Source organism: Anastrepha obliqua, chromosome 4, assembly GCF_027943255.1.
Source record: "Anastrepha obliqua isolate idAnaObli1 chromosome 4, idAnaObli1_1.0, whole genome shotgun sequence".
Lineage (NCBI taxonomy): Eukaryota > Metazoa > Arthropoda > Insecta > Diptera > Tephritidae > Anastrepha > Anastrepha obliqua.
In genome coordinates, this window is record NC_072895.1 from 100,351,580 (window position 1) to 100,423,668 (window position 72,089).

The 72,089-nt window shown below is 33.7% G+C and overlaps 1 protein-coding gene across 1 annotated transcript; it reads right to left on the minus strand.

Moving 5' to 3' along the window:
• Positions 1–11,700: 11,700 nt before the first annotated feature.
• On the minus strand, positions 11,701–54,033 carry LOC129243872 (uncharacterized). Its single transcript, XM_054881276.1, has 9 exons — positions 53,548–54,033; positions 51,493–52,666; positions 20,856–20,906; positions 20,656–20,741; positions 19,583–20,590; positions 19,314–19,508; positions 12,273–12,388; positions 11,900–12,026; positions 11,701–11,813 (listed from the first exon to the last, which is right to left on the minus strand). The coding sequence occupies exons 1-8, from the start codon at positions 54,031–54,033 to the stop codon at positions 11,939–11,941; spliced, it is 3,204 nt and encodes a 1,067-aa protein (XP_054737251.1). The 3' UTR covers positions 11,701–11,813; positions 11,900–11,938.
• Between the last annotated feature and the right edge of the window lie 18,056 nt (positions 54,034–72,089).

Below are 72,089 nucleotides of genomic sequence, written 5' to 3' on the forward strand. Positions count from 1 at the left end.
ATGGAAACGCCAATTTATTTTTTTCGTGATTTTTATTTTCGTTTAATTTATGTATGTAAGTATATATTTAATTTTCAACCTCGTTAGTTGTAATTATCATTTTCTTGTTCTTATTTTTGAATTTTTGTTAAATCGAAAATTCATATGAATACAAATAAAGATTTCTTGCTCACTTTTATTTTCGTTAAATCTCTATATTTAAGAATTGTATGTCTGAATGTATGCATGTATATATATCTTTCGAAGTGTGTGTTTTTTCTGTATATGTTCGTAGGTATATCATTAATAATTTTCATTTACTAGTACATTGACAATAATAATAATAATAATAATGATAGTAATGATAACTTGAAACAAGCCCCAACGCAAGCGCACACTATACTGCCACATATGCAGATAGAAGGGGGTGTGTGTCCAGAACGGAATTGAATACCTCGTGGCATGCTTAAGAGTATATACAGATTTAATTTAATTAAATGCAAAGGCATGTAGCAAATAGTAGCGGACGAGTGAGTAGTTCAGGTAAACCGTGTGTGATAAGACGAGCATGAAGAATAAAATTTACATGAAATACTGGCTCTGTTGTCAAACTTAATTTTCTATACATACATTTGAGAGGGTTATTAAAACGACGTAACTTCAAAATGAAAAGTAAAAATTCTAATTTAAAATATTTTTCTATATTAAATAATCGCGTGAATGAAATATTTTTCACGCCGTACATTTCGTGTTGTTTTTTGATTTTTGTTTTTTGTTTTCTTCATCTTTATCTTGTATATTTAGTCATGATTTTCTCACAATTGTTAAGCTGCGTGTTTAGGATAAAATGAAACTGATTCAAAGTTTTTGAATTCGCAGCATAGAAAGCAGTGCCGCAGTGCTTAAATATCGATATTTTTTGTTTGCTTGCTGCCATCAAATAATATGCTAACGATAACAGACTAACCAACTAACAATAAAATATACGCAAATGCAAACGAATAGCAAACAACTCGCACGTACTTGCAATAATTTTGAATTTACACAAATTTGATTTTGAATTTTTTTTTTGCATTAATATAGCATTAAATGAGTGTGATTATCGGCATGCAATGGGTTTAAGAGTGAACTTAAAGAAAATCATCGCAAAATATTTGTAAATTCCACAATTTGTGGCCCGAAAGAGTGAAACCTTATTCATAACGAGAAAGAAACGACTGGCGCGCTTTGTTAAACTCGGCCAAAATCGCGTAACCGGTTATCACGCCAATTAAGAAGAAGAAGAACAGGGCCGCTTGTCTGAGATATCGGAATTAAGGTTACCAAATAGAGAACAGCATTCAAAACACGAGAGTTAAATCCTCAATCTGCAAGCCACTAAATTTGCTTATGATTTTGAAGTTAAAGATTTTAAAATATTAGGTGTGCAACTAAGTTCTCGCTGTTTTTTTTTTTTTATGAAAATACAATTTTGTTCTGAAAAAATGGTTGCAAGTGAATCATCATCAAAGTATTGCCCATCGCTGGCTCCTACTCTTTCCCATCTTTCTGGTAGATCTCGTATACCGTCGCGGTAAAACTGTTCATCTTTTGCGGCTATCCACGGATCAAGCAATTTTTTGATGTCTTCATATGAATGGATCTGCTGGTTAGATAGACCATGTGCCATCGATCGGAACAGGTGATAATCGGACGGCGCAATATCTAGAGAATATGTCGGGTGGAGTAAGATTTCCCATTTCAGTGTTTCCAGGTAGGTTTTAATGGGTTTGGCAACTTGACTTGGCCGAGCGATGCTGTAGAAACACTTTTTCATGCCTCTCCTCTTTCTGTTTCTTGATGGCAGATGCGCTGTCATATGTCTCAAGATTGAATTAATATTATTTTAAATCATCAAAATAGTGACAAATACATGGTAAGAAATCTACTTGTTGATGCTCTTAATGACGAAGAAAAATTATAGCAACAAACATTAAAATAAATAAAGCCTTCATTCATATGGCAGCATTCTCTGAAGATTTACTGATTTTACACCCAAATGCTTAATTTATTGTTCTTTTTTACACACTCTCATTCAACTTAAAACCTCCCGTTGGGGCCTGACTGCAAATCAAATATTTCATCACCCATTTCATACCGCTCACCCACAGCAATCAGCTTCATGTTTTGGTAGCCTTTTGTGCATTTCTTTGTTCATTTCTTCTAAATCTGTACTTTTTCTAAGCCTGCATACGTAAACTGCGGATTTTTGTTTAATAAAATTTGCATTTGATAAATTTAATTGTTTCTTACTTTGGGAACAAATTTTTCTGAGCATAACAAATTTTTATTTTCTATTTTTATTTTTTGTTAACTGCGAAAGAGTTGAGACTCAATATAATTTTTGTTTTAACTTTTTAACTTAGCCTTAGTTAAAACCTCACTTATGCAAGTCATTTATAAGAGTTTTCGCGCATAGGTAAATACTTAAGAAAAAAGTGTAATTTCGAAGCAACTTAAAAGTTTAATTATTGCAAAAATTTCGCAAGCTAAAACTTATTACAGAAGAGATAAATTAAAAAAGGTGAGTTAATTAAAAAATAAATATGTAAAATAATGCATGCAAATTTAGGGTGCTTCTTAAAAGACTATGACACGGCCTTAATTATACAGGGTGTTTTTTTTCAGAGCTTGAGAAGTTAAAAGGATAATACAAAACAGAAATATTGTTTGAATGAATTTTTAAAGCAACGGCAGCTTCTTTCGCATCGATGATGCCGCCAGTGCTCTATGAACTTCGCGAACAGTTTTTTTTGTTTTTTTTTTTCAGAGTTATTCTCCACGATTTGCAGCATTGTTCTGGTGTGAAACGATTCATGGTGACTTGTGGTGACTTTACTGAATAGAAATGGAAACACAGTTTGTCATTCTCAGATGTCAAACCATAATTATGTTGTTGTTGTTTTTGTAGCAGCAATACTAAGCCGAATCAGGGTAGTGTAGGTATATCACCGGTCGTCTTCGTCTAACTCATCTAAGGCAGGCTCAGGAAACTTGCTGTTTCGACAGGTTGGGTTCAAAGGGAGAGGGGTGTTAGATGAGTGGGCTTAGTGAGGCATGTGGAAAGGTGGTTAGTATTGCGCGGGGTGCCTTCACATTTAGTTTTCGTGCAACTAAAAAAACACCCTATAATATATATAATATAATTTTCGCTAACAACCGTTTTGGCTGTTTGCTCGAACTCCTCCTCCTATTTGTGGTGTGCCTCTTGATGTTGATGTGTACAGATTTATGCCACCTCCGAACGACAGATGATTTTTTATGAGAAGATTTTTCATGGCAGAAACTCACTCGGAGGCTCGCCGTTGTCTACCGAGATGCGAACGCTATTAGGAGAACCTTATTGTTGTTGTTGTTGTAGCAGCATAGACATTCTCCATGCAGAATCTTTTCCTACCAATTCGTATTCAGTGAGCGAAATTTCGAATCTGTACACTTCCAAATGATAGTCGCACACCAACCCTCCTTTCGGTTACGGCGGCCGCCGCTTGTGAAAAATAAAGTTAAATTTTTTTAACATCTGTAGTTTAGTTTAAGTGTAGCATAAACTACTTGAAATACAGTTGCGATTATCTTATTGGAAACGATGCATTTTTAAGGGATATTCAGAATTTTCCAAAAATTTGATTGTTTTTGCATTTTCTTAAAGTAAAATACCTCAAAAATTTGCGTGAAAATTTAAAGTGAATCCGACAAATACTTTTCGAGTTATTCAACAATTAACAAAGGGCGCTCTGGCGCTCCGGAGCGTTCGAGAGCAAGTACCTCGGGTTTTATTGTTGAGCTGCTGCTGTTAAGAACCTGTTACGACGGCAGAAGAACTATTATATGGCCCAGGAATGGATCATACAGTGAAAGTAATTAAATAATTCGTATAACTCTACATAAATCGATGGCAAAACATTAAATGCGTTTTTATCAAAACTAGGTTTTTTGAACGGGTGATCTCTGTAACTTAAAAACCGCTTGGTAGATTTCAATAAAATTTATAGTGCTTTTGAAAAACATAAAAAACTCGTACCTGAGAAAGATTTTTTTTTCAAAAATTTCGATTTTTTTAAACAATTAATTGCCGGTTTTTTTCGCGAAAATCTGAGAAATATTTCCTGAGGCGGCCATTAATAAAACTAATTTCTTTTCTCCGATTGATTTTAGATGAATGCCCAAGGACTTGTGATGATCACCGCAAGCGACTTCTGGAGAAACGGGCTCCACACAAACAGCGATAACTTTTGCAATTATTAATTTTTTTTTTGTTGAAATTTTGCTAAAGTCAAGTCGAAACATGATGTACTAATGCTATGTTTTTATTTTTGTAAAATAAAGACATTGACTAGCAGAAAAAAAAAAATATTCAAAATCATAATTTTTTCGGGCATCTGACTACCCCCTAACTCGTTAACTAATCTTATTTGAGCAATTCATATGCTTTTTTCCAATAATTGTGAGGCGAAAACAAATATAGGTATATCTAATAGCAAATTCAATTTCATTAATTTATAAAAGGAATTGGGTGAAAAAAAAATAAAAGTTGAAGCGCAAAATGCACATAACACAAAACGCACTTGACTCGCATAAATGAGGCATTATTACATTTCGTTTGCACCTCCCTTCGCTGACAAAGGTCTCAAATAATATGTATGTAAATTTGTCGTAAATATTTGGTCTTAAATAATTGTACACACTTTGTACTACCAACAAAAACAAATACATATTGTTGTAGGTATGTGTGAGCACTAACTTTTACTTGACTTTATTAATTTCTTTTCGCTTTTAGAATTTGAACTTAATTTTCGAGTTGTTAGCGTAAGAGTATGTTTAGTATGTATTTGTATTATGTATTTATGTCTTAGCTTAATCGAAACATTAAAAGTTGTTGCATTTTCACTGCTCACTACACTTTGATTTTAGGTTTTCTTTATCATTTTTATTTTCATTTTTCCATTCCTTTGTTCAATTTACTTTATTTATATTAATATTAAGGGTGTTGTTTCTTTTAGAATATCCATTTTTACTTTTACGCTTAAATCACTACTTTATTAAATTATATTCATATAATTGTACGCATGCATGTGTGTATGTAATTTTCTCTACATACAGTATTAACATAATTTTCTTTTTCAAATACCATTGATATGGAAAATATATATGTAAGTATATAAAAAATATCAACATATTAAGTACAGTTGGAATGTTTGACCAAATTAGTTTACGAATTCACATTTTTTCTAATACATGCGCACATGTTACACACATTGACGCATATTGTATATGTACGACAATTTATATGTACGTTTGGAAAAGTCATTCGTTTTAGCAACATTGCTTTTCTAAATACTTTTAACTGTGGTTTTGAATTTCATGTGATTTTTATTATTATTTTTCATTTATCTTTCTGAGACGGATTTCAAATGAAAAACAAAGTATATGAGATGAAATTTTTTTAGAGACTTGCCACATGTGTACTGCTGTAAACCATTTCGATTTCACGAATCATAATTTATTGAAAACGAGCTTAACGATTTTTCTTGCCTAATTTTTTTTTCCTTGTTCACTCATCTCGGGAGCATAGGCCTCGACAAGACTTGTCTTGCGTTGGCTTCGTTAATCTATTTTGATTTCTGACAGGGTAGGTCATTAGCCTGCCTTCTTATTAGGATGGAAAAAATGTCCAATGCAATATTTTTGCCACTAAAGAACGATTAGGTTTTCTCCATTTTTTTTTGTTTTATGATTTGATATATAATAAATACACAGTTGCCAAAAAAATTATTACTGAAAACCTGAAAAACAAATGCGGTCTTTATGCGAATCACAACGAAATGCCTGTTTTAACAGGAGCTGATTAGCTAGGCAATTTTTAGCAAATAAATTTATTCGCAGACAAAACGTTTTTTGTTTTTGTGGGAACAACTAGCAAGTACAGCACTCAAACGCAATTAAGCCCATTGTACAACACTCGGATTTCCCTCTAATTTTCTTTAAAACTACCCACCTCCAAAGAAATCTGAGTAGATCTTGTGGTGGCAAGGAGCCAAGGAGGTCGCTTCTTAACGCAACATTGCCAAAGACCTCAAGCCTGATTCGAGCGAAGGCGGGGCAGACGCACCGAAAGGGGTCCGCCGTCTCATCCTCCTCTTCACAAGCTGGGCAGAGTGCACTGTCTGAGTTGTCTACTTTTCCATGTTGTCTACTTCTCCATGTGCTTCGCCTACAGAAAATGGCTCGTCATCAGTCCAACCAGCTGCCTGCAGTCCAAAGTTTACCTCAGAATTTAACAGCAAAAAAAAACGTACTGAATGGACTGATGAATTTTTGTCTAAGCAACGCTCAGAGCAACGAATCTCAAATTAACTGTATTTTTTTTTTGTGTGCTAAGTGTGGTTCCTAGTTAGTTGTCTGCTAGAATACAAGTACCACTTACCCAAAAATAGAATACTGAATAAATGTAGTACCCCGAATACTAACTCATTTAGAGTAGATGAAGAAACATAATATAGAAAAATAACTGGTTAGTCTCTTTTCCAAGAAAAACGCACTCAAGACTATGAAACTATGAAACTTTGAATTTTAAGTTTGACAATATTTTGGAAATCCCTCAACGGAAATCCGAAAAATTACATATACATACATATGTACATATGTGTATTACTCAGTGTATACCCCAATGAGCTAATCCCGAATGCGCCGATTTTCTGTGTTGCGGATGCACTACTCCGACAGTGCTGCTACTTAAATTTAACCCTCCTTTCTTGAAACCCTCGGTCGGGCACCCGGGTCTGGCCTTTTTTCGTCCTTTTTAAAAGGTTATATCCACAAATCGATAGCAGATTTAATTTTAGTAAGCTACCTTTGAGCTGCCAGGTCGTTAGCTATAATATAAATATGTTAAATTCACGTGCTAAGTCGAAAAAATGTGGCCAGACTCGTATACCCAACGGAGCATTAATATGCTGAGCTTTCGAAATTCTGATATTTAACTACAAACTGTTTAAAAAAAAAAAAAAATTAAAAAATAAAAAAAATAAAAACACAATTAAAAAAAATAAATAAAAAACAAATTTAAAAAAAATAAATAAAAAAAATTAAAAAAAAAATTAAAAAATAAAAAAAAAAACAATTAAAAAAAATAAATAAAAAACAAATTTAAAAAAAATAAATAAAAAAAATTTAAAAAAAAATGAAAAAAAATTTAAAAAAAAATTGAAAAAAATTTAAAAAATAAATAAAAAAAAATTTAAAAAAAAAATTAAAAAAAAATTTACAAAAAAATTGAAAAAAATAAAAAAAATTTAAAAAAAAATGAAAAAAAAATTTAAAAAAAAATTGAAAAAAATTTAAAAAATAAATAAAAAAAAATTTAAAAAAAAAATTTAAAAAAAAAATTAAAAAAAAATTTACAAAAAAATTGAAAAAAATAAAAAAAATTAAAAAAATAAAGAAAAAAAAATTAAACAAAAAATATATGATGCTTTTTGTTTTTTTATATTCATATATACATTATATTTTATATATAATATATGCCTTTATTTTTTAATATTCGAGATTGCGAAACTTAATTAATGTCAAAGTGCACGCAAGAAAGCAATTGACGTTATGCCATTTTAGTCCCGAAAATTTCCGGATCCCGAATTTTCTTTTTCATTACGAACATAAAAAAAATGTTTTTGTTTATTTTTTATATATTTTTTTAATACTAACGCAAAATTTATCACGATTAACAAATTTATACATTTTCATTTTTTATGCATTTACAACAACAAATATACATTTCATGTGCTAAGATTTCACATATTCAGGCCCTGTCACAATTAGGCCCTATTAGAGCTGCGTCTAGACATTCGTTTCGACGTTAACGGGAACGAAGAGGATTTATATCCAACCAAGGAGCTACGCTCGAGCAGCATTCCCTAAACATTTATGCTATTACAACAACAACAAGCAAACACACTCGTTAAGCGCTTCGAAGCCTTTTTTTTTTGTCTTTTTACTGTTTTACTGGATAAGGAAAATCCCAAGAAGGCTGATTATACAACATACTTGAAAGTGATATTACATTTTTTACATGCAAACTTACAAAAACAGTAAAGTTCACTAACAAATCGTTTGCAGCTGTACACATGCGCATTTGATATTCAGTTAATGGTATGAAGTTCTGTTTTCGTTTTGCATTTCAAATAATTTATTTAATTTTTTTATTTTTTCTATTATTTGAATTTATTTAGAATTTACTTTTTGCTTACATATTAATATTTAGTAATCATAGTAGTTTTGCTGTAGTCGTAGTTGTAGTACAATACATAGTATAATTTAATGTTTTGTATTTATTTAGCAATAAGTCTAGATTAAAGTACCATCTTATTTGCGGGTGTGAGTGAGTGAATATTTTGTTTTTAAAAAGTAAAACAGTTGAAAATTCTAACATTATTTTCGCTTTTATCCTTTTGTCTAACACTTATTTGCTCGCTTGCCGCTTTCTCGTTACAAACTACAATTTAATTGCAATTTCAATACTTTGCATGCCTTAAATTAATGATTTTTTGTTTTTTTTTTTTGTTTCCTTTGCCTTTTGCTTGTGTATATGGGTATGTGTATATATATTTTTTAGTTTTTGTTTTTGAATTTTTCGACAACATGCCTTGCTAAAATGACATAATAATATTTTGTTTTTTGTTTTCCATTTTTGTGATTTTTTCTATTCATTCATATATTTATGTTATATGCTAATATTAAAAAACCTTTCAGTTGCGTCTTAACATTAACTGCTACTGTCACTGCATGCATACATACATATTCTGTTACTGCTAGTACTCTGTTACCCCTTTTTAATTACCATCTTATTTTATCTTCATTTAGCACTCACTATCAGCATCAGCTCTGTCTGCATCGTTCATAGTTGTAGGTTTTGTGTTTTTCTTTTGTTTTTTAGTCAGCAGGCATTCAAGTTACTAAAAGTTAATTATGTAATAATACTCTTGCTCATTGCTCGCTCTCTCTCTCTCTCTCGCTCTCTGGTTAGCATTTGACCACATTCAGAATAGAATGAAGGTAAAATAATAGCAATAACGGTAAACACAAAAAAAGCGTAATGACATGGTGAGATTGAAGAGTGTGACGGGAGAGTATTGATTTGTGGAAAAATAAAAATTATACAATCGAATTTATTTTTGCCGATTCTGCTTAAGAATTTTCAGAGCACTTAACTCCCAAGAGAAGTTAAAATTTTGATTAATGAATGCACTTAGGGCAAAATATTAAGATGAATGTTTTGTACTTCAATTTAATTTCTACTGCAGTTCATACTTTTGGGATTCGATATCTGTCGATGAGGTTGAAATGGTCTGCTCTGAACAACACACGAAAAATTGCAGTTATGTCACCTACGACTGGAATCTCGAAGCAGCAAATAGGCTCCAAGCAGACGCTAAACTTTTTTTTTACTGAAGAAGAGTAATACTACGTAATAGAATGACGCATATATCCCGCTTAGGCAAAGCTTCATGACCAATTTGTGGTGTTCAAATTGAAGTCGTACTAAAAATGGACAGCCACCCACCCTTTGCTCTTTATGCCGCCTCTTTTAGAAGTTTTCATGTTAGAAATGAACTTCGAGGATTGCCATTGAGCACCTAGGCACGGCGCTACTTAGAAGTCGAACCACGAACCTATTACTGTACTGTGACGTACTAATATAAAATGCGCCGTTACGCCAAATAAATTTAGGCAAACTACTTGTAAAATCATAAAATCATGCATCAAAGAGAAAAGATTTTTAAAGGTGTGCTCTTTAGCAAACCATTACTTGGCTCTATGCGAATTTGACAGAGTCAGCTAATAGGCTGACGTCACTTGGGTGTTCACAAAGAAACTGAGTTTGCGTTGGTGATATACGATAAAAATCAGCCAATGACACTTCGTTGCTGTCTGAACAACGTCCGATTGGATGAGTGTGTGAAAGTATATGAAATAATCGTGCGGAATTCGGCTGAAACTCCCAAGTGACGTGACAGCCGCAGTTCCCCTCACAATTTTTTTGTTCGCCATAGCTAAAAAGCACACTGAGAAATCTATCACCTTGCAGGTGTATTACTGCTTTGTGGTTCAACGGAAATTTTAATGTGTGGCAGACTTGGCAAGGATGATAGATTAAAGTACCCTTACCTGGGCTAAATGACTAAAGTCATGGGACTCTGATGGAAACGGGATATGCAGCCCGATTTCGAAATAGTTTAGTACAGTCAGAGAATTTCTAAAACCATTCTCATAGCAGCAGCCGGTTCTACGTTACCGGAATGACTCGGATTTTTCCCGACTAAGGGCTGCCGCCCCAGTAAGCTAATGAACTTCTTTGAACAGAGAAAGTGCAACTTAAGCAGTAAAACTCGCGGAGGAAATTCTCCATGTGAAAATCACAACATTTCATCCAAATTGAATCCAATTCGAACCAATGTGGTTTTGCAATGGTGAATTTCTCTCGCACATTTTATTGCATGCACCTTCTCCAGTTTTAGACTTTCTTTGCTACAGCCATTCATATAGAAAAATAAACTCGAATATGTATTTTTAGCTTAGTATTTAACAATGTCGAACAACATCAAGACGCGCACCACAAATAGGAGGTAGAGCTCGGCCAAACACCCAATAAAGGTCTAAGCGCCAAAATTATACATAATGCATATCTTCACCGTCTTCAATACCTCACATTGGTTGCTGTATTTATTTGCAGTATTTGAATAATTTCTTGAAGATCTCAAAAACTGTTTTTTTTTTCTGTGATCCCAAAAATATGCATTATTTCTGAATGCAGTATGCAGTTTTTTTCTAAATATTCAGCACACCTTTGAATGAAAATTAAAATTTTTCTTCGAGCACGACGGCCTGTTGTACCTCGTCAAATCGCGAAATGAAATATTGTGGTCGAGAGCCCGAGTGTGTGTGAAACTCGTTCGATGATATGAGCTTGAGTGAGGCTTTTATAAAACTAAACATAAACTTTCTTTAGCTTGACCAACTTCTACTAGTCCAACTATGTAGCCTATGTTACCGCCTTTCTTTTCCATGTTTACTGTCTTCACTATCTCTTCTATGACATTTATCACAAAATTCCATTTTGTATTCTTAAACCCTTCTATGTAGCTTTCTTACTTACTGCCTGCCTGTCATTCGCCATTTATATACGAGTACGAGTATAAATAGATTGTGTTGTATATTAGTAGTAGGTGTTGTTGTTTTTGTTGTTGCTGCTGTAGCAGTTATCGCTTTTTGTTCGTACATTCATATTGTTTTTCTGCTTGTCTACTTGTCACTTCTAGCTGTTTTGTTCTAATTTGGTTTGTTTATTATTTTTTCTGTTGCGGTTTTTTTTTTGTTGCTTTTTTTTTGTTGTGTTTTACTTTCATATTTATCGTTAATTTTCAAATTTCGCTTGTTGTTTGTTTACCTTTTGGTTTTACTTTTTAATTCATTCTGTTTTTCTGTTTACTTTAATTTAATGGAAGGCAAAACATGTGCTGCAGTAGACTTTTATTATTATTGGAATTATGATTATGATTATTATTGTTACCGTTATGATGATTATTCTGAATATGATGGGGATTCTGGTTTAGCGGCGGCAATTGATGATGCTGTTGTTGTTGTTGCTGGTGATGTTGTATATGTTGCTGTTGTTGTTGCTGTTGTTGCATACGAAGATTCGTTATATTATTATTAGCGGTTGTTGGAGGCGGTGCGTGCAATTGTAAAATACTTAAATCATCAGCTACAGAGTCATAATCACTGGAGTCCTCGCCATACAACTGCAAAGAGAGCAAAAATAACAAAGACTTTAATAATTGCCAAATGGAAATAATAGAAATACTCTGCTCATGGAGTGTGCACCTACACGCATATTATAGGGATGCAAATCACATGACTCGTGGTGTCAGACGCAGTCCTCCAGCGACATCAGCAGCGGATTCACATATTCGAATCCTTCGAATTCCGATTGATCTATCTTGTCAATGACACGACTGCGTAGAGATTGATAAATTTTTCAAAATATTAGTATGCAAGTTTTATTTATAAAAAAAAAAAACAAATACAAAAAATATTATATCAATAAAAGGTGAATGAGATGAAAAAAGTCAAAAGTATCCATAAATAAAATTAATACATATAAAGAAAGTAGTACAGAAAAAGAATAGTAAAGTATTCATAATAAAGTCCGTGATACACACACTGTACATACATAAAAATCAACTACAAATACTACTTACTCGTCGTCGGGCGTCAGCTGTACAGCTTCCTCTGTGAATTCGGGTGGGAAATTGGCTAGATCTCTATCAGAGTCTAAGCGCGGCTTGAATGGTGGCGAAACTTGTTTGCGTTCGAGCTGAAGTAATTCGTTTTTTTTTTTTTTGTAATGGCAAATGCATTTAATGAGTGCCAATTGGTGGTGGGTGGTGGATTGCATTAAGCGATTGAACGATTGAGCGATTGAGCGAAGTATGGATAAATCGATGATTTGTAGATATAGACGATTGTTTCGTGTTCAGTATTTTACGATAAATTTTCGATAGGTTGATGAACGTGTGGCGCAAAGATTGGCGCATTAGCGGCAAGAGAAAATAAAGTTAAGGGCAATTAGTTGCAAAATAATAACATAAAATTAAATTAAGTAAATAATAAGTAAATTTTAAATTTGAAGCTTCGTTGCAAATGACTAAGAAAAAATTTAAAACAATTTGAGTGACACCGCCCAATGAAAAGTTAAACAAAATTATGATGCCAAGACAAATGCTCGACTTTGCCTGCAAGCAGTAGCCCATAACAATAGTCAAAATGAAGTCGATTTAAAAAAAAACAGTCACATCACTTTCAAAGTCAACTTTTTTGAGCCACCAATTCTTTTTAAATCAGGGCACTATATACAGTCAACGTTAAAAAAAAGGCGTACAACATAGATAGATTGTCAAATATATTTTACAAAAAATATAGTTCATACTACAACAGGCACCATATTAAGTAAAGTTTCGAACTTTATACGAAATTTTAAAAAATTCGCAAATTTTCATCAAAATTTCAAAGTTTTTACTCAGAATTTTTAGAAAATTTGCATGAAAGCAATTTTATAGCTCATTTTGATATGCTAAAATGCAGGTCAAAAATCATACTGATTTTTGAGAATTTTTTTTCGGTCGCGGTCTTGTGCATTTTCTCTATTTAACGCCTACTCCAAATTTTTTTGTATGGAATAAGTTACCAACATCAGCGGAAAAATTTTGAAAAATCAACGCGAACAACTTGAAACTTGCATTTTATTATACCAAAACTCAATAAAACTATAAAATTGCATACTTGAAATTTTTCTAAATAATCTGAGAATAAAAAGCTTGAAATCTTGATGAATATTTGCCGAATTTTTAAAAGTTTCATACAAAGCCCAAAACTTTGCTTTATATAATTAGTTCTTGAACTATATTTTTATAAAAAAATTATTGAAATTAAAAATAAATAGTTAAACCATATCAATATGCGGTGTACACTTTCCTTTGAGGTCACCATTTTTTTTTTTTTTTTTTTTTTGTTTTTTTCAAGAAGCGAGTAAGAATGCATTTGTGAAAAAGTGATGATTATATTGTAGATTTATGTAGAAAGTTTGATAACAAAAATTATGTACATATGTATGTAGGCGCTGCAGTGAATTTTTGCGCGTCAGTAGCTTCGCTTAGCCGTCATCTTCGAAAAGTGCTGCGCCTAAAAGTTGCACCACGAAATGAACCAGCTGGTGATATGACACTAGCTGCTGTAGCATACTTGAAGGCGTATCACACTTTACGTTAGCCACTTTTCGAGATGAAAGTTCTGCGAAGTCAATCGCACCACTTTAGGGTTGTACTCTTTTAGGGGCATGAAAATGCGACTCAGCCTTGTATTTTAATAAATACCTCTCTCTCTCTCCAAAAATCTGCTTTACTGGGTGACTTATGAAAATACATAGATATAGTGTGTAAACTTACAACGTACAAGTTATTTTATAAAAAAAAAATAGTATTTTAAGGTAAAAATATTTTATAAAAAAAAAAAATTTTGTAAAAAAAAGCTAAAAATATTTGAAAAAAAAAAATTATTTTAAGGTAAAGATATGTTATAAAAAAGTGTTTTGATGAAAAAAAATTTCGAGGTAAAATATTAAAACAAAATATTTTGAAAAAGCTTTTTTTTTTTACTTTTATATAAAAACATGCAGCTATTAAAATTTGTATAGGTAAAATAAATACAATTTAAAAAAAAAGTTTTAAATTTGCCTTGCATACTTGGGCGCAAAGATAATAAAGGTATATGCAGCAGAATTTTGAAAACCAATAACGTTTAGAAATAAAAAAAAATTAAATATTTTTAAGTACATTTCTTACAAATAAGAGACGTCTTCGATTCGTCATGCGTTAGTGTGTCGCGAGAAGATGAAGCAATAGACATAAATAAGCATGCGCTGACCGCACTGGAAGAGAGCTGCCAAAAATGAAATTTGTTTGTAAGCACTTATGTAATCAGTTTTGGTAAAACCGCGACAACAGTAAGACGGGCAACACTAAAAGAGAATTCGCAAAGTTAAAGCAACAAAATTTGCTCTATATGAACTCGGTCTAATGAAAGTTGCCTAATATCAGAAAAGAGAGTTGGTACCATTAGAAAGTACCAGTTTTACGAGGTATAACTATAAGAATACACGCTAGTGGCAAATCTTGCGCGATAACTGTGTTGTTGCTTTCAGAAGCACATTTTTCAGCAAGGGAGAAGAGCTCAAACATAGGGAGCAGAGAAGTGGCGAGCCGAAGCGCAACTTCTCGCCTTCAACAACTATTGCCCAAGCGTTAAGGCGAGTTTGCATATAGAGCCACGAGCAGCCCAAATCACAAATTACTATACCCTGCAATGCAAAAAATACGAATTTAGGGAAAGTGGAATAAAATTAGTCTTCGAATGCAAATTAAGAAGGCTTGGTGAAAACTACGTGTGACTAAAAAGAGTATAGCACTCGAACTAGCGAACTTTTTGAAGAAATTTTACTATTTATATATTCTTTCCGAAAATTTCGATTTGAGAAGGCATTCAAGTATTCCACTTTCATATGCCAACAACATTTTCAATGCAAAGGAAGAAATTCCGAAGAGTGTTTTGAAGCTCAGTATTCATGACACAATCAAAGAAAAACCTCCGAGTGTATTTCTGCAATAAAAAAAGCTTCTCATAAAAAACAATTTGCCAGTCGGAGTCGATTTACAACTATTTTTGTTTTCCTTGTTCACTCACATTTGTCTTGCGTTAGTTACGTTAATCTATTTGATTTCTGACAGGGTATGTGATTAGCCTGCCGCGCAACTGTAGCGCCCTCCATTTGTCGCACAACATCAAAACGCACGCCACAAGGAGGAGGAGCTCAGCCAAACACCTAACAGAACTGTATGCGCCAATTATTTAATTATTTTTTATTCATGACTTTATAAAAATTAATTTTGAAATATGGCACAAACAAAAGTAGCAATGTTGGAGATTTTTCGAATTTCGTGAAAAATTGTTGCACATCTTAAGGTGCATAATTTTCGCAAGGGGGGTAATAATGCTTCAGAGGTCAACTAGTAACTAGTTTCAGGTTTCTCAGGTTGTTCCGATTGTTCACTTTGTAGGTCGAAGCATTGCCGTAGCGTTTTCCAAAAAGTGCATAAGGACTGTGCTTGGACTCTGGTTCAACAATTCCAAAATTAAACCTTCGAAAAATATATTGAATTTTTAGAAAAGTAAATTCTGTATTTGAAAAAAAAAAACAGAATTCATGCTATTTCGTTGCAGAAAATTAGAGTACTAAGAGGAACTGAAATTAGTGATTATTAATTTTTTTTTTTAATTTTTTAATAGCAAAAAAAATTTTTAGAAAAGTGATAAGTATTGAAATTTCATAAAGCTCCATAAAACGAAAACAAAAATGCATTTCAACATCAAAAACCATTAATTAGGAATACGTAAAAAATGTGAGCTATGAATGTATGAAAAGCGAAACAACCATTGCATGACCGCTCACACACTTACGAATCATCTGGCGTCAATTCGGCTGTTTCTCTAGTAAATTGCGCGTCAAAATTTGTTGCCATATATGGATCGCCAGGGTCAAACGTTGGCTTATATGGTGGTTGTACTTCCTTTTGTGCGATCTTATAATAATAATTGTTCAAAATTCGTTTTTTTTTGTTTTGGGTTTTTGATTTTTTGTTTTTTGTAAACATTTAAATAAAATAAAAACTTTTAATAACATATTAATAAGTTCGTGAGATAAAAATAGGCAAAAGAAAATCTGCTTGTGACCGCCGTAAATGTTGCACCTAAAATAATTTCAATGCCTTGCTTCATGGCGCATTAGAATGTGTAGTAAATTCTAAACAGAGTAGAGTATTTTTTGAAGTATTTCAGAATATGAGTTTTTTTTTTTTAATTTTTATATGATTTTAATTAATAAAAGAGCTAAATAAATATACATACTAATACTTATATACATGGCAATAACGGAACCCATATGTATATATATTTACTATAATTTATTATTACTATTGCCAAGGTCAGGCTAAATGAAGGGTCATAAATTAATTTCTTACAGGGAAATTTGAAAAAAAATTCTTTAAATACCTAATTGAAAAATAATACCGGTGAAATTCTTTAAGAAATAAAAAAAAAATAAAAAAATCAATTCGCTATCTTAACAATTTTGATATTAAAATGAAGATCAAAGTAGAGTCGGCAAACTTCAGTATTACTCATGACACAAGAGCTCGGAAAAATAACGAAATCGATAACGCACGAACGATTTTCTATAATAACTAGTTAAGATTTTTTGTTTCAATGATTTGTATTCTTACAAAAATTTTACTTTTCATCACCAACTAATAAATATTAATATACCATAAGTGAAAAAAAGAATTATATTTTATATTAACCCTTTGAGTACACATTTATTTGATAGAAACTTTGCGGTTGAAGCGCATTTAATTTTTTGGGCAATTAAAAGTAGTCGATTTAATGCCAGAACTCATTTATTTCATATTATTAGATATAGATATTATTAGATATAAAAATTAAAAAAAAAAAAAATTATAAAGAAAAAATAATTATTAACCCTTTAGGGACGGAGCCGCCCGACGGGCGAGTATATTGAAGTGAGCAGTACAGAAAATAAATACGTTGAATGTTATAAAAACTAAGGCTTTATTTAGCACAAGAAAATTTTTTCATAAAATCAAAAAAAAAATTATAAACAAATTAAAAAAAGAACCAAAAAGAAGTTTGGTTGTATTTATGTATACGTTTTATATTCGGGCATTGTAATGACGGCAAGTAATGTCACTATCTAACGCATCAGAACGATAGAGGTCGCGAGCCTTACAGCTACGAACAAATTTGGGCGGCTAAATGCCAACACGCGTCCCCAAAGGGTTAATAATTTTGAAGCGTGTGATATTTTTAGAAAGTCTAAAAAGTACGTACAAAGTCAGTGAAGTGATGAGCGTCGAACGAAAGATGAGTAAGAACGAAAACTTTAAGAGGTTAGGGATAGTCAGAATTTTCAAAAAAATGGATTTTTTTGCATTTTCCTAAAGTATAATCTTAATCTATCTTAAAAATATTGTATGAAAATTCCAAGTGAATTCGACAAATACTTTTCGAGTTATTCAACAATTAACAAAGTACGCTCGGGCTCTACATAAATCGATAGCAAAACTTTAAATGCGTTTTTCTCAAAACTATGTTTTTTGAATTGGTGATCACTGTAACTTAAAAACCGTTTGGTAGATTTCAATAACAATTCAACAATTCATTGAATTCATAAACAATTGATTGTCTGTTTTTTTCTCGAAAATCTGAAAAATATTTCCTGAGGCCGCCATATTTTTAATTTTGAAAAAAAAAGCTTCGTTCAGGCACAAGATTATCTATTCAAAAGACTAATTTCTTTTGTCCGATTGATTTTAGATGAATCTCCAAGGACTTGTGATGAACACCGCAAGGGACTTCTGGAGAAACGGGCTCTACACAAACAGCGATAACTTTTACAATTATTAATTTTTTTTTTTGTTGAAATTTCGCTAAAGTTAAGTCGAAACATGATGCTATGTTTTTATTTCTGTAAAATAAATCAATTGACTAGCAAAAAATAATTATTGAAAATCATCTTTTTTTCGGGCTTCTGACTACCTGTAACCCCTTAATCGGGCTTTTCTCGAAATACGTTTTTTTCGCGCTGTCGAATATAACTCAAAAAGTAATCAAGATATCCACGTAAAATTTTACAGGGATATTCTTTAACATATTGGCTTTTGCAAGTACCTCAAATTTTATATTGATTATCACTAAAAATATTAATTTGATTAATTTGTTTATAAAAAAGTGTATTTTTTTCTTTTTCACTTCAAATTTTCATTTTTCACTTCAAATTTAAATTTTTTCATTTCTTTTTTCGTTAAAAATTGGAAGGTTCAAAGCGGAATAACTTATTTTATAATAAAGAAACATTTTTGATTTTAGTTGATTACAAGAGACTGTACATTCCACGGCGCAAATTAAAGGAGCACGTTTGAGCAGCTATAGCGCCGCCATTTTTATTTATTTTTTTTCCTTTTTTTTCAAAAAAATGTTCGTATATTCATTTAAACATGAATATTAAATATGGCATTTATTTTAAGATAATAAATACTCTCCGTTTTTCGCAAAAAATTATTGAAAAACTGGTTGTCTAGAGGAGCTGCCCCCCAAACATTTCCTCCATTTCAATGTCGTATCAGAAAGTAATGCGCGAACTTGGCCAAATAAATGCATGACGTTCTGATACGTCAAATATACCCAAAGGGTTAAGGCTATTCTTTCTTTAGGTCTAATTTCCAATAATACTGCCTGTTTTCCGCACCTGTTTGTGTACTCTTCATCACACAAACAATTGTTAATTCACTTTTTTCTAATGTAAAAACTATCAGTTCACACTGTCCGCTCTCAAATACGTATATCAAATAACTTAATAAATAAATTTACTTTGCCACTTTTTTGCGTTTCGGCACAAATTTCCTACCTTATCTTCTTCTTCCGCTTGTATTGTCGAAATATTCAATTACTAAATAAATGTATTTCAATATGCCGCACAAATTAATAAGCTTTTTAGCTACATACATCGAATATAATCATCACCAATTTTCATTCTCAAAATTTGCTTCATATTTCGTTTTTGCCGATTCTCGAAAACTCAATAAATCCAGACGGTTTGCTATACTTTTACTCACCATTTCCCAGTCGATGCTCTTGAAGAACGGATGATTCACGATGTCCATGAAAGCGGACTCGCGATGACAACCCAAACGATCAGCTGGATTTTTGTTAAGGAAACCTTTCAATACAGACGCTGCCTTGACGCTCAACGAACGCGGTATACGTATGGTCTTTTCCAAAATCACTTGGAATAGATAATCTTCAGTGTTCTGCGAAAGTGCAAAAATTCAATAATAAAATAGAAAGGAAAATTAGAAAAAATATATATATATATATCACTTACTTGATCGGGATTCTCCGATGCGCCCGCAATATCGAATGGACTGCGACCGGCCAACATCTCGTACAGTAACACGCCCAACGCCCACCAATCCACTGAGAAACCATAGTCTTCGCCGCGCAATATCTCTGGCGCAATATAATTGGGTGTGCCACAGAATGTGGAGGTCGTGTCGCCGGGACGTATACCCTCCTTGCACATGCCATAATCGGTCAACTTAATGTGACCCTCATGATCCAACAGCACATTGTCCAACTTCAAATCGCGATATATAATACCTTTCTCATGCAAAAAGTTCAGTGCCAGACTAATTTCCGCCGCATAGAAGCGTGCATGCTCTTCGGGCAGACGACGTTGTCGTTGCATGTGGAACATAAGATCGCCACCACGTACGAATTCAATAACGAAAAAGAGACGCGCCGGTGTCTGGAAGCACGAATGCAAGCCCACCAAGAACGGATGATTGGAGGCTGTCTCGAAGACATGCTTCTCCGTTTGCACCCAATCGATATCTTCGTCGTCGGTTACGAGCGCTTTCTTAATCACTTTCATCGCATAAATACGGCCGGTGTTCTTTAGCTCGACCATCAACACCTTGGCGTAGCTGCCGCGTCCAATCACGCGTATCAATTCGAAATCGTTAATTGAATATTGCCGTTGTGTGCCCGGCTCCAATTGCTCTTCGATATTCTGATGTTGTTGCTGTTGCTGTAGTTGCCCATCGTGCGGTTGTATTTCTAACGCAGCTAGAGGATCACATGGATCCACCATGCCATGACCGCTGCCACTCGCTTGTGACGCATAATCGGGCAATGGTGGCAACACTTCCGGCAACTGTTCGGCGAAAGCATCATCACGTTCTCGAACTAACGGTTCCACATGTTCGTTGGTGCAGTGCTTCTGTACGAGTTTATGGCATTTTTTGTGCACCAACAATTTGCATTGAATGCACTTGAAACCTTGCCGTCCCAAGCCCCAGATGCGATCCTGACAATAGGCGCAGAAGGCGCGCTGCGAAGAAGAAAGTATTTGAATTAGAAGGGTATTGAATTTGAAGTGAATGCAATAAAGCTTACCCGGTTGAAGCGTTTGGCTTGGAAAATGTGTCCATTAACGCGATATAGTTTGCGCCATCTGCGTGCGCCACGTCTGTAGATGCTGCCTGCAAAGTTATGGAAAATGGTGTGGAAAGTGAGAATTTATTTAATACTTCGTTGGCAAAAAGTAGGCTAATGCAACTTAGAAGCGGAAATACTGTTGGCTTGGGATTACTTACGATCTTCTCCATCACAGGACATGCCAGGTGCAGAAGGTACATTTGGAAATACTGTAAAACGTGAATAAAACAAAATGGAATTTATTAAAAATGATTTGGATTAGTGAGGAAAACTCAGCACTTTATCTTCAAGTAGAAAAAAATGTACATATCATTTACTTCAATAGTGACATAATCCAAAAAGTATTTTTTTAAATAACCAGAAGCACTTCTTAGAAAATTCACTTTACTTAGTGAATTGAAAACTTTGTAGCCGTTTTTCTCAATATTTTGAGTTTTTGGATTATGACGCTTTGGCTGTAAATGAGCGATTTATTAATAATTAATAAAATAGTAATAAAAAATAAAATTTAAAATATTCTTCAAAAATTATATGCATGTTTTTTGTTTAAGAGCACACCATTCCACAGCTTTATTATTATGTTTTTGTTTTGTTACTGAATATTAAAATGAAGCAAACAACATTCAAGAAGGTTCACGGCAACATGTTGCTCAACTCCATTAGGAGCATGTTGCTCAACTTCATTTAGAACTGAATACAAGTTGTAATTCGCCAAATTTACATTGAATTATATTTCTCCACAAGCTGAGACCACAAAAAGGACATCGATCTAAAAGCAGAATATTATTTTTAGATACATCAAACCATGGTCGCCCATTAAGAGAGCAGGTTGTGGTGTTTTTACAACGAAATTCGACTAGTCTTTACAGAGCTGAGCTCTCGCCAGAGTTCGTGGGAATATTCCGCACGTCGAAAGATAGCAAAGCAGCCACATCGGATCAAGTTGTGTCTAGAGATGATACACTTACTTTTCGGGGGCTCACTATCTCCCATCCAAACCCATTGATTGTTCCATAGTTTTGTGAATGTTTACTAAACGAAAGTAAAGTTTATTGTCTTTTAAAAATGTCCTAAATGTACCCGGTAACGGTTCAGGGTACAAAATACCATGTTTCTCGGTGAAGTTGAAAAACAGATATATTTTAGAGCCATCATAACTTTTTAGTCAATAAAAATCCCAGTCCGGATTGCAAAATTTTGCTTTCGATTCAATTATTGTAAAAGTACGGCAATTCTCGGTCATGAAACACCTAATGATAGAAAAATTAGTAGCCAATAGCGGTCGCGCCTTGGCAGACACTGGCGAACCTCGAAGTGTATATCTGCTATGAAAAAGCTGCTCAAAAGAAACATCTGAAACAACAAAAAACTGGAGGTCCCTCCATTTGTGGAAAAAACGCACACCACAAACAGGGGCAGAAGCTCGGTAAAATACCCAAATAAGCGAATAAGGCAATTCGCTTCCATGAGAATAAGACACAAGTCCAGAAAGTATATCAAGCATGGATTCCTATCATAAAATATTTGCGATACTCTCTCAACGGCCTCTCGTTGACTCCAACTCTCAAAACCAAGAGCAGAATTTTATTACAGAAATCAAAAGCAAAACTCGTCACACTTTTTATATCATATTGAGCACAGAAGACGCGTGCACCGCTCAGGAAGAACTGAAAGTACCACATTTAACTACATAAATGACACATCCACTGCATTATTCATATTTACTTCACTGCATGTAGGTAGACTCTTTTAATTAGATTTAATTGTAATCCATGGGACTTCTTGTACGTCAACAAGATTTCTTCCGTTTCGCTGACGCAGTACTAATTAAACAGTAAAACCACAAACTTACTTTCTTCAATTTCGCGAATAAATCAAGTAAATGTCAGCCACTCTATCGATATACTCTGAGTATACTGTGAGCACACGAAAGCAAATGTGCACTTCACAATGGCTTCCACTTCGCCACCAGCTGCGGTGCTTCAAATGATGAAAATATCAAATGTTCACTTTAGGAATCACTTATCTAATTTCCTATATGTAGCTAAACAAAAGAATAGTCGCTGGTTAAGTACTTTGCAGAAAAAAACGCAAATCAACTAAAAAAATGCTTCCCATTAGTTAGGCACAAGCAAAATACTCTCAACTATTGAATTTGTAGGAAATTGTGAAGGTTTTAGAACTTTGCCTTGAAAGTTTCCGAAAACTTAATTTATTAATAATTAGTTATAGAATAGAAATACAAGTTCGGGGAAATTAGTTGGGGAACTGGCAATACTGCAATCTAGAGAGAAAGGTTGAAAGCTATAGCACACATTTGATTTGAGTTTTACGCACAATTTTCGAAAGTGCCGTCGTGAAAATGAATAATTCCCGCATTCAGAGCGACGGCAGACATGAAATTTTGCTGGCGACATAAATTACTTGTGTTTTATTGACGAGCTCTTGGAACTTGAGGGCAACCATTCATGTGTTCTAAGAGTTCACTTCCTGAGTCTTTTTTATTTTTTGTTTTTTTTTTTACTTATTTTTTATATTTTTTTTACTTATTTTTTCCATTTTTACTATATTTGAACGCTTCCCCTTTTTTCTTTGTTCTTTTTATTATAATATATTTTCATTACATATTTTTTTACTATATTTATATCGCACAATATTTTTTCTATTATATTTTTTCTACTTTATTTTTTACTATATTTTTACATCATTTTCTTTTTTTTCTTTTTGAACAAATTTTTTTTATTATACTATTAATTTTTATTTTTTATTATAGTATTTTTTAATATTGTATTTTTATTTTCTATTAAATTTTTATTTTTAATTATAGTATTTTTTATTATATTTTAATTTTTTATTATAGTATTTTTTGTATTATATTTTAATTTTTTATTATAGTATTTTATGTATTATATTTTAATTTTTTATTATAGTATTTTTTGTACCATATTTTTATTTTTTTGTTATAGTATTTTTTGTATCATATTTTTATTTTTTTGTTATAGTATTTTTTGTGTTATATTTTTATTTTTTTATTATAGGAAATGTATTTTTATTTTCTTTTTTATAATATTTTTTTTTTTTTTTTTTTTTTTTTTTTTTTTTTTTTTTTTTTTTTGGCTGGCGAAAATCCTCCACTGAACCCTCCCCGAGGGTGCCAGCTGGTAATAAGTACCACAGTTTTCCTATTTATAGGAGGTACTTAGCTAAGTTAAGGATACTATGGGTTGGGTTCGATACTCCTCAATAGTACAGCTCTACCCAAAGTACTCTTAACGTGGTCGGGGGTGAAGGGCTGGATTAAGGTGTGATGCGACCCGTGCCGAGAATCTGTCAGGCTTGGGGCCCTTCTAACAAATAACCAAGTCTCGAACGGAGCTTACGGATACCTGGCGCCCTCCGTAATAACTAGCCTTACCCGTGTAGTTCGGAGCTATGCACGGGCGGACATCCTTTCTCCGACACTCGTGGGTCCAAACATGCAAGACGTTTCAAAAACAATTAAAAAAAAGGAGATCGGTCCTCCTGCACTTTTTTTTTTTTTTTTTTTTTTTTTTTTATTATAGTATTTTTTTTTTTTAATATTGTATTTTTATTTTCTATTAAATTTTTATTTTTAATTATAGTATTTTTTATTATATTTTAATTTTTTATTATAGTATTTTTTTTTTTGTATTATATTTTAATTTTTTTATTATAGTATTTTATGTATTATATTTTAATTTTTTTATTATAGTATTTTTTGTACCATATTTTTATTTTTTTTGTTATAGTATTTTTTTTGTATCATATTTTTATTTTTTTTTTTTTTTTTTTTTATTTTTTTTTTTTTTTTTGTTATAGTATTTTTTTTTTTTTGTGTTATATTTTTATTTTTTTTTTATTATAGGAAATGTATTTTTATTTTCTTTTTTTATAATATTTTTTTTTTTTTTTTTTTTTTTTTTTTTTTTTTTTTTTTTTTTTTTTGGCTGGCGAAAATCCTCCACTGAACCCTCCCCGAGGGTGCCAGCTGGTAATAAGTACCACAGTTTTCCTATTTATAGGAGGTACTTAGCTAAGTTAAGGATACTATGGGTTGGGTTCGATACTCCTCAATAGTACAGCTCTACCCAAAGTACTCTTAACGTGGTCGGGGGTGAAGGGCTGGATTAAGGTGTGATGCGACCCGTGCCGAGAATCTGTCAGGCTTGGGGCCCTTCTAACAAATAACCAAGTCTCGAACGGAGCTTACGGATACCTGGCGCCCTCCGTAATAACTAGCCTTACCCGTGTAGTTCGGAGCTATGCACGGGCGGACATCCTTTCTCCGACACTCGTGGGTCCAAACATGCAAGACGTTTCAAAAACAATTAAAAAAAAGGAGATCGGTCCTCCTTCGAAAAGACCGACAGGAACAAACAGTTCCACAATAAGAGCAACGGTTGCACCGAGCTCACATAGAACTCCATCCATCGGCCAAATAAGTCGATCAAAGCACACAGCGACAACTTCAGCGAAAGCGAGGCCAGCTGCCACACAACCAGAGCTGGACACAGGTCCAAGCACAAGCAGGGGTGCACTAGCCCGGCAATCTACTGTGATTCAGCCCCCAAAAACGGTCCCGACCGGAAGCACAGCTACTGCTAGCTCCGGTACCGAAGGATGGCCGCTTGTGAGGGTGGTAGACCCAGCGAAAGCGAGCTACCAGGATCGCAGAAATGCAGCCAGGCTCCTAAGGAGGGTGCACGAAACTCACCCAAAAGAAGGCGAATTGTCTCAGGAGTTGAAAGAGGCGATTGATAGAGCGAAAGCGATCATTCCTGATTTCAACCCTGACTTCAAACCAACACAGTCGGCTCCAAAACGACAGCGGTCCTTGGAGGAGAATAAGCCGAGTGCAAAAAGGCACAAACCAATGGGCGTGACGCCCAGAAAATCATTTGCGGAGGTTGCAAAAGACCGCTTTATCATAGGGGTCCTGGACCAGAACCATCCTGAAGGTATGATCCCCAAGGCCCAATGGAAATGGGTAGAGGCCGAGCTAACGAAAGTGGCACTGAAGGTCATTCTGGAGAACCCCGGCCCCCCGCCTGCGTGCGAAGACTTAGGCTGGCACCAAGGCCAAATAAAAATAATAGCGTGCGACGATGAGAGATCGGTTCAGCTGTACAAAGAGGCCATCTCCAAAGTTGGAGAAGTGTACCCAAATGCCAAGCTAGTGGTCGTGGACAGGAAGGATATTCCGTCCAGGCCTCGAGCAAGGGTTTGGTTACCTTCAACCGTCGAAGACCCGGTAGAGATTATGAAGCTCATCCGGGTCTGCAATCCAGATATCCCAACGCAGGAGTGGAGATACGTCAAAACCATCACCAACCAAAGCAGCGCGGACGAATCGAAAGAGCAGAAGCGCGCCACCATGCAGGCTCTCCTGCTCCTCACGGAGAACTCAATCGAACCGTTAGCGAAATGCGACGGGCAACTGCGGTACGGTTTTGTGAAGGTGAAACTCCACATTTACAAAACCGACACGGATGCTATTGAGTTCCTCGCCACGAAAGAAAGCGAAAAGCCCATGAGGGAGCTGGAGCCCATGAGTGAAATCGAGCCCATGAGCGAGGACGACCAGCCCACCGAAGAAGAATACGCCTCTTCAGGCTCAGAAATGGGCTTAGGGAGGTTGTACTTCGTACGGGAGGGTAAGTATCCCACACAACAGCGTAAGTATTCCGAAAGGGAACTTTTATGCGAAAGCAAAGAAGACCCAGACGTAACGTTAACAGCTAATGCATCTTCTTCAGATAAACCTACACCATTGTAAAGAAGCCTGCCATGCCCTCCTGGATCGTCTGGCAGAAGATCAGCCGGATGTAGTCCTCATCCAGGAACCCTGGGTACGGAATGGCGAAATCTGCGGTTTGAGGACACCAGGTTATAAAGTATATAAGACTAATTGTGAAGGTACTAAAAGAGCATGCATAATGGCAAAAGTACATCTTAATATCTTTATGATTCATAATTTCAGTAACGCAGATACTACGACGGTTAGCTGGGAAGTGAGCGGAAGCAACACCTGGCTAACCTCGTTCTATTTTGCCGGAGACGACACAGGTCCACTGCCGTCACCGCTAATAAGAAGCCTTGTGGAAGACTGTAAAGCTCACAACCGCAAACTAGTACTAGGAGGTGATGCCAATGCCCACCATACCATATGGGGGAGCTCGGATACAAACGAACGAGGTGAGTCTCTCTTTAATTATATTATATGTAGTAAGCTTTTAGTGTGTAACAAAGGCAACGAACCTACATTTATTACGCGTAATAGACAAGAAGTTCTTGATATTACGCTGGCAAGTCAAACCCTTTACGGAAAGATGACGCAGTGGAGGGTTCTGAATGAACACTCTTACTCCGATCATCGCTACATAGAAATTAAATTTGGGGGAAACAACCCACGGGCTCCACCCGCCAATAGGAACTTGAAAAAGACCAACTGGCATATATATAAACGGGAACTTAAGGAAAGACTTCCAAATTCCCAAAATATTACTATTGAAGACAGAGAATCATTGAACGAACACGTACAAACCCTTACGGAGGTCTGTAGAACTGCGCTAAACAAGGCTTGCCCTTTAAGTAGGTATAAGGGGAAGAAAAAGCCGCCCTGGTGGTCAGAAGACCTGTCTACATTAAGAAACGACAGCAGAAAACAGTTTAACAGAGCGAAAGCGACACGGGAGAGTAAAGACTGGGACTGCTACTACAGTAAACTAAAAATTTACAAAAAAGAAGTTAGGAAAGCGAAAAGGTCTGGTTGGAGAAAGTTCTGTGGAGAAATCGAAGGAACCACAGAGGCCTCCAGACTGCGCAAAATCCTCTCAAAAAAACACAATCCCATCGGATACCTCCAAAAACCGGACAGGAGTTGGACTACTTCGAGTGACGAAACGTTGAAGTTGCTAGTGGACACGCACTTTCCCTGCAACGAATCATCTAACGTAGTAATCGACAATGGTACGGAAAGATCAAATTCTGACATTGAAGAAATAATCACTGAAACTAGGATAACCTGGGCAGTGAACACGTTCAAACCATTTAAATCACCGGGCCCAGATGGATTATTCCCGGCCCAAATACAACATTCACTCAACTACATCATGGAGTGGGTGACGGCCATATTTAAGGCCGCTCTGAAACTGAAAAGTGTCCCATCAACATGGAAAGAGGTAAAAGTGGTCTTTATCCCTAAAGCGGGAAAAAGTTCACACACAACACCTAAGGATTTCAGGCCAATAAGCCTATCCTCCTTTCTGCTAAAGACATTAGAAAGAATTCTAGAAGAACACATTAGGGCTAACATCAGCCCTAATAAGCTCAGCATCTCACAACATGCGTACTGTAAAGGGAAATCAACCGAAACAGCACTTAACTCACTTGTTACAGAAATCGAGAAGTCAATGTATAACAAAGAATTCACACTGGTAGCCTTCCTAGATATCGAGGGCGCTTTCAACAACATCCTACCGGATACCATAATAAAGGCACTGACGGATTTCGGGATCTCTGGAGCTCTGGTTGAGTTCATCAAAAACATGCTCTTGAGCAGATTTGTGATCGCAACCCTAGGGGCCACAGAGATCAAGAAAAAAGTTAGCAGAGGAACACCTCAAGGCGGCGTGCTGTCCCCTCTCCTATGGGTGCTGGCACTAAACTCATTGCTAAAGAGCCTAGAGGAGAGAGGACAACACGTAGTAGCATATGCGGACGATGTTGCAATGGTAGTAAGGGGGAAATTCCCCAATACACTCATAGAAATCATGCAAGATTTACTAAATATGGTTGAAAACTGGTCAAAAGCAAATGGGCTAAGTGTCAACCCCAATAAAACTGAACTAATCCTATTTACCAGGAAACACAAAATACCGAATATAACTCCTCCGACTCTAGGAGGGACGGCACTGTCATTTAGTGATGAGGCCCGCTACTTAGGTCTAATACTGGACCGAAAGCTAACATGGAAGGCAAATGTCGAAGATAGAGTAAAAAGGGCGACAATAGCACTATACTCTTGTAAACAGCTGATAGGACTAAGTTGGGGTCTCTCCCCATCTATCGTATATTGGCTTTACACGGCAATTGTCAGACCTATCCTAACATACGGCATATTAGTATGGTGGCCAGCTTTAGATAAATTGTACATCAAAAGAACCATGGCACACGTACAAAGAATGGCCAGTCTTTGCATTTGCGGAGCCCTCAGAACCACACCCACAGATGCACTAAATATCATGCTTAACATTTTACCAATAGAGCAGTACGGTAAGCAAACAGCTGCCAAAGCAACTCTCAGACTAAGAGAAATCGGCCTACTCAGAACGAACCAAAGAGGGCACTCCTCAATTTTAAAACAATTCCCCTGCATTCCCAACACAACGGATTTCTGTAGAACCAAGGACATCAATTTGTATAAATCCTTCGTCACAGTATTTCCTTCCAAAGAGGAATGGGATAACGGGCTCATTGTTAAGATAAATAAAGTAAACATCTACACAGATGGCTCAAAACTGGATAACAAAGTAGGGGGAGGGGTCTACTCCGACAAACTCGGAGTATGCCAATCATTCCGCTTACCTGATCATTGCAGTGTATTTCAGGCGGAAGTCACTGCCATAAAAGAGGGGCTTAAAGAGATAAAAACGAGAGTATTATCCACAAATGAAGTCTTCATTTACTCGGACAGTCAAGCAGCAATAAAAGCGCTGGAATCAAAAACACACTCGTCAAAAACAGTTCTAGAATGTTTTAAACTACTAGACGACGTATCTAAGTGCTACAAGGTGCACCTTATCTGGGTACCGGGCCACAGAGACATTCCAGGAAATTGTAAGGCGGATGAACTTGCAAGAGCCGGTACAACGCTCGATCTCGAACCGGATAAGGAACTGCTACCCATACCTATAGCCACCTGTAAATTACTTATAGAAAGGGAAACCATCAAAAAGGTAAATACAATCTGGCAAAACCTCACAACTTGCGAACTAAGCAGACAGACATGGCCGAACTGGAACAGCAGTCGATCGAAGATCTTGCTAAGATTCAACAGGGAATCTATAAGAAAAATGATAGGTGTTTTAACAGGTCATTGTTTAATAGGCAGCCACGCTAGAAGGTTAGGACTACCTTACTTCGATTTCTGTAGAAGCTGTCTAAATACAGAAGAAGAGGAAACAGTCAGACACCTTTTATGTGAGTGTGAAAGCCTAGCTAGGAGAAGGCTGCGCACCCTCGATACAGCATTTTTAACCGATGTAGCGGATATAGCCCATCTAAAGCTAACGAAGCTCTGCTCGTTTATTAAAGCAACCGGATGGTTTGAAAGGGAACACGTAGAGTAAGGATAAGCTCCAGTGGCATCACAATGGACCTGCCGAAGGTCTAAGTGCGTCTTACGACAACCACCCTACCTACCTACCTACCTAATATTTTTTGTATTTTTTTTTTTTTAATTATAGTATTTTTTTATTATATTTAAATTTTTTATTATAGTATTTTTTGTATTACATTTTAATTTTTTATTATAGTATTTTTCGTATTATACTTTTATTTTTTGTATTGTAATATATTTTTATTTATTTGTATTGTATTTTTATTTTTTGTTTTATTATATTTTTTGTATTATATATGTACAATATATATTTTTATTTTTTTATTATTATGCTTTTTTTTATTATTTTATTATGGGAACTGTATTTTTAATTTTTGTTATTGTATAATATTTTTTGTATTATATTTTTGTTATTTTATTATAGTATTTTTTATTATATTTTCATTTTTTTATTATAGTATTTTTTATGTTATATTTTTATCGTTTTATTATAGAATTTTTATTACGTATTTTTATTTTTATACTCTTTTAATTTTTTTATATTTTTATTATTATTGTTTTTTTTATATTTTTTATTATATTTTTTTGTATTATATTTTTTTATTATATTATTATGTTTTATTATTTTGTTATTATATTTTTTTTTTATGTTTTTTTATATTTTTATTCTCTTAACACGTATTTTTTAAAACATTTTTGTTTTTAGTTTTTTTAATACCTTTCCACTATTTTTTTAATTTTTTGCATTTTACTTTCTCTCATTTTTTAACTTTTTTAGTTTTAATATCTTTTTTGCTTTTTTTTTGTATTTAATTTTTAATTCCTTTTTTTAACTTCTTTTTCATTGTTTCTTTTTAATTTTTTTTATAGGTATATATTTTTTAAATGTTTTTTTCTAATTTTATTTTTTTAATTTTCTTTCTTTTCATTTTCATTATTTATCTTTTTTTCTATTTCATTTTTTTTATTATATTTTATTTTCTATTTCTTGTTTTCATTTTCTTTTTAATTTTTTTTCATTCTTTTCATTTTTTTTAATATTTTTTTTTATTTTTTTCATTTTTTTCATTTTTTTTCATTTTTTTCATTTCTTTTCATTTTTTCTTTTTATTTACTTTTGCATTTTAGTCAATTTTTTTTATTTACTTTTTCATTTTAGTTAATTTTTTTTAATTTCCTGTTTCAGTTAATTTTTTTATTATCTTTTTCATTTTATTTTTTATCTGATTTTGTATTTTAATTTTACATTATTTTTATTGTTGCCTTTTATCATTGCTTTTTTTTCTTCATTGAAGTTTTCTTAAATTTTATTTTTTCTTAATTTATGTTTTCATAATTTTTTTTTCATTATTTCGCCTTTTATTTTTTATTTATTGCATTCCTTTCAAATGATTACATTATTACTATTTTACATTTTTATACTACTTTCTATATTTTCATTATTTAGTTTAATTTTTTTTCATATTTATATTTTTTAACAATAGTTTTTATTCACAATTTTTGTTACTCATTACTTATTAATTTACTTTTATTTTCTTTATTCTTCTCTTCATTCTTTTCTAATAATATTTTCCTTACTTTTTTAATTTTTTATTTTTATTTTAGAATTTGGAATTTTATCTATAATAAAAAATTATGTTTAATTGCTGATCATTTATTATTTATAAATTCATTATTAATTATTTATTTTTTTAACTATCACTAGTTTTTTTCTTGGTATAGTTATAAATAGTTTTTCTGGACACTCGTTAGTCGTAACCAATTTCAATTAACATAAAAAAATTACATTTCAAGTAAAACATAAAAAAGCAAAATAAGTTTTTGCCGCTTTTGCTCAAATTTCAATATACAACTTTAGTTTGAAAAAACTTTATTGTAGAGCATTCACTGTCCAAAAACTATTAGATTGCAGTTGTTATTATTAGCTCGTAGAAATTATTCTTAATAAAGTTTATGAAAATACAAACAATCATAATCCTACGCAGCATAGGACGAACCCAAAAATCTATGAGTTCTGTATTAACATGAAGCTTCGCGGAAATAAACTTTGAACTTAGTCAAAGTATTGATTCATTTGACGAAAATTCGATGTCGATATATGTAGGCAATGTAGTAAATATTCGTCAGTTAATACCATAAGAATATTTTCTATTTGGTCACCACTAAACTCATAAATATATTAGCCAGAAATTATTTATTTCACACAAAACTTGCAAAAATAATTACCAAATACAGGGTTGGCCATATTAAACTGACCCATTGAGTAACCCTATAACTTTTTACTGTAATTTGAAATCTAAGGTTTACGTAATCGTAAATCATATTCAAAAAGTGATGTAAACGAATCTCCTTGAACTAAATTAAATGTTTTTCACAATGAAACACAAAAAAATGTTTCTTTTTCCATATTTTTTTAATAATCACATGGGTCAGTTTAAGATGGCCAACCCTGTACATATCCAAATACGTGCTAAGGGCGACCACTTGCGCGATATCATATTCAAAAAGTGATGTAAACGAATCTCCTTGAACTAAATTAAATGTTTTTCACAATGAAACACAAAAAAATGTTTCTTTTTCCATATTTTTTTAATAATCACATGGGTCAGTTTAATATGGCCAACCCTGTATGTCCCAAAGACATTTAGTTCGTATAAGAATTCTAACAAATATTTTAACGTTTTCCATTTCAAGAATATACGTACATACATATGTAAGTGCATAAATACAAAAATATGAAATTAACAGTAACCGCTCAAAAGTGGAGCATGCCCGACTACCTTATCAACTAACAAACACACTCGCACGCACACACACACACAAGCACGATTTATACACATTAGTGTTAGGTACTTATAGTTAAACATTTGCTGCTGTTATTTGGCTGCGTACAGCTGGAGAGGGCTTTAGCACGAGGTATACAGCAAGCGAATGCGTTTACGGGTTTATTTTAAGAACATTCATATATTATTGTGCAAATGTATGTACGTAAATGCAGCTCAGCCGTTAATGTCGCCAATAACACCAATACAACGATTGTTCAATTTTCAAATGTTCGATTAAGCATTGAAGGCAACTTTTGTTTTCAGTTAGTTTGCACTTTTTCACACTTTTCACAAATTTACAACATATGTTCAAACAAAAACTAATTCAGTGTTGTAATCTCTTGAGATGTGTGTGCATATGTATGAGCAAACACTTCGATCACAATCACTGCCATTAGGAGCGCACTAACAAACGACCAACGACCGACCTTCTCCGAACACAACGCACCGGTCACCGATTTTTGTAACTGAAGTGTGTTTGCAAAACTTTATCAACATGCACCCAAAGCAAAAAATTGAGAGTTGTAAGTGTTCGACGAATGTTTCAGCATTCAAAGGAGAGCGAGAGAGTGGGAGTGCGTGAGCACGTATGTATGTGTGCACTGTAGCATTTTCTGAAATAGTTTCCTTATATTTTGTTTGGCTTTTATTTAAGCGTCTTCACATTTGCCGCAATCGAGTGTCGTTTATTTGTCATTGATTTCCTTATCATTTTTATCAGTCAACGAACGAACACCGCAAACGACGTTTCCAAACTCCACCATATGGTTGCTTTTCCCTCAACGCTCAAGCTGACACATATTTTAGTCTAGTAGGTGTAATGCTTATAACTTGTGCTGCCAACCGACTCAAAAGTTCGTAGATGCAAATACACAACATTTACAAGGCAGGAGGTAAAGTTGATGAGAGAACGGAAGGGCAAGTAATTGATTTTTCATATATGTAAGTATGATTATCAATATATCCTTTGAAATCTCTTGCATTTTCTAGTATCTTAGTTTTAAATATAGGTTAGGTTAGGTTAGGTTGCAATTGTTGCCCAGAAAGTGGGCCCACTTGGACGAAAGAATTTTGGTTCATCCTTTGTGATACCATTGCAGTTTTAAGTATAAATATTGTTAAAAGTTATTAAACAGATCGCAATAATTAAATGAATAATAAAAAAATCTAATTTTTTTACCTAAACTGGAGGCTGTAGTTTTTCTTACTGTATGTAAATACACAAATACGCTCAATTTTTTATTTGTGTTTAGCTCAGAAAGATTGGGGATTGGTAGTGAAGGGTAGAGACAGGGAGTCAATAGTTTTTGTTCTTGGATTCTCTTGGTCATTTATTCACAAGTGAATTCAGCCACAAAATGCATTTTTTTAGGACATGATGACTAGAGAGGAAGTGACGCTACTAGAGAGGAAGATTATTTCTGCAGAGTACCAACAAACAAATCTACTGAGCAGGAGTTTATTAAAGCAAGTAGTAATTATTCATTTATTTCATAAGTCTGATGAGAATTGCGGAGAGTGGGAAAGACGATTTAAACCTTAACTCTTAATTCGGCTCACTAGCCCTTTATTTATTGGGATGGACACTGTGACTACGAGCCAGTAAAATGAAGTTCTTTATAAGGCTAACAATTACAATGAACCCGATAGCTACAAAGGATTCCGATACATCAATGATAAAGTACATCTAAATCCAAAATACTTCCAAGACACCTTAGTCTAAAAAATGTTTGAATATACTCGTGTGCTCGAATCTAACTCCTAACGATTCTTGCAGAAAATGTAATGAACCGAGCACAAGAGAAACCCTGAAGCATATTCTATGTTACTGTGCGACTCTCTCGAAAACTAGACTATGCTACCTTCCAGTTTTGAAAGATTAGGATCTATCCCTGAACTGGAGCTTGAGCGACTCCTAAAATACGAGAAAAGCACGCGCATCTTGAGTGATGTATATTTTCGCTAGAAAAAAACCTAAAACAGGACTCCATGCTGGTATCGCCATGGACCAAAATGCTCGGATCGTCCGCCTCAGACAGTATTTCAATATTGTGCATGAAAACTAAAAGATAAGGATAGGTTAAGTTAAAGGAATTGCACCTCTCCGCGAGGATCTAGACGGGTCCACTTAGGCCTGGAGGCTCATTTTAATACCACTAGTTCGGACTAAATTTCCCCTTTTAATTCCCAATGTGGTAAAACCTCTAATAGGAGTTTAGACAGCGATGTCGAGTTCTGGCAGCCAAGAGCGGGACTGTGGCAGAGAAAGTGTTCACCTCCTCCTCGTTTCTGCAGCTGCCACAGAAGTTATTAAACGGAAACCCCATACATTTGCCATGAGTACCCTTTAGGAAATGTTCGGTGATGGCACCAACCCCTTTACTAATCTTCAGGTAGACAGGAAACCCTATTTTGAGCTAAGAGAGCTAAGGCAATTAATAAAAAATAGCTAACTGTTAATATACGAAAGTCCCACAAATTAGACGCATGATTTTTCGATGTCACACTGGCACGATATCCACCTTGAAATGTTTCCTTAAACAAATTTCTGTATTATATATCTGGGCACTTGTATTACTACATAGGCGAAATGTGTGCTTGTTTTTCTTTTAAATCAATCAACGAAATTCTGGAATGGGCTGAGAACAGTAACCACATATAGCATACCCGCGCAGCAGCCTACTTTGTCTTTCTATGTCTGAATTTTTTCTTAGCTTAAGCACGAACAGTGTTTCGTGCCCAACTAAAAAAAAAAAATTCAAATGTATCTGGGGACTTCCCCAGCGGTCTAGCGAATAACGGCACAACTCTTAGACGGCCTTAGAAAAAAGACTTCATGATGGTGAAAAATCTCCGAGAGTACTGTCTGCTGTTTTAAGCCCCTTGGCAGAGGTACGATGATCTTTGAGAACCATGAAAATTTATCTTACAGTTTTTTCTAAGCCCAATAAATTAAAATGCCGCAACCTCCTACAACCTAATCAAACCGCCCAGCTTTAATGCGACCCCTCCCTCGTATTATTGTCTTGTTCTCTGTATCTGTCTCTGCCTGCCCAAATATACATTAGGTTTGCATTAAATTATCGCTTGTTATTGTTGTTTTTTCTTTTTTTTTTTTGTGTGACTACTACCAGCGGTCAATCGGTTCATTATATTTCTCTTTTATTGAAACAAGGTCATTTCAATTGCTCTCCTAACATTGCTTTCGCATAGAATGTGCAAATGTAATAAGAAAAAATTATAATAAAAAATTGATCGATTACGTTGGCATTTTTATAGTTATTCTAATTTATAACTGTTAAAGCTTCAAATGGCATACAAAAGTGCAATGCTTGCAAGCATTTCCGGTTAATAAAACGCGATGTAGGATTTTGTGTGAATTAAATGATTGAACCTTGCGAGTGTGGATGTGGGAGAGTGTGTGGCTAATATATTTGTAGTGTTTTGCTGGGAAACGTTTGCTGATTGCTTGAGAATAGAATTACAGAGAAGAGGATATGTTCAGGAAGACTGGCAGTAATTCAAAGAACGATTAAATTGGTTTACGTTGAATAATAAATATTACCTTATTTATTTTTTATTTCCAAATGAAAGTATATTAATACCAAATTTATAATTGATTGCCCATAAAACACACCAAAATAGAGTAATCGAATATACCAATAGATCTGATTTGACCCATTTTTGCTGATCTATCCAAATTGAAAGGAAAACTTACACCAAGAAAGCCACACCATGTTTAGGCCGAGCTTCACCTCAAAGTGAGGAAGAAATCACTGTCCACTGAACCTCTCTCGTGATGCGCCCAAGTTGAAAGGAAGACTGAAGTATTTTAAATACTTCCGCCTACCCCTCGCTAGTTCAGACCACACAATCAATGCAGCATCTTGTGGAAGATTGCGCATATAATCTTGAAATTCAACTTCAGCCACAAGTACTCTTATTTTTTTTTATACAATCGGAGGAAAATGCTGTTTTGCGTGGACGCCAAATAGCAAATTGGAAATTTCGACTAGCATATTGAAGAGAAAATTCGCTCGCAGATAGGTCATTGATGGTAGAATCTGTTGAGAGCCAAAAGCGAACTCTAATGACCTTTTTCAAATTTTTTAATAGTTATGCCATGTTGGGTAAATATGGGATGAGCTGAATAGACACAAATGTGAAATGCCTGTAGTCAATTTCCGACTTGAACAGCTTACACTGGTATGATGTTAGTAAGTGACTGCAAGCGGGCCTTCTGGTTTAAGAAAAGGGGGACAATTTTTATAGGGACACTGTCATATGGAAAATATGTAATCAGACTTAATAAAAGCTGATTGATAGACGAGGTGAAATGAAAGCAATATTTTCTCCTCAGCTGATGAGCTTTCATTACGCTAACTGTGTAAACCTTAGATATGATTCACATTTTCGTTCGAAAGGTATCCGATTAATTATTACTCAACTAAAAGAGGAAGTTTATTTTCTTCGCAGATAACAGCACCATCCCTTGCAGCTGTCACTTGACTTAATAAGATATTTGAACCTTAGTCTGGGTTTACACTTACTATATCTTTAAGGAGTTTGCGGACAATGGTAATCCTTTGACTAAAGTGATTCTTACCCATTTTTTGCCATAAATCAAAGTAAAGTATTCTCCTAGACTTACTGGTAGTAAACTAAATATTTAAAACTTAGGAATGGTTCACACTTTCAGCGGAAGATTTCCCGGACAACGATTTTCGGACTAACAAAGCATTTACTAGCACTTATTTTCAACGTTCATCGCAGCAACATCTAATTTCGCTATCATTTGACTAAATTAATATTTGAATCTTAATCTAGGTTTACACTTTGCGTGGAGTAGTTGCTGGCCAATGATTCCTCGACTAAGCAATTAAACGGCGTGAATTTTCTTTTTGAATTATAGAACCATTTACAACTCAACTGGCTAGAAAATAACAGACTAAATGTTTAAACCTTAGTCTATGTTCACACTTTTTTAATTACCCCCAGTAACTTAAAAACTTTGAATTAGTCAATAGTGAAATTTCCGGATAAAAATTATTTGATGAGGAAAGCATTCGCTGTGGCCTATTTTCCTCGTAAGCATAGCAACATCTATGCTGATGATAAACAGTAGAACATCTCTTGGATCACACTCCCTCAAAACTTTTCTGAAAAATATTGCAAATGCAAAATTATATGGTTGAGTAGCTTCTGTACAATAATTCCTTGTTTAGAAAGGCGTTCAATGGTTCTCATTTTTGAATTCTAATTTTTCTTGTGAAAACAGAAGGTGGCGCCTACCGAAAGCCGCTACTTTATTTTGGGCGATTTTGACGACCATTGACATCAGTACGGCAAATAAACAATAAACAAACAAAAGGAAAATAAGTTACTGTAAGAAGTTTGAAAATATTCAGTGAATGGTTGGGTCCATATTGTGATTTTAAGATATGTCATTCATAATAATAAAATGTGGTGCCGCGTTTCAAATTATGAAAGCATGAATTAAAAAATACCGCCAAATGAATTTTCTGTTTACTTTTTTTACCGATAACGCCGTATAATTTCTTGTGTTTGACAGTTTATACAGGGTGGGTCATATAGCGTTTGCTTTTTGAACCACCTATTTTTTGAGAATGGTAACACAAATGACATGTCAAATGTGTTCATAATTTACTTAAAGGTTTGACATTTACGAAGTCGGACGCTATTCGCTTGAACAAAATTGGGAAATATTGAAAACCTATTTCCAAAGTGGTGAGTCTTCTTCTTCTTCCGCGGTTACAGTAAATGGCGAGGTTTACCGGAACATGCTCAACGAGTTTTTGTTTCCAAAAATTGAAGAGGATGACATGGACGACACTGCCAAAGTTACACTCGAACTTTTGGCTACAGTTTTTGAATTCCGATATCAATTGGCCGCCTCGGAGCTGTGATTTAAGCCCGTTGGACTATTTTTTGTGGGGAGCCGTTAAGGAGAAATGCTATACGAACCATCCAGAGACGATTGATGCTTTAAAACACGAAATCGAAGCTGCCATTCATGAAATTGGAGCCCAAACAATCGAAAATGTGCTTAAAAATTGGGTTGATCGAACGGCCTACTGTGGAGACAGTCGTGGCAGTCATTTCAACGATATTATTTTTTATTCATAAATGACAATGTTCCATCTTCAAAATAAAAAAAAAAGTTTGAAAAAATATTGATTAGTTTTTTTTTTTTATAGCCGATTCAAAAAGCAAACTTTACATGGCCCACCCTATATTTGTATTCGCTTGCTCTTCCTTTTCTTTTTATATGTTTATTCGCTGACGTCACGGCAAATGAAAATACGCAATATTGTATTCTATCACTCTTGAATCATAATATCTTCACTACGGGTCGGCTGTCACTAGACTGAATGATTAGCACTCTCTAAACTGCTCAAAAATTATTATTATTATTATTATAATTTTTATTATTATTTGAAAGAAAGTGATAAATCGCCAGCTTGCTTTAAAAACAAAAGGAATACTAATGGCAAAGATTTTCGGTTCAGTTCGAAATTAGTTGATTTGAAAGCTTCTGGATTATGAATGTGGTATAGAAAAGCCAATCGGCATCACTTATCTTGGTCGTGCGCAACAGCCACTTCAACTTAGCCGTACATATTAAAATGTGGCCTCAAAAATTTAATTGAAACATAATTTTTAACAACAATTCTAGCAATTTCATTTTTTTTTTTTAATTTGAAATTAACTGTTGATAGTCAAAAGTACTGGTATTCATAAATGTACAATATGAGTTTAACATTTTAATGTCACTTTAATTGATATCTTCCAATGACAACAAGCAATATCAATAACAAGTAATTATTGTCTGCACAAGTGCCTAAATTAAGGCATCATAAATGGTGAGTCGAAAACGACGAATAAGCGAGAATACATACGTATGTTGGCGTATGCGTGCATGCATATGTATGTAAAAAACCCGTTATCACTAGTTCAATCTTATTGGGATATTGGGCAAGGAAATGATTAATAATGGATAGAGAAGAAAAGCATAACTTGCTGAAGCATAAATACAAGACAGCAGAGCAGACGTTGATAAATTGAATGCATTGGGCAAAAGCCAAATAAGAAATATTTACCGCATGGATCGCGCGGTATTTTCGGAAATGAATTGGCTATCGTAAATTTCATGGAAGTTGAATATATTTTTAAATTGTATCTGGAATTGTACTTGAATATATCTGTAAATTGTATTAAATAAGGCAGTAGATGTTGTAGTAGTGTGTATTGTGAGTGTATGTGGGAAACCGTATAGTAAATATGGAAATAATAGAAAAACTACCACGGCGAACTCCTTTGCGTTGGAAAAACAGCTTGGTTGTCAATTAGTTGTTGATTGGTGGTATGAATAAACTATTGTAGTTTACAACAAAAAGTCTAAAGAAAACACCAATATTTGAAAGAGAAGACTACAGCTGAAGCTTTTTCAAACAATGTGTGTTATTATTCTTCAGAATTGGCATTAAAAGTAGAACAAGATGTATGAAATCGGAATTTTTTAAGGAGTTTTTGAAACTTTTTATTAAGACTTATTATTCTGATGATTTAGACTTATTATTACTTAAATGATGGAAAATATACAGTTCAACTAAAAAAAAAAATCCCATTCCGCTGGCAATGTGTCTGCATGTCTCCCCAAAATATTTTTTATTTTATTTTAATTTGAAGGGGTTAGGAGTAGTCAGAATTTTCAAAAAATTGGATTTTTTTTTGCATTTTCTTAAAGTATAATATCTTTAAAATATTATGTGAAAATTTAAAGTGAATCCGACAAATTCTTTTCGAGTTATTCAACAATTAACAAAGGACGCTCGGGCGCTCCGGAGCAGATATCAAAACTTTAAATGCATTTTTCTCAAAACTATGCTTTTTGAACTGGTGATCACTATAACTCAAAAGCCGCTTGGTAGATTTCAATAAAATGTATACTGCTTTTGAAAAACATAAAAAACTCGTACCTAATCGAAGGTTTTGTTTTTTTTTTCAAAAATTTCGATTTTTTTTAACAATTAGTTGTCGGTTTTTTTCTTGAAAGTCTGAAAAATATTTCCTGAGGCCGCCATATTTTTAGTTTTGAAAAAATAGCTTCGTCAGGCACAATATTATCTATTAATGAAAGTAATTTCTCCTTTCCGATTGATTTTAGCTGAATCTTCGAGGACTTATGATGATCACCGCCAGGGACTTCTGGATAATTTTTTCACTTATTAATTTTTTTTTTTTGAAAATTTGATAAAGTCAATTCGAAATATGATGTATTAATGCTCTGTTTTTATTTTTATAAAATAAAGCAATTGACTAACCAAAAAATATTATTGAAAATCATAATGTTTTCGGAGCTCTGACCATCAGTAACCCCTTAAGACAAATCAGTTGCCGAACCATGATTTGTTTTTTTTTCACATTTTTGTAAGAAACGAGGTACAGCTCTACAAGTGCGTATTCCCATAGATGAAAATAATCTGCAATTAAATGACAAATAAGACACTTTGGGGCAGTGCTTTCGAGCTAAGCGCCTTTATCATTTTCTTGGCACGCGTTGTTCAAAGCAAATCATTTTGTTTTGTTTCTTTTGTTGGAATAGACATTTTTAGAGCAAAGCACATTATATTAATTGTGGATGTGTAGCCTTTTTTTAGATGTTTAAAAGCTTTATTTCTCCTTATTACTCCTTTGAGGAGCATAAGACCTCTACAAAGCTTCTTCAACGGACGCGGTTAGATGCTATCGTCGTAGCCATCGTACGTCCGAGGCTACTTGTATGGCCACTATAATCGACCTAAGTATTCTAACAAAGTACGTGATTAGCCTGCTGTTGAAGAAGCTTTTATTAAACTCAAAACATACAAAAACAAATGTCGATGGAAAAAAAATTCATAAAAACCAAGTGACGTTCGGCGATAGAACAACAAACCAAAAATTTGAGGTGAGGCTCGAAGGATATGTATGCCAATTGCATAGCACAAGGAGGCGCAAAATTAATCACCCTATAGGAAGATGTATAATTTTGGCAAATGACTCACGGCAACCATATTTGACCCTAGTAAAAACGTTATTCAAAAACAAAATAGGATGATTAATTTTGTACCACATTTTATATATAAAGGGTGGTTAAATTTCAAGGGCCGATGTTGAATGTGAACCACACCTAAACGTCAAGTTTTTTCTGCATTTTATTTGACATTTTTCAATTTCAGACTAACTCAATTTGAACCATGGAAAAATACACAATCGAGCAACACGTTAAAGTTATTCAGGCTTATTATGAAAACGGGCGTTCAAATCAAAACGCATATCGCGCACTTCGTGATTCAGAGATGAGGCACATTTTCACCTCAGTGGATTCGTCAATAAGCAAAATTGTCGCATTTGGGCGAATGATAATCCAAGAGTGATTGCCGAAAAACCAATGCACCCACAAAGAGTGACTGTTTGGTGCGGTTTATGGGCCGGCGGCATCGTTGGGCCGTATTTTTTCCCAAAATGAGGTCAGGCCTGTGAATAGTGTTCGCTATCGTGAGATGATAACGAACTTTTTATGGCCCGAATTGGAAGATATGTACGTTGATAAGCCAGCAACAATTCAAGAGCTAAAGGATGAGATAATTCGGCACATTAACGGCATAGAACCTCAATTCGAAAATTTGGACCATCGGATGGAGGTGTGCCGCCGAGGGGCGGCGGCCATTTGGCCGATATTTTGTTCCATACGTATTTGAGCCATACCAATATTATCATAATAAAGAGAAATGACAATAATTTCCTAAAAATATTGTATTTTATTCAAAATCAACACCGGCCCTTGAAACTTAACCACCCTTTATACCCATATATGTATAAACATACTTTTTGTTGCCGAAATTTCAGTGATGCACTCGTTCGGTTTTTTATAATATTTATATTTTGCTCGATTGTGAAAAATGGCATATTCCCTGGACGTAATTAGGGCATAAAAAAATATTAAAAAATATTTAAAAAATTTATTTAAAAAAAATTACTAAAAAAAAATTATTAAAAATAAATTAAAAAAATAAATTTAAAAAAAAATATTCAAAAAAAATTATTTATTTATTTATTTTGAAAAATTGACTTAAAGAATAAATCTTGTAAGCTAATTGTAACATAAAGCGAAGCGTCGAGGCCTTACGCTTGAGCTGTGTATATGGAGTACTTTTGTATTGTGTCTTAAATTCTATGGTATAGGTTGGTTATTTTAAAGAATTTGGTTATTAAAGATATTGAATCGGAGGTTAGGGAAGATAGATGCGTCATTGGATCAAAAAAATTATTGAAAACCTTTTAATATTGCAAACGCTATAACGCTAAAATAGTAAACAGACACAGCGACAGCGCGAACTTTCATAACTTTTTAGCCAATGGCATCTAAGCGTGAATTTCGGTTTCATAGGTATACCTACACTTTGGAGGCACAGCAATTTGTTCAAAACTACTCAAATTGATTTTGAACATTCTTAATGGCATTAGAAAGCCAACATTTTATGCCGGCTTGAGCTGAGAAGTATGACAATTACTTTTCACTGCTTGCTTGTACAAAAAAATTTATAAAAATAGAATATTGCAACATTTTGCCATACTAACTTCCACCGCCGCCACTCATAAAGAACGTTGAAGCTTGTAGGCCATAGAGCGAAGCTGCCTCACAGATACCACTCCACATGATCATCATTGGCGGCTAGTCGGGTGCGTGAACCTTAATCCCATCAGCGGCGCAATGACCGCACAAAAAGAACGCTTTTCTTTAATATGTACTTGAAGAGCTAATAAATATTGGATTTTTTTGATACACTTTTTTTTTGTGGTAAATATTTAATTTTTTTTCACAACACGCAGAAACACATTAAACTAAAAACGCATAAAAACTTGTGTACTTCTACAAATCAGCACAACACAAAAGCAGCAGCAAAAGTTACAAATCGATTAACAATTTGATTTCTTAGATATTTTTCCTTTATTTTTGTTTTTGTTGCTGTTTGGGCTTCACCCACTTTTTCCTTGAAAATAAGGCTTATCAATCGACACTTTCTTGCTAGTTACCACTATAGATAAGCGTTTTTTTTTTATTATTATTATTTGCCTATTTACGATCTTCGATTGGTGAGCGCAAAGCAGTGTAGAAGAATTCTTCAACAACACCTGCTCTTTCTACTCCTTCAACTTGCACAACAGTGGCGGAAGACAGACGACGAAACACGCTTGCGTGTTCTTGCCCGTGAACTATTTTCAAATTGATAGAGTAATCGAGCATAAACCCTCCGAAAAAAAGTAGAAAGAACAAAAGCAGCAACAACAAAAAGGAAACAAACAATGAAACTGTCGCCGTCGTCGTAGTCCGCCGCAAATGCCATCGGCGACTATACGCCCTGCGCAAAGGCAGTTGTGGCATACGTGAAGCAGAAGAGAATGAGCGTTAAGATGAGATGCGAAAATAAATTGAAATTAAATGAAATGTTAATGTGTTAGTACAGTAGTATGTATGTATCATAAATAACCCAATTGTGAGTACGTTTGTTCTTGTGTGCAGTGAATAAGTCGTGTGATTATTCTATAGACAAAAATTTCACTTCATCAAGTGTCCGTACGAAAAGTGGTAGAGCAGTCGTTTTTTTGTGTTTCTTTTTTGTTAGGGATAAAAAATTATGTTAAAATATTTTTATAACATTGTGAGTACTTTCATAAATAATGCCGATCCAACTAGGAAGCTCGCCGGTGTTTACAAAATCATGTTTATGTATGATTGGTTTAGCAAAGTTCCAAACCGATGATTTAAACTAAGTCGTGCGGAAAGAGAGAAAGAGGCAGCGTTGTCAGGCAATTAGTTAAGAGAAATCAAGAGAGACATCAAAAAGTAACTTAAAAAGTAGCATAAGTAAAGATTGTAACATTCCTATGAGAAATAAAAAAGTCGTTACACACATTTTTAGTTTACAGTGAAAAGTTCTGTGTGAAAATATGAGTCATAAAAGAATAAAAATGCATTACCGAAGAGATAAGTATTCTAACATAAAGATAAGCTTCATTTATGTCAAGGTCATTTTCTTTAGAAACATTTCCGATGTGCATGAGATGCTTGTTTGTTTGCCGCTTACTTTTTAATTTTTTTAACCGAGAATGATGCACAAAAAAAATACAAAATTTTAGTACAGATTTATTAAAAAAAAAAATAGTAATAAATAAAAAAATGTGAACAAATACAAAAATATTAATAAATAAAAAAAATTTTAACAAATAAAAAACTATTAATAAATAAAAATAATTATTAAATAAAAAAAATGTTCACAAATAAGAAAATATTACTAAGTAAAAAAATATTAATAAATAAAATAAATATTAGTAAGTAAAAAAATATTAATAAATAAAAAAAAATTTATAAATAAAAAAAATATTCATAAATAAAAAAATGTTGGTTGGTTGGTTGGTTTAAGGGTGACCCCGCATCAGAGTGCCACATAGACCGCAAGTTGGGTCCGTTGTGTTGCCCTAGAGCTCATTATGTTATATGATTTCCCCACCTAACCGAGATTTTTATTGTTGATTTTGGTCAAAGATATTAATTCGTTTCGAGAATTTGATGAGAGATTCGATTTTCAGGTTCGAGAGTACTGAAAGATTGTCAATTGTTGGAGAGCCTAGAATAGCGAGTCGACTTCTGGCTAGACCGGGACAACTGCACAGCAAATGTCTGCTCGATACTTCCTCATCTTTGTCCTCGCAGTATCTGCACAGGTCGTTTTGAGGAACCCCGAGCCGACGTGCGTGAGTGCCCAAAAGGCACTGGCCGGTGATAAGAGATATTATATGCCTTAGTTCGTGTTTCGAAAGACTTATAAGGGTTTTTGTCTGTTTCAGATTGTAGGATGGCCAGATTTGTCTGGTCGTAACGCAAGTAGTTTCCACTCGCCACCTCCGATTAGCAATGCTGTGAAATTCTCGATCGATGAGCATTTTACATGTTGAGAGCGGAATGTGGGTAAGTAACTAACATTTGATTGCGCAGCTCCAGCTCTTGCGAGCTCATCAGCTTTGCAGTTACCTTCGAATCCACTGTGACCCGGTATCCAGATAACTTGGACAGAATTCTGAACACTTATCTCGTTAAGAGATAAGAGACAGGATCGAACCACATCTGAGTGGGTATAAGAGGAGCTGAGTGCTCGAACGGCCGCTTGACTGTCGGTGAAAAAGCGGATATCCTCTAGTGATATTCTATTTTCTAAGAGAGTTTTCGCAGCATACCAGATAGCGCATACTTCCGCTTGGAATACGCTACAGTAGTCGGGTAATCTAAATGATAGATTGATGTGAGGGGAATTGGAAAAGATTCCAAATCCCACTTTGCCGTCTTGTTTTGAACCATCTGTATATATAATCAGAGGGCCATCGATTTCGGTAAGATTTGTCTTCCATTCTTCCCTAGTTGGGAGTGAACAGGAGAATAGCAAGGGTGGTGATGGAAGACTTACATGATAGTCTATGTCGGAAGAGATAACAGCGGTCCTGTTCAATATGGCCGAATGGCCAAGATACTTATTCCATTTCGATATAGCATTCATGCGTGTCGCTGCTTTCGCTGCAATCGCTTTGCCAGCCAGATCGATAGGGAACAAGTGAAGCAACGTATTTAGAGCCTTAGTAGGTGTTGTTCTTAAGCATCCTGTTATCAGGAAGCAGGCTGTTCTTTGGACTCGATCAATTGTGGCTACTCTGCACCGTTTTTCGAGTGATGTCCACCATACAACCACACCGTAGAAGAGTATCGGTTTGATGATCGAGGTATATATCCAATAAATGATCCGAGGTGAAAAACCCCAGGTTTTGCCTATAGCTTTCTTACAAGTATAAAGAGCTATGAAAGCTTTTTTACATCTGTTTTCGATGTTCAATTTCCAACTCAACTTCCTATCTAGAATAACTCCTAGATATTTAGCTGAATCAGATAGGAGTAATGATTCCCCTTTTAAAGTTATTGTTTGCAGTGGAGGAGATTGTTGTTTCCTATTGAAGAGAACAAGATCTGTCTTTGCTGGATTCGCATTTAGTCCGCATTCGGTGCACCATTTTGACAGAATATTGATTGAGCGTTGCATGAGCTCAGTGAGGGTATTCAGGTGTTTGCCTGACACGCAGAGAGCAATGTCATCTGCATAGGCTACAACCTTGCAGCCTGCTTTTTCGAGATTTCGAAGCAAACTGTTTACAGCGAGATTCCAGAGAAGGGGTGAAAGTACTCCGCCTTGAGGACTGCCTTTGACGGCGTACATTCTCATGCGGCTTAACCCAAGCTCTGAAGTGATTATTCTATTTTGGAGCATTTGTTCGATAATCTTTCGGATAGAGTAATTAATACCCAATTTGGCAATTTCAGACAAAATAGCGTTGGGTTCAATATTATTAAAAGCACCTTCTATGTCCATAAATGCGACAAGAGAGTACTCCTTATTGTGGAGGGAAGTTTCCACTGTTTGCACCAGTTAATGAAGTGCCGTTTCAGTCGATTTCCCTTTAGTGTAGGCATGTTGTGCCTCAGATATCAACTTAGTATCAAGTTGGGTTTTGATTTGCTCATCTAAGACTTTTTCAAAAGCCTTTAAGCAAAAAGAGGTTAGGCTAATGGGCCTGAAGTCGTTTGGTTTGCAGTGTGAAGGCTTCCCCGTTTTCGGAATGAATACTACCTTCGATTTCTTCCAAATTGTCGGAAGGTAAGAGAGATTTAAACACTTGTTAAAGATCCTTGTTAACCAAGGCAGTAGAATTTCCAGTTCTTCTTGAAGTTCTGCTGGAATGATGTTGTCAGGACCTGGTGATTTAAATTTTTTAAAGCTTAGTATTGCTGTAGAGATGCTATTAGAGCTGATTATATCTGATCTATTCCCATAATTACTCTGAAAAGTGCTGGGAAGTGCAGGTAAGTTGGCAACACAGCCTGGAAAGTGAGATTCTAGAAGTATTCTAAGAGTGTGGTCAGTTGAAGTAGTCCAAGTTCCATCTTGAATCATGATAAAACTGGGAGAGACTGGGTTTGATGCAAGAATCTTGCGTAGTCTGCTTACTTCTGAAGTGTTCTCTAATTCTTGAGTGTATGATCGCCAGGATGTGCGTTTTGCACTTCTGACAGCTTTCTTAAAGTCTTTGAGACATTGTCGATATTCTTCCCATTCGTCTGTTATTTTAGATTGGTTAAAGAGTTTCCGAGTTCGATTCGTGCTGCGCTTTGACACGTCTTCGTTATCATGTTGACAGCGTTTTCGATATCGTTTTTATTTGCCATTTCAAACTGCCTGATATTAGGAAGTCCATTGGCGAGATGTTCTTTATATTTGATCTAATTCATACGTTTTTTGTTAAGGTACTCATGGGTTTTGCCGTTTCGGCTTTTAAAGTGAATGTTATATATTGGTGGTGGGAAAAAGAGTGCTGTTTATCAACGCTCCAGTCCTGCACCAGTTGTGTACATGATTCGCTAGCAAGAGTAATATCGAGTACCTCTCTTCTAGACGAGTTAAGTAAAAAAATGTTAATAAATAAAAAATATTAATAAATAAAAATAATTAATAAATAAAAAAATATTAATAAATAAAAAACATATTAATAAATAAAAAAAAATATTAATAAATAAAAAAAATATTAATAAACAAAAAAATATTAATAAAAAAAATATTAATAAATAAAAATAATTAATAAATAAAAAAAAATTTAACAAATAAAAAATATTAATAAATAAAAAAATATTAGTAAGTAAAAAATATTAATAAATAAACAAATATTAATAAATAAAAAAATATTCATAAATAAAAAAAATATTCATAAATAAAAAATATTAATAAATAAATAAAAAATTAATAAATAAAAAAATATTCATAAATAAAAAAAAGTATTCATAAATAAAAAATATTAATAAATAAAAATATATTAATAAAAAAAAATATTAATAAATAAAAATAATTAATAAATAAAAAAAATGTTAACAAATGAAAAGATATTATTAAATAAACAAATATTAATAAATAAACAAATATTAATAAAAAAAAAAAATATATATTCATAAATAAAAAAAATATTGATAAATAAAAAAATATTAATAAATAAAAAAAAATATTCATAAATAAAAAAATATTAATAAATAAAAAAATATTCATAAATAAAAAAATATTTATAGCAACTCAGGAGTGTTAATAACAATTGGGTTATCATTCTTTCTTTTTATTAAGGATGAAATCATATTTAAAAAATAGAGTTAATCTTGTTATACACAATGTAAGATCTCATCTCTACACTGCAACTTCAGGGGTCCCAAACATGGGAAATATGGACAGTCCCAAATATGGGCCTCTGATTTTTATTAACTTCATAAATTAAGTAAATGTCTGTTTTAAGCAACGCAATTATTTAATTAATGCAGATGGTTTAAATTTATTTTTAAGAATTACTAACAGATTGGATGCTCAAACGCTTCAATCTGAACTTAACTAAGCGGATTGGTGTATCAAAAGCATGTTGCTCAAGGCTTTTGCAGCTTGCGCTTTCGTCAAAAAATAGTTCCGAGTTCAGAGACTCGTACACGAAAGAAATTTTATACCCCGTTTTAATTTGATCTCTTTTAGAAAATGGTTTATTCATATCGAAGGTATTTTACGCTGTTCATAATACGAGAATTGCATTGCACTGTTTGTATCATCTTATGCTTGAATTACCTCTTCCACCTTACACTTCAACAGGTAAACTTATAAATTTTTACACTCTTTAAAGTAGCTAAATAATCTTGTTGATTACATTTATCTATGATATTCTTAATAGTAACATTGTTTGTCCTCTATTGTTGAAATTAATCAAATTTTATGTACCTATAAAATATACGGTTCACTTTTAGGACCAGTACCATTGAAAACTGGCGATCATTTAGATACACAAGCCTTGTAATTATACTCCACACTTTTCCAATGGGATTTAGGTTCGGACTTCTAGCTGGCCAGTAAAGCAGTGGCACCGATCGGGAAGGAAAAAATTCCTTTGACTATCTAGAAACGTGTATACTGACTGGTATTGTCTTGTTAAGAGGCTAGGGATAGTCAGAATTCTCAAAAAATTGGATTTTTTTGCATTTTCTTAAAGTATAATATCTTAAAAATATTGTGTGAAAAAGTGAAGTGAATCCGACAAATACTTTTCGAGTAATTCAACAATTAACAAAGGGCGCTCGGGCTCTACATAAACTTTAAATACGTTTTTTTTTTTCAAAGCTATGTTTTTCAACTCGTGATCACTGTAACTTAAAAACCGCTTGATGCACTTCAATAAATGTACAATGCTTTTGAAAAACATAAAAAACTCGTGCCTGATCGAAGGTTTTTTTTTCAAAAATTTCGAATTTCTTTAAACAATTAATTGGCGGGTTTTTTTTCTCCAAATTCTGAAAAATATTTCCTGAAGCCGGCATACCTTTAATTTTGAAAAACAAAAAAAAAAAGAAAATCTTCGATCAGGCACAAGATTGTCTATTAATAAAACTAATTTCTCTTGTCCGATTGATTTTAGATGAATGTCCAAAGGCTTGTGATGATCACCGCAAGGGTCTTCTGGAGAAACGGGCTCCACACAAACAGCGATAACTTTTACAGTTACATTTAATAATTTTTTTTTTTGTATTTTTCTAAAGTCAAGTCAAAACACTATGTATTAATACTATGCTTTTATTTTTGTAAAATAAAGCAATTGACTAGCAACAAAATGATTGAAAATCATCATTTTTTCGGGTCTCTGACTACCCCTAACCCCTTAGTACGACTTTATTTTTAAGAATTACATATTTATATTTATAGTCTGAAGCTATAAAAAACTTACAACAATAAAAACAACAAACATCATAAAAGAGTATTTGTTTTCCATACAGCTATCATTGGTAATTATGTAACTAGTGCAATTCTAGTCACTCTCGAACTAGTATTCTTGTGACTTCTTCCATCAAATACCAGTTCATGTAAGCACTACGAGCGCATTTATTTATCCATTATGTGTAATTAAGCATAATTTATCTTCCCTAGGTAATGAAATATCACTTAGAAATAAAATTAGTTGCAATTAACTTAGCTGTTTAGCAAGTTGGAATTCGCATTCAACCAGAAAAATTAAAAATAAATTAAATAGTAAACCATAAAGCCTCTGCTAATAAAACTGATAGAGCTGCATTCAAGTAAAAGCCATAAACAAGCCACTTAAAACAATAATTAAACACAAAACATGAATCACCCACTTTCCTTAGTCCCCCATTTGAGTGGACGACACTTTGCCTTTAAGACAACAGCATTCACAATAGCCTCACACACATAACAAACCAACGCAGTCGCACCACAAATTCAAGCGAGCAATGATAAAATCTTCCACATCGTAAGCACATAAATACCTTTGCATGTATGTATCGTATGTATGTACAAACAATTCTGCATATGTATAAGTGCATACTCATCACAATTATACTTGCCGTTACTAGTGCTTAGACTCTTAAGCACACTTGCTTATGAGCATATATACACACACACGCCCACACATACATACCTGTTGCATAGGCCGGTTCGATTTCCTCCTCCGAATGCAAGTGTTGCTGCTGTTGTTGTTGTGTTGGCACAGTCGGTATAGGAACAGGTATAGGTAGACGCTCATAGTGTATGCATTCATGGTGATACTGATGATGATGATGCCCATTGTGTATGGTGCCGAGTGTACTACTGCGTCCGCCACCACTACCACCACTACCACCGCTGCCGCCCATACCGCAAACATTCAAGCCACTGCCTTCGCTGCCATGCAGACTGCCGCGATGTGTAGCCTCCACCATGCCGCCAATCATGCCCATGCCAACGTTAATGCCAACACCAGCCCCACCCATGCCGCCCATACCACCGCCACTGGATGGGCCCATGCGACAGCTGCCGACGAAAACACTGCCACCACTACCGCCGCTGCCACCGCCCGAATCATCAGTGGTGGTGGTAGTTGTTGCATTCATTGTACTATGGCAACGACTGGAACAACGTCCCAATGAACCGCTGCCACCGCTATGATGACCAATCATGCCCATGCCCATGGCAACGTTAACGCCAACGCCACCAACACCACCACCACCACCGATCATATGCGTCGACATGTGGCTACCATGGGTGCTGCCAGCGCTCATACCTCCACCGACGATACCACCGCTAACGCCCATGCCGCCACCGGCACCCATTGTGGAGACGCAGCCTTGACTTGAGTCTGAGCCCGAATCATGACCCGGGCAAGCGCCAGCCGAACCGGGTCGTGAACCGATCAAACTCATTGTCGAATGGGGCGGCGTAATCGATGTAGATGTCTGCATATAATGATGCGTATATGGATGCGGATGTGGTACATCATAGTCGCCCGTGTCGATTGCGCCCGACAACATGCCGACACTGCCGCTAGTGCTCGTGCCACCGCCTCCACCGCCGCCGCCGCCGATACCACCAGCGCCCATCAAATGTCCCATACTGCCTTGCAGACAACCCATTGAGCCGTGCGCACTACCCGTTCCGCCACCACCATAGCTGCTGTGATGGCTACCACCATGAATGCTACCATGAGCGCTACCGCTTCGGCTGTGCAGCGATACGCCACGCGTCAGCGTATTATTTGCCGATTGTATCGATGACACGACAGCTCCGCGACACAAAATATCCGACAGCTGATTAGCCTGTAGACCGAAATATTTCGACTAAATTCCGTAGTATAATTATAAGATAGCGAAATGGTAATGGAGTTGAATATTTGTGAGGTGGAATGGGTTTCCAAAGAATTTGTTTTTTGTTTTTAGCATTTGAATATTTGTCCCCAATTCGTGAAAATATCGATGAGCACCAGTGAAGGTTGTAAATAAGAAATGATGAGTCCATGCAGCATTCAGTAAAGATTTTATTTCGAATTGAGATTGCATTGAAATTTGTAGTTACTTACTAAAATATATCTAACTGGGTGAATACAAGTTGAGAGCGGGTTCGTGATTGTATTTATTAGCAACTATTCTCATAACTAAAACTTGGTTTAACTTTCGTTATTTTAATTTAAGAGGATTTAATCCCGGGTCAGGCCAGACTGGCTTTTCTGACTTTGGACGTAAATTTAACATATTTCTATTATAACTAACTAACCTGGAAGCTCAAAGGTAGCTTCCTAAAATTAAATCTGCTATCGATTTGTGGTTATAACCTTTTAAAAAGTGTCCTCTAACAGGACGAAAAAAACCCAGACTCGGGTGACCAATTGAAGGTTTTAAAAAAGGTGTCGTGGTGGAAGACACTTAAGGGGTAATCGGCGCAAAGGTTGTATCGCGCGCCGATAAAAGTGGTTCGAAATGTTAAGCCTCAAACTTCTTGAGTAACAGCTCATGTGGCCTATTTCATTTTTTACACAATCACAAATTCGCTCAACAACAACACTTATGTATAAGTACTATAAAATATTATCACAATAATTTTGTTAAAAATAATTTTTAAAAATTTATTTATGACTGAAATGTCTTAATGGATGTGGTCTAAATATACAAATATTCCAATACTAAATTCATATGCGCGCTATCTGTCTACGTCATCCGCTTACCTGTGGACTATCGAGTCGGTCCAACGATTGTCGGCGCGACGGATAATCATCCAAATTGAGTATCTGCTGTGCGGCTGGACAATTCTTATTCGAATGCTGATGCAAATGCTGTTGCGATGATGTGAGTTGAGGCGGCGGCGGTGGTGTTATCGAACCGCATGGACTGCCCGGGCATGGACTACCCGGACAGGGGCTACTGCAGCGACTGCGACATGTTGGACTGTAGCAGAGATTTGCTTGCGTGCCGGATGGTGTATTCGGGCAAGTATTCGAATTGCCACTGGGACCGGTACCATTGCCAGTATTGGAATTATTTGCTGATGCTGCAGCAGAAGCCGCTGCCGCAACTGCAGTATTTTGTGCATTGTTACAGCCGTTGTCCTCCTCTTGTTGCATCAAATTCACCGGTAGTGGTGTACATTGTGTATTGCGGCGCGGTGAACGGCCACGATCCACTGTTGTGGCACTCCAATAACCCCAAGCCATGTTGTGTTGTACAATGCGCACTGATGTTGTAGGATGTGAGGGGCGGACTTTTTAGTTGTTATTTGGCTAGTTGTTTGTACAAAAGCTAATGTCGGGATACACAGCAATGCGCTCGATGTGTTTTTATGTTGATGTTTTTTTTAATTTATTTTATTTTCAATATAACTTTTCACTTTTTAGCACTGTTTTGGTTTGGTTTTTGTAATAAATATTTTTTTTTTAATAACTTTTTGCAGCAGCCTTTGAAAAATATATGAAGGTAAAATAGTAAGGCCTGTTTTGCATTTTGATTCGATTTGAATGGCAAAACTATGTTTTTTCAATGCCGAATAATGTCGAGCTAAATCGATTATTTTCATTACAACGACTCAGAAATAAACAATTTCAAAACCATCAAATGCGATCGGAATCGAAGTTTATTTCCAGCCAATTTTTGCGAGTCGGAATGCAGAACAGATCTGACTGTATTTGTATTTTTTATTAGTTGTGTTGATATAAGCAAGCCCACAACTTTAGTAAACATCACTCATACGTTCTGTCGTACATTTATACACTATTATACTGAGTGACAAAAGTCAACTTTCTTTGTTGTTCAGGAAAAAATTGATATGCACGAGCATTTAAAGGTCTCAATGCTGTATACTCAGGTTTTAATTTTCTTTCCTATTTCATTTTTTAAATGGCTTTGAAGTTTCCAAGCGGTAGAGGTAGCGTAAACAGAGGTAGCCCTTGCGTATACTTAACTCACTTTTTATTTCATGGGCGAAAAGTTCAACTATTTTCTTTTGTTTTTTACTTTTTTATAAAACAGCCAGAAGAACGAAGTTGAGAAATGTATTACTACATATATGTATGTATGTGTATACCTTTAAAATATAGTTTTGTCCAAATAATTCATAAGGAAATTTCAAGAATATTTAGGTATAAATTACTCGAAGGATGCTATTGTACTATATTTGTCTTGTTGAAAATGAAGAAAATTATTTTTTATAGATGATGTTACATATTTTATTTTCATTTTATATTTGATGTATCCTCTTTCGTTTGAGATCCATAATAGTACCCTTAAGTCTGCCACCCCCTGAAGAAAACTTTCCTAATCATGCATTTTCCTCTACACACAGTTTAAAGATGAATGAGCGATTGGGCAGATACACAAGTAGAAGCAACTGACATCAAAGTCTCCATATGATCAAATGCGCTAAAGTACACACCATTTATTATTATTGTTTAGGAAAAAACAAAAACTCACACGCCTCCTGGCACATATCACAAGTTCGAGCAAATCTCAAAAAAAAACATATTGCATAAAGACTCAACATTGAAGTTGAAAAAAGATGCAGTCACACCTCGCTGACATGTAACACCATAAAAAATACTAAATAACAACAAAAAATCTAACAAACAAACAAAAGACAATGTGAAAACTACCGGACAAGCAAAAACAGATGCAATGTTACAGGCCGACAATTGCGGCAACAAAAAGCACGTCGTGGAGAAAAACAAATAGTGGTGTATAGATAAGCGCCGAACGTAGAAGGGAGAGACACTAACAAGAGAGCAATAAAGTTTTCAAAGGCAACTCAGTAAGGACTACAAGAAGCAAGGGTGGCAGAAGTTTAGAAAGAGCGAAGAGTGTCATGAAAGAGTGAGGGAGCGGAGCAGAGCAAAAGGCCAACAGAGCGCACTAACTTTAGATGAGAACAACTGTGTAGCCGAGCAAAACCGGAGCGAAGGCGAATACCTAAAGATATTTGTTCAGATGGGACTGAACAATTGAATAAATGAAATGCTTGTAAAAAACAAATTCACTATGTTCATGCTGTGATTTTCACAATTTTCTGCGAAAAAGTAAGAATGTATTTAAAAAAAACAAATATGTTTTTATATGCAACGGGGTTTCAATTTGCTTGGTATATACGGCGATTAAAAATGATATGCAAAAACATTGCTGCTACAAACTTATTTCGCGAATAAGCCACGCCCTGCGCAAAATATTTATATACGACATTAAATAAATGGTAGCAATAAAAAACAATAACACGCACACTTCGGACCGCAAATTTTAAAATGATTACTAAGCACTTTGAGTAACCTTTTAGTAGTTGTATGCAGCAGCAAATAATTAATTAATTTTGCCAAATCCTTTCACGAATATTAGTACAACATATAAAACGTGTGCACACAAGTCAACAACAACAACAAAAAAGTATTGCATCACAGGTTATATGTGTATGTTTTTTTCGCAATTTTTTTTAATTTATGCTAACACATGTTTGGTCTTTTATTTTTTCATTTCACATTTCCATGTTGGCAGCGCAGGCACGAAAAAAAAAATTCCCAGGTTAGATATTCTATTGACGTCAACAACGTCAACCGCATAAAGCGCGCAGGAAGGACGCTCAAACACTTAAAACAGATGATGTTTGCCAAAAGGAGTAAAAAAACACACACAGAAACACCTACAACTACAGCTGTCACCATTAGGCAAATGCAAACATAAGCATTGATCATAAATTTCTCTTTGCAAACAAAATACTTTTTTTGTTAGTATTTGGAAGTTAGTTCTATGGACTAGGAATTTCTTCAATTATCTATAGCTTTGGAAGTTAGTTCTATGGACTACGAATTTCTTTAATTATCTATAGCTGCTAACCCCAATCAACCGTAGTTTCATAGCCTAAACCACTACAAATACTAAACCACTATAAACTACTAAATAAACCTCGTTCCCACGACAGTCGGTTCTACGTTACCCGAACGACCCGGATTTATATCCGGCCAAGGACTGTCACTTCAGCAGCATTTCCCATGATTCTGTGCGGAATGTTTATGCTGCTACAGGAACAACTAAACAAACTGCAAAGTTTGACCTTACGATCAGAAGCACAAAAATAAGTTCTTCAACTGCAGATCGACTCTTTTCCCCATTTTTGATGATCTGCAGCTGTACGATCCGAGGGAGCATTTTCCAATATTCCCGAACAGATGCCTAAGTTGCAAAGCAACTGGATTTCCCGGCTCAATTTTATTATTATTATTTTTCCTTTACGGCCTAAAGAAGCATAGGACGTCATTCTTGCTCAATGAGCCAAAATTGTGAAAGAAATGGTTTTGAAAAACTTTATACCAAATATATATACCTCGGTACATAGACGAGTCAAAGATGAATCAGAGAACGGGGCAGATATATGTATACAGACCACGCACTAGAGGCTGCATAAGATGAAACGAGTTAGAGTAGTTTTAATGATGGTGAGCAAGTAGCTACGTCGATTGAAACGAGGCAAGCGCTGTCTAATAATAGAAAAGCAGACGAAAAATCGAACAGATCTCCCGATAAATAAATAAATGTACATACATATGCATATATATTACATATGTATTTGTGTATTATGTAGCTAAATCCACATATGTTTTGACATATTAACAAACACCCACAGAGACACTCATTTTTCCAACAAAAATATGTATATCATGCTCTGCTTCCCAAAGGAATATTTCACATCTAAATGATAGAATATTCTCCATATTCGCCAACCCAGTGGGCCTATACTACAATCCACACGAAAAGGTTGGGAGCCGAATATGTAGAGAGCCAATAAATATGGAAGGAAAAAGAGCATCACGAAATGCTAAATAAAACAAATGTCAAAAAAAGATTGAAAAAAAAAATAAAACAAGATAAGCAGGAGGAAAAGCCGCCACAACAGCACACCATGAAAACCACGACAGACTATGTTGAAGCAACGTACAATGTATGCGAGTGTATTAGTAAATATTACAAAAAACGATTTGTATATGATTTATGAGAAGAAAAAAGAAAACAAGAGCACAAACAACAACACAGCGATGAAACCGAAACCAGCAAAAAAATGGATATAAATTGAAACAAATAAAAAATAGTCAAAAAGGCATAGGCCTACTACAGCGAGCACTCGAGCGTGCATTCTCAAAAAGAACCCACCATTGAGTTTTAAATTGGAAAAGGAGGTGAAATGAAACACAAAAACAAAATAAAAAACGAATAAGGTAAAGAGGTTATGTGGTTGGTTGAATTGTGGAAAAATTAATACCTTTTAAATGGAACGAATTGTGGGAAAAAGGCAAACAGCATGAAAAGAAATAAGAGGTGGTACTTTAAGTGAATTGATTTGCAATTCGCGCAACATCAAAGTGCTTATGTGTATGTGCATATGGATGTACATACACATATGTGTATATATAGAGCGAATGCACAGGGAAGGGTAAACAAAATAAGTTCTAACGAAATACAATATAAGATGAAAAATAAAATACTATGAAATAAAATAAAATGAGCTAAAACACTAACAAAAATATAATTTAAAGAAATAAGTTAAAATACAATTAAATAAAATTAAATGAAATTAAAATAAATTAACCTAAATGAAATCAAGTATATTAAAATAATTGATAAATTAAGTTAAAAAAAAATAAAATTGAAAAAAACTTTCGGCCGCCGTAGCCAAATGGGTTGGTGCGAGATTACCATTCGGAATTCACAGAGAGAACGTCGGTTGGAATCTCTGTGAAACACCAAAATTAAGAAAAACATTTTTCTAATAGCGGTCGCCCCTCGGCAGGCAATGGCAAACCTCCGAGTGTATTTCTGCCATGAAAAAGCTCCTCATAAAAAAGATCTGCCGTTCGGAGTCGGCTTGAAACTGTAGGTCCCTCCATTTGTGAACAACATCAAGACGCACGCCACAAATAGGAGGAGGAGCTCGGCCAAACACCCAAAAAACAGGGTGTACGCGCCAGTTATATATGTATATATAATAACTTTAATTAAATGTGAATAAAAATAAAATAAAATACACATTATTACAATCAAATACAGCACAATAAACTAAACCAAAATAACCTAAACTAAAATAAAATTTAATAATGTGAATTAAATTAAAAAAACAAAAATAAAAAACTCAAAAAAAGCAAAAAAGCAAAACAACACAAAAAAACAAAAAAACAAATGAAACTTAAAAATAAAATGAAAATAATTTTAAATTAAATAAATTATAGCAAAGCAAATGAAAGTAAAATGAAATTAAATTAAGTCAAATATATAAAATTGGAAAAAATTAAACCGAAAAATAAAATAAACTAGAACAAAATAAATTAAAACAAAATAAGTTAAAATAAAATAAATCAAGTTAATTAAATTAATACAAAATAATAAAAATAGCATAAATTAAAATAAAATTAAATAAATTGAAATAAAATAAATTAAATTCAAATAAAATAAAGATTTTCGAAGATTTTTAAATATTTAAGCAATAGCAGACCGCATGGGCGTAGAACTTAGACTACAATCCACCAGAGCACAATCCCTTGAAAATTTTATGGGGATGTGTAATCTCCGGCAATAGCCGAGATGGATTAAACTCAAATAAAAGAAATCATAATAAAGTAAGTTAAAATAAAATATTGTTAAATTAAATCAAATAAATTTGAAAAACAAAAAAACTGAAAACTAAGATAAAGTTAATAACGAAAAATGAAACAAAATAAATTAAAATAAAATTAAATAAATTCAAAATGAAATTAATTTAATAAATTAAAACTCAATAAAAACAAAATAGATAAAATAAAATTATAACAACATAAGATAAAATAAAATAAAGTTGAATTAAGTCAAATAAAATTTAAAATTAATAAATTAAAAAAATGTAAAAACTAAATTTAAAAAATAAAATTAAATCAAGCAATTAAAAATAAACTAAATGATAATAAAATAAGTTTAAATACAATAAAGTTAAATTACGTCCAATCAAATTAAAAAATAAGTTTAAACTAAAAATTAAATTAAATTTAAAAGAAAAATATAAAACAATACAATATAAAAAAACAATATAAAAAACTATATAAAAAACAATATAAAAAACAATATAAAAAAACAATATCAAAAAAAATATAAAAAATATATATAATAATAGAATAATTAAACTAAAAAATAAAATAAGACTAAAATAAGTAAACTTAATTCCTAAGTAATGAACAATAACAGAGCGCAACACTTCGTTGTTGTTGTTGTAACAGCATAAACATTCTCCATGCATATACGGGGAATGCTGCTGAAGTGACAGTCCTTGGCCGGATCTAAATCCGGGTCGTTCCCGTTACGTAGAACCGATTGTCGGGAAAGAGCGCAACTCTTGGTCTTAGGACCCGGGTGCATGAATTTCAGCAATTCGCTGTGATTGTCGAATTATGAATAAATACAAATAAAACTAGATGCATGAAAACAAAATAATTTAAAATAAAAATGAATTTAATGAAATTAACTTTAATATTTTAAAATAAGAGAATTTAATTAAATTAAAATAAACTAAATTAATTAAAGATAAAGTAAAATACAATGAAATATGTTAAAATAAAATTACATTAAATTAAAAAAAAAAATAAATTATGATACATCTTTTTTTTCGCGGGTAAAGGGATTTGAAATGCCACACGCATAATCAAAGCCGCCGTCGCAGCAACTGTACAAGTATGTCTAGCTTCTATGGACTAAAAAACTTCTCTCGCTTGGAAATATTTTATAAAGAAGTCACTTGAAAAAAAGTCAAATTAAAACGAATTTAAATTAATAAAAAATAATAATAAAATAAAATGAGGTAATTAGAAATGAAATAAGGCGTAATTAAATAAATTAAAATTAAATAACATAAAATCGCACTGTGCAACAACCGAACAGTAATTTTTTCTCAAAGTATGTCTATCCAGCAATAACCCACTTGATGGATTTGCAAAAGTTAGCTCGCAAATTTTTTGTTTTACGGCTACTAAAGTGTTCATGTCCCAGTCTAAGATGTTCTCAAAACGAAAAAAAAAAAAATAAAGAAAATGAAAAAATGCGTACAACGAATTTCTGAACGAAATTAAAGGTGATACATATACAGTATAATTTACGAGAAATATTTTCGTTCCGCATTTTTAGCTCATTAGCTCCCACCTAAATGGGTCGTTCTGACCCTTACGTAAAGAAATGCTTCAAAAACGAAATTTGGAAAGTAGTTAGAGGATTAAAGTGCTCTTGAAAATTATTATAAATTATTACATTTAGACAAGAAAAACTTATTTTTTTACTTAGAAAAGGTTTTCATTTAACGCCGCAAAAGTATACTGCGAATTTTAATATTTTTTATTTTTCTTTGTTTCTTCATAACCTAATATTTTTTTATATGAAATATATTGAAATAATTAAATAAAATATTTTATGAAATAAATAAATAAATAATTCTTTGAACCCTTAGAACCAGTTTTCAATGCGAAAGCAACTAATATTAATATTGTAATTTATAGCAATTCACGGTAAGAGCGAATGTTCTCAATTATATCCCAAAAAGTAACGGCTAAGCAAATAATTTACTTTTAGTATTGCATACTTTTATAACCTCAATCGAAATTTTGTTTGTTGTTTGTAATTTCAATTATCTTTTGTTCAGTCATTACTTTCATATCTTCAGTGATCGAATTAAAAGAATTATGAATGCATGAAAAATTAAGAAATAGTATCCTAAAAGTATGCTTCGAAATAATAATGCCTGATATGCAGGAGTTTAGAATTTATTTAGCCCATTTTTATCGAATACTTTTCAAATCAGTTCGTACAGAAATAATGTACAAGAAAATCCAAATGTAGTAAGATATTTATGAACTGACAATTGCAGCAAATGTACAAATGAAAATGCATACATATATATATGTATGTGTATGTGCATGCAATATTCTGGTGTGAATCTGCAGTAGCAAAAACACGATTACAAAGACATTTACCCACACATCCAGTACTAAAGTCAAGGACATCTTTGGTGATAAATTACAACGAAAGAAGGCGGAGGTCAGTCGACAATTCCAAATGCTTTGCTTTGAGGGCGGACAAATGTGCTGCTATTTGGGGGAGGAGTGGACAAAGGTTAGTGTACATACATACATACACAGATTATACATAAATGAAATATATTGAATACGCTACAACACTCGGTGCATATGGACGCGAGAAGCAAAGAAGCAGATTTCCAAGTAAACGCCCTGTCTTGTGTTACGGCAAGAAAAAAACAACAAAACATTTTATTTTATATCAGGGAATACTGAATACTGAGGAAATATCGAAGTCTTTCAACAGCGTGCGAATTCATAAGATTTTTAATTTAGGGTATTTATTTCTTTTAATTGAGTTGCTGTCATGTTTTTGAAATTAATTTCGCTGTGAATTGGTGTTAACCGTTGCAGTTGCACTTCACTTTATACAAGCGGTAGTTAGTTCACATAACCGTTAAGTACGATTAAAGTTGTTTGTTACACGTCTTTCGATTATTCGGTTGCTGGCCAAGTCAGCCCGTCGTTATTTTTTATTTTTTTTTTTTGTTTTTTTTCGTTTCCTTCTTTAACGCGCTTATGCAAAACCGACATCGATTAGCATGAAAATGTAACGAAACGAAAGCCGCCCGGATATCGCCAGACATACAAACACACATACATAACCGAGCGCATATACATACACATGTACATATATGCAATATGTAAGCACAGCTCAACGAACGGTTCACAGCCGAAAAGTATGCAATGCATTGGTTCTTTCGCTCAATTTTCACCGACTTGCATTTATTGATATTTTTCAAAGTTTTAATGCGTGAATTGCGACACTATTTCATAGAAAGAGTAGAACATTTTTTCAACCTGACTGCTTAATTTGCAAACAAGAAAATTACTTGGTACTTTTACTTGGCACTACGACTAAAGGTGTGCAGTCGACTTTAAGTAGAACACACGCACACACATACGCTGGTCGTAGATATATAATTTTTCCATTAATAATTTGGTAAAATTTTTCGTTTTTCTTCAGTCATTTTAAAAGCCACTGCACCAGAAAGAAAAGCACTGTTTGCACAAAAAGATCCAACATAAAAGGTATACCTCATTAAAAAAAATAAAGCCAGTATCGGTATCGCAGTTTGCCCCAAAGCGCTCACGAAACGTCCATTTTCAGCTGAAACCCGTGCGCGAATGTGCGCCGATTCGATACGGAATGCCTAAGAGTGTTTTTCGAATATGGCCGAGAAAAGCCAAAGAAACAGTTAAAGCAACAGCAACACCAGCAGCAGCACCAGCATCGCGAGCGCATACTACAAATACAACAATTTGGGATATTTCACACAACCAATGCTTTGAGTGCTCGTACTCGTTCTCGTACTCAGACTCACTGGCTATGTTTGGCTGTGTGTATGTGCGTTTGTTTGCATGCGAGAATTGCTCTCTTCACCTGCTGAACGTGTATATATAAATACATATATGTATGTATTTGTTTCTAAGGACATGCAGGTAACCAAAAACAAACAACAACAGAGCAGCAAGCACAAAAACATTGAATTATTCAATGTCAGTCAGTCTGAACGAAGTAGCAAAGCAACCAACAAACCCACAACCCGTCCGCTACCACCTAATCCACCCGCCGCCTTGTGCTTGTGCCTTGTAACCATTCAAGCCACAAGTCCAGTCAAAAGTATAAAGCTCCTATAAACCAAGTAAAGCAACCAGCAATCATGCAGTCATTCACGCACAAAGCACTTACGCTGCTACTTCTTAGTTGTGCTCTGGCGTTGTGCAAATTGTGCGCAATCGGCATTTGTCATACATATGCACATACACGTATTTGTCTGTGTATGGCATACACCCGTCGACAAAACAAACCATTTTTGATAAAAACAATTGGCATTTAATTTTTTAAATGAAATTTTAACTAATTTTCAAACGTACGAATGTGAGACATGGACTCTTTAAGTTGCTGATTGCCAGCATGGAAAGAAAAATGTTAAGAAAGATGTTTGGCCCAATAAGAATGGATGATGGTACCTATTGAATGCGGTACAACTCCGAACTAAACAACGGCACTTAGAACGAGACAGCTGTGCGTTTTATTGAAGCGCACCGCTTAAGATGAAGAAAGCCATGACAGGAAAGCTAATGGGCGTAAAGGCCAGAGACAGACCGAGAAACCGATGGATAGACGCAGTGGAATACGATCTCAAGAATTTGGAAAAGCGTAACTTCGAAGCAAAAGCTGAAGATCGGCCGCATTGGAGGAGTATTGTGAAGGAAGCTTTGACGCAGCCTGCGTTGTAATGCTGTGAAAGAAGAAGAAGAATTTTCAATAACAATATATTTCATTCCTTAACCAGCGCCATATGAATCGATGCCTTAAATTTTGTACCAAATTCTGAAAAATTCGTCACAATATCAGACTTTTGAATGAAATTTTAGATATGCAGTTTTATAGCTCATTAGATTTTAGTATATGAAAAGAAGGCTTGAAGTGCCTCAAAAATCGTGTTGATTTTTAGCAATTTTTTTATTAATGATATTTTGCATTTTCTTTCAATATTTCTTCCACATTTTTTATATGGAGGAAAAATTCAACACCGTAAAAAAACTTTTAAAAATTAAGCGTTTTTTGAAGGGCTCAAACTTCAACTTTTCAGTTTTATAACTCATGCCATTTTAGTACATGAAATTAAAAGGCTTGATATGTCTCAAAAGTCACCTTGCTTTTAGCAATTTTTTTATTCTTCCACATAAAACACATTTTTTATATGGAGGTACAATTCAACATCGTAAGCAACAAAAAAGTTCTTAAAAATTAATGCGACTTTGGAGGACTTCAAACTTTTGCTTTATTGATACACTATCGGTACACTAGACAGGGCTAGTTTACTGGGACAGCAGCCTTTGGTCGGGAGTCATTCCGGTACGTAGAGCCGGCTGCCGGTTCTGGGCTATAAAACTGCATACTTGAAAGTTTTTAAAAAACTTTTATTAAAAGTTGGAAATTTTTATAAAAATTTCTTGTATTCTTCTGAATTTGGTACAAGGCTTTGAACTTTGATTCATATGGTTTTTGTTAAAACATGAACCCTACTTTTCTTGAAAAGTAATTAAAATTAAATAAAGAAAACTAAATGTCAAAATTTCTAATCCCAAAAGATGTGGGGATATTTTTGTCAACGGGTGTGTGTATGTACGTACGTAGCTAATGCGCTCTCCGCAAATGGAATAGCGAGCAAACAAAAACTAATATACGTATGTTTGTACATGTAATTCTTATTGTATTTGTTTTAGCTGCCCGCGAAACAGCAACCTCGCCTGGGCGTTTTGTTTGGCATATTGATGATGGGGACGACGGCGACAGAGCCAGTGACGATACAGCCGCCAGGATAACAGAAGGTGTGCCGTGCCGCGGGCGGTAAAAGGTAAATTGTAACCTTCCCTCTGTCGCCGCCTGCCGCCAATGAGAGATGGGGAGAGCTCGTGACACAACCCAACATTGCTCCACAAAACTCAATACAGAAAAGAGCGCAAACAACAACAATATAATGGCGTGCGCCAAGAGAGGTAGAGAGGGAGTGAGAGGAGTAGCAAAATAAACTACAGAAGAACAAATAGACACAAAAACAAAATTAAATACGCGTATAATATCAAAACTGCAGCAAAAGCGATGCGGACGATGAAGTCAAAGCATCAGAGCGCGAGAACATGGCGATGTGTGAGTGTGTGTGTGGGGGAAAAAGGCAGGATTGTAAGAGTTGCAGTCGGTTGCGGAAACTCCGTTTTTACAGTATATTAATGTGTGAATGTAATATGTGTGTATGTGTATGTGCGCACATATTGGCACCCATCCAATACAAGTTCAGTATGGCACCTAAAAACCAAAAGCAGGCAGACGCACAGCTGCACATCGTGACACATTTACCAGGTGTTAGGGGTCTTCAATTTAACCTGCTATTTGCTTTTTAGAGAATTACAAAGTGGGCGTCTATCAGCTGTCCTAGCGCAGGGTTGCATGCAAATAACACAGTGTGAAAGTACTAAAGCCACATGGTGCAACATCTGATGTTATTTTACATTGCTAGATCACCTTTTTAGACCTAATTAAGCTTTGAATTATTTGCCCGAGTGGTTCGCGAAAAATTCATAATTAATTAAAATAAAAGAAAAATTTGATTAAAATTAAAAAGAAATTAATTAAAATTAAAAAGAAATTAATTAAAATTAACAAATCATAAATTAAAATTAAAAAAAAATTATTAAAATAAAAAAAATATAATAATTAAAATTAAAAAAATATAATAATTAAAATTAAAAAAAAAAATATTAAAATTTAAAAAAAATTAGTAAAAATTAAAAAAATTAATTAAAATTAAAAAAAAAAATAATTTAAAATAAAAAAAAAACAAATTAATTAAAAATAAAAAAAAAAAATTCATTAAAATTAAAAAAAATAATAATAAAAAAAACTATTAAAAAATAATAACTTATTACCAAAAAAATAACTAACTAAAATAATAAAAGTAATAAAGAAAAATTAATTTAAGAAAAAATAAATATTTCGCAGTATTATAGCTCATTAAAAATATAAAAAAATTAATTAAATAGTGAAAACTTTACAATACGACGCCTTGCTATGAAGACATGTGTTCATACTGCCCGCGTCAAAATAAAGTATACACCACATTTTAATAATTTTTGCCTATTTATTTATTTATTTTGTAATTTCAATTATCCTTTTCTTAAATATAGTTCATACTACAACAAGGGCCATATAAAGCAAAGTTTCGAACTTTGTAAAAATTCGCCAAATTTTAATCAAAATTTCAAACTTTTTACTACAAATTTTTAGAACTTATTTCAGGTAGGCAGTTTTATAGATCAATTTTGGAAAAAAATTGCAAGTTTTAAGTGGTTCAGAAGTCACGTTGATTTTTGACAATTTTTTCTGCTGACGGTTTTTTGAGTTTTCGTCCATATATAAAAATGTGCGGTAGGTGTTAAATGGACACCATTCACAAGACCGCGTTCGAAAAAAATTCTCAAAAATTAGTGTGATTTTTCATCTACCCCAATCTTGCACTTTATTGTACCAAAATGCATTGAACTATAAAACTGCATACCCAAAATTTGTCTAACAAAGATTTTTTAACTATATTTCGAACTGGTAGCTGATGTTTTTATTTAGATATTTTTAAAAATCATATTTGCAGCCAAATTTTGCTCTAATTTATAATATTTATTGATTATATGAAGTTGGTGTTGTAAAAAATATACCCGAAATATTTTTAAAATTAGTATTCGCAAACCCATTTGGGTCATGCCTAAATGAGTTATAGGAAGATAAATCATTTTGTGAAGAGTGGACAAATGGTTAGTCTTTAAAAAATATAAATACTTAGTTAACATAAAAAAATATTCCAATATGGCAAAATTATACAGATTCTTATTTTGTGAATTTCCGGAGCAAACACTATACAACTATACTATATTTTTTTTAGTTTGCAGAAAGTTACTATAAACAATTGACCATTATACGTCAATCAACATTTTTTAGGCAATACAAACCCTTAGAAAACAATAATAAAAAAATATATTATGAAGTCTTTTTTCTCATTTTGTAACAAAATATTTTCTACTGTTTTTGTTTCTTTTTTTCTTTTTTATGCAGTACAAAACTCTAGAATACATTATCGAAAATAATAATATAATAAATAATAAATTAAAAAAAAAATAATTATTAAGTCTTTTTTTTTCATTTTGTAACAAAATATTTTCTCCTATTTTTGTCTTCTTTTTTTATGCCTTAGAATGCATTATCGAAAGTAATAATAAATAAAAATATATAAAAAATTATTAAGTCATTTTTTCATTTTGTAACAAAATATTTTCTCCTATATTTTCTTCTTTTTTCTGCAGTACAAAGCCTTAGAATGTATTATCGAAAATAATAATAAATTATAAAATATATAAATTAATTAAAAATATAATTTTATTTTCTCATTTTGTATTAAAATACCGGCTACATTTCTCTTTTTGTGCAGTACAAAGCGTTAGCTTCACAAAATAACTTTTGTTAAAACAAAAAAGAATTATAGAAAACTTTTATTATTATAATTAAAATTTTCTATGAAACAAGATAATTTATATGCCTATGAAATTGTACGTATTAAAAATAAAATAAACCGCCCGCTGGCAACTCCATAAATAATAAACTTTCCATATTTCGAGCTATGGCACACACACACATACTCAATTCATGCGCAACTGAGTATAACACAAACAAAAATTGGTCAGCTGAGCAAATGCGACCGCATGCACAGTACAATTCATATATTAGTGTATTTGTGGATGTTATATGTGTATGCGTAGATGGTCTATGCGTAGGAAGGAAACACGAAAGTATGGCTCCAGTTTTCGTTTAAGGAAGGTTTTCGGAAGGCATCCTACTCGTTTTTTTAGGGCATGCGTGTTGAAGGCCAAAAATTTGGCACTCGCTCGTATTTGCTAAACGCTCAATAGACTTGCTCTCTCCCTCTCTTTCGCTTTATCTACCTTTCATTCTCTCCATACCAATTCCACTCTGTGCTCCCCTGCTGCTATCTTTAATCGTTTCTCGCTCACCTGGCAGCTTACGATAGAAATAAAACAAACACTGCGTCTAATCTCCACTTTGGAGTGGATTTGTAAGAAATCGAAATAAATTCAATAGGTATTATCGACCACCAACAGTTTGTAAGGCAAAAAGCCAGGGAGTAATTCGGTGCACAAAAAGTGGCGTGTGGCATGGCTAAGAGACCTACTAAACGAGTCGAATGCGGTTTGCATTTGCACCCAATTACTTTTTTCTACGTAAAAGTGACACCACAAAGAAAGCCAGCCTAGCCCAATCGACACTCAACACCACACTAGTGACAGATTTTAGTTTCACCTTTTTTTTGATTTTTTTTTCTTGCTAAAAACTTTAGTGCCTTCAGTTCAAATATTCGTTTTCCTCTCGCCCCTTACTCCCATACATAGAAAAGTGCCAGCATTGGAAGACTTCTGCGCGTTGGGGCCCTTCATCATCAGCGGAACCATTAATAATGCAATGACATGACACGAGCGCAATTTCGTTGAGGCAGGCAACGACAATTCAGCTGCGACAGTGACAGGATAATCGGGAGACAAGTGGATGAGATGCTGAACTATAGAAATTGAAACAATTGAGGTTAGTAACAGCAACTTCCAACAGCAGCCGCACGGAACTTATGCGACAAATATAGGATATGTATCTATGTACACATGTGCATTAATGTGTTTGCCAGGAGTCACATGTGTATGTGAGTGATTATGTGCTTACGTGCTTATTCCACTTTCAATGTGCATAGGACTCAAATGGGAATATGGTTTAATGCAGCGTTAAATTTAATCGTATCCCACTTAACTATTCAGTGGAAATAATACAATCAGCTGAGAATTCAGTGAGTAAAAGGATTTAAGAATAGACATGAATGCGAATAATTAAAAAGTTAGAAATTAAAAAATTAATAATTAAAAAATTATAATTAAAAAAATTATTAATTAAAAAACGAATAATTAAAAAATTAATTACTAAAAAATTTAATAATGAAAAATTAATAATTAAAAAAATTACAACTAAAAAATCAATAATTAAAAATTATTAATTAATAAAAATTAATAATTAAAACTTTGTTAATTAAAAAGTTAATAATAAAAAAGCTAATAATTAAAAAATTAATATTTAAAGATTTAATAACTAAAAACTTAGTAATTAAAAAATTAATAATTAAAAAAATTAACAATTAAAAAATTAATAACTAAAAAATTAAAACTTAACAATTAAAATTTTTAATAAATAAAAAATGAATAAGTAAAACAATAATAATTAAAAAATTAATAATTAAAAAATAATAAGTAAAGAATTAATAATTAAAAAATTATTAACAAAAAAATAATAATTAAGAAATTAATAATTAAAAAACATTGACAATTTAAAAATTAATAACTAAAAATGAATAATTAAAAATTAATAACTCAAGAATTAAATAGTAATTCAAAAATTAGTAATTCAAAAATTAATAGTTACAAAATTAATAACTAAAATATTAAATTGAAATTTGTTAATTAAAAAGTCAATAATTAAAAGGCTAATAGTTAAAAAATGTATAATTAAAAAATTAATATTTAAAAAATTAATTATACAAAAATTAGTAATTCAAAAATTAATAATTACAAAAATAATAATTAAAAAATTAATAATTAAAATTCAGCTATTAAAAAACTAATTACAAAATTAATAATTAAAAAAAATAACAACTAAAAAATCAATAATTAAAAAATTAATAACTAAAAATTTACAATTAAAAAATTAATAACTAAAAAATAAATAATTAAATTAATTAATTAAAAAATTAATATTTAAAAAATTAATTATGCAAAAATTAGTAATTCAAAAATCAATAATTAAAAACTTAAAACTAAAAACTAAAAAATTAATATTGAAAAGATCAATAATTAAAAACAAGAAAAGTAAAACTACTTTTTTCATAAACATTTTTTTTCTTTTTTTTTGGGATGGGTCTGAAGTAATGTTGCCCAAATCAAGATATATTCTTCGCACTACTTTGAATACTTGAGTATTATAATTTTGAGGAATAGTAAATTGAAACTTTGAGACCTTTTTTTCGATTTTTTTTTTATATATGAAAATCGTGATATCTGAGCTAACTGCGTTAGGTATTGGGCATTAGGTAATGGAAATAAGCTGGGCACTGACCATGTCCAACTTTTATATAAAAGTTATTTTCAAGAATGCCAAAAAAAATTTCATTGATGACTAAAAAAAACACATTTTTCCTCCCAAATCTTGTATTCCTGCTGATGTCATAGCTGAGAATCGTGGTATAAGAGAGGCTGGTACTTGACAAAATTAGGCTTAGATCATAAGCAACAATCTAAGTTAGTTACAGAAAGAATCTAAAAACTGAAAGTGTGGACATGAATTTGTCCAAATCCAGCTTATCGTTTGCTGAAATATCCCCGCAGTATGAACATTTGGCAGAAGCAGCTTAGAGGTTGAATTGTAATTTTGTATTTTCATAAATTATTTCACACCAGCCATCATTATTGACTCTCGTACGCTCGTCCAAATTTTAGGGAAACATGGGAAATATGTGTATGAAGACCTTAACTGATGGATCAACGGAAGGTTACAGGACAGCAGGCGACATACTATACATCACAAGGAGATGCGGCCTACAGAGTATCTCAGCTAAATGAAAACAAATTATTTATTTACTTATTTAAAAATGTGCCGTAATAAGCTTAAAATATCGTTGGGTGTGTTTTTCGTATGTACCAGCCGAACTGGCGTTTCCCCACAGCACACAAAAATTCAAAAATCAGAGACTTTATTAACTGCTCGGGGGTTCAAAGATTTTCGCCACCAACTTTCAGTAGGAATGGGCACACTAACCATCTCAATAAGTTGCTGAGTCCATCTGAAGTCTCAGTCGTGCTTTAGGTAACGCACCCAAATCCACTTCGAACCAATGTGAAAGCCATTAATGTTTTCTTTCATTGCTCTCCATAGGAAATATCTTTATGGGAGCGATTAATCGGATCATACAGCCGTTATATCTAAAAATGAATGTTTGTCTGTATGTCCTCGATGAACTCAAAAACTACTGGACCAATTATTATAAAAATTGGTATATATATGCATTTTTCCACGGAGAAGGTTTGTAGAATATACTCATTGCTGAGACTCGTCACCAGGTGGCGTTGCAGAGTAGCAACTTCTGGCCCGTTCAACCGATTTTTTCGAAATAAACGAAATCAATAAAATGGTTTAGAATGAATTTAATTATTTGTGTACTGACTTTTCTTTAAAGTTATTTTTCTTAAATTTATTTTAGTTGTTGGCGCAGCAACGTGCGCCGGGTATAACTAGTTGTATATAAAAAACAGAAAAAATCCAAGCCCGAGAGTAATCATCCCAGTATTGCAAGGATCATCTAACCGTAATCAGAGCCGTTATTTTTTTATTATAACAAAAAAAAAAAAAATATAACCACGAGAGTAATCATCCCAATATTGCAAGGATCACCCAACCGTAATCAGAGCCGTTATTTTTTTAACAAAAAACAAAAATATAACCACGAGAGTAATCATCCCAATATTGCAAGGATCACCCAACCGTAATCAGAGCC

Bases quoted from the DNA above. Each gene is read 5' to 3' on its own strand.
- LOC129243872 (XM_054881276.1), bottom strand. From the start codon at position 54,033: ATGGCTTGGGGTTATTGGAGTGCCACAACAGTGGATCGTGGCCGTTCA. The intron at 20,591-20,655 runs GTAAGCTTTATT...TCTTCTTCGCAG, and splicing joins AAGCCAAACGCTTCAACCGG to CGCGCCTTCTGCGCCTATTG. The intron at 12,027-12,272 runs GTAAGTAGTATT...ATCTCTACGCAG, and splicing joins CAGCTGACGCCCGACGACGA to TCGTGTCATTGACAAGATAG.